This window comes from Dermacentor silvarum, chromosome 1 (genome assembly GCF_013339745.2).
Source record: "Dermacentor silvarum isolate Dsil-2018 chromosome 1, BIME_Dsil_1.4, whole genome shotgun sequence".
Lineage (NCBI taxonomy): Eukaryota > Metazoa > Arthropoda > Arachnida > Ixodida > Ixodidae > Dermacentor > Dermacentor silvarum.
Window position 1 is genome coordinate 272737763 of NC_051154.1, and position 72089 is coordinate 272809851.

The 72089-nt window shown below is 50.4% G+C and overlaps 1 long non-coding RNA gene across 1 annotated transcript; it reads right to left on the reverse strand.

Annotated features, from left to right (window-relative positions):
- Nucleotides 1-36489: 36489 nt before the first annotated feature.
- LOC125942171 (uncharacterized) lies at nt 36490-40970 on the reverse strand. The gene is made up of 3 exons (XR_007464874.1): nt 40855-40970; nt 40081-40216; nt 36490-36700 (listed from the first exon to the last, which is right to left on the reverse strand). It is a non-coding gene; the product is annotated as an uncharacterized LOC125942171 (long non-coding RNA).
- Between the last annotated feature and the right edge of the window lie 31119 nt (nt 40971-72089).

The window sequence follows — 72089 nt, forward strand, 5'->3', positions numbered from 1 at the left end:
CAACTGGGCGACGCCTAAGTGTTCACGAAGCTGGGCGCGACAGCCGTATTTCTCCCAGTGCGATTGTCCCAAGAATGCCAAGAGTATACAACATTCATTACGCCATTTGGGCGCTACTGTTACTGTCGTCTACCTCTTGGTCTGACTTCAGCACCGGAGTATTTTCAGAGAGAAATGGCTCGAGTTCTAGAGGGGCAACCGAACGTCAACATGATAGACGACATCCTGGTTTTTGGCAAAGACCGAGAAAAGCACGACAAGCGACTTGTGGAGGTTCTTGAACGTCTGAGGGGAGCCGGAGTTAAACTCAACAAGTCAAAATGCTGCTTCGGTCAAGACAAAGTAGAGTTTCTGGGTGTGGTCATCGACGCCAACGGTATCTCGCCAAGTCCCAGCAAACTCGAAGCACTGCACAACTTGGAACCACCCAAGGACGTTGCTGGGGTAAAGAGATTCCTCGGCATGGCTAATCATATTGGTTGCTTCCTGCCCAACCTTAAGCAGGCAACCACCCCTATTCACGCTTTGCTAGGCGAGCAAAATGCATGGCAATGGGTACCGCTTCAAGAGACTGCTTTTAATCAAATAAAGGGGATGCTCATGTCAAACCTGTGCGTTGCAAGGTATCATCCCAGTCGTAACACCATTGTCTCATGCGACGCGAGCTCATTTGGATTAGGAACCATTCTTCTGCAGGAACAATCATCGGGCGAGCGACGCGCGGTAGCGTTCGCATCTAGGTCGCTTACTGAAGCGGAATAGCGCTACAGCCAAACAGAGAAAGAAGCGCTGGCGGTAGCATGGGCAGAGTACCATTTTGAACAATACGTGCGTGGCTTAAATTTCACTGTAGAAACCGATCACCAGCCGCTGGTAACACTACTTGGTAACGCTGACTTAGACGCGATGCCCCCACGTATTTAAAGGTTTCGCACCAAACTTATGCGTTAGGAATTTAGCGTGGTCTACGTTCCTGGCAAACAGCTAGCCACTGCGGATACTCTTTCAAGGGCTCCGGATGAGAAGCCGTCGATCAGTCCAGTGGGTGTGGTAGAGGAGTTTGTGGAATTTTAAGTTGCTACGGTCACAGACACGAAGCTGGTTACTGTAGATGATGTTCTGGATTGGGAATGCAACCAGCTCGTCAAATACTGCACTCAGGGCTGGCCTCGTCGAGACAGGTTTCCGGAGCACATCAAGAAGTACTGGAGCAATCGAGGTGATCTCTCTTTGTGCAATGGCGTCTTGCTAAAAGGTAATCGCTTTGTCATCCCGGCTTCGCTGCAAAAGGATACGCTCTAACTTATCCATGAAGGCCACCAGGGAATTAACCGATGCCGCCTAAGGGCCCAGAATTCCGTATGGTGGTACGGACTGTCGCATCAAATACGGGACAGAGTCACTCGCTGCAGACAGTGTGCAGTCACACGAGCGCAAAGAAGTGAGCCATTGGTGGTAACGAAGACTCCAGCGCTACCGTGGCAAGAAGTAGGAATGGACTTGTTTAGTTACAAGGGACACAACTACCTACTAGTAGTTGATTATCGTTCTCGCTACCCTGAAGTCATCTACATGCGAAGCACGAACTCTGAGGTGGTCATCAATGCAGTCAAAATCATTTTTGATTGTTTTGGCATTCCCGCAGTAGTACGAAGCGGTAATGGACCGCAGTTTGCTTCACATGCCTTTGCAGCTTTTGCGAAGCTTCAAACACATCACCTCAAGTCCAAACTATATATATATATATATATATATATATATATATATATATACCCGTAGTCAAATGGGGAAGTGGAAAGGATGGTGCGTACGCTCAAAGAATTGTTTGCGAAAGCAGACGATCCTTTTCTGGCTCGTCTGTCGTACAGAGACACTGCAGGCGTCACAGGATTCAGCCCAGCGCAGCTTCTGTTGGGTCGCAGCCTGCGAACCAGGCTTCCCAAGACAGTGGACCGCCTGGAACCAAAGTGGCCGGCGCCAGACGCTGTCACGTGCCAAGACAAAGAGGTGAGAAGGCAGCAGAAGAAAGAGTTCGATCGCCGTCATGCCGCGACCGTCCTTCCTCCGCTGCAGCCAGGAGATATGGTGTGAGTCCGAGACATCAAGGATACGGCGTGTTTTCTTAGCCCAGCCTCCAAGCCCCGCTCGTACGTCGTGGAAACACCCAACGCGGTGCTTGTGCGTAATAGGATACATCTATTGCCCTATTCAGACCCAATGATGAGCCAGCTCAGCGAGCCAGCTCAGGGTGAAAACCGCGAGGAGCACGGAGCGCCGACCATGGTAACAGACGCCACGGTAACAGCGACACCACGTCTCCAATGATCGTGGCGTGAGAGCCACCAGGTTTGGGCGTCGAGTCAAGACTCCGAGAAGACTTGACTTGTGAAGTGTTTGGTGTTTCTTGTGTACAAATCTCGGGGAGAGATATAGAGGGCGCTACGCGCCATGCGTTCTATATATATGGTGTTGCCTAATAAAGGTGGGCATTCGTACGGTCAACAAGGCTCCGAGTCACTTGGGTAGACGCGGCTAGCGTCTGTCAGAACCCTTCATCGTACACTATATACAACTTTTTCCTTAGTTAGGGGAATATTTAGGGCCTTCTTTAAGGTGCACATGAAACCTTGAGCGTGCCAATTTTTACTTCTACTTTTATATCGTAGCTTTTCCCAAAGGAGCATCTACATATTCTCCATTTGGTGCAACAACGTTGCCGATCCATTTCTCGCGTGCTGGCTGTCATTGCGATATGAAAGCTTTCGGAAAGGTTTTTAAACGCAGCCAGCAGGCGCAAATGCGCTGGTGGCGTGCAGTCGCAGGCACGGATGCTCACTCGGCACGTGTATAGAATTCCACTAGCAGGCATAGGCGCAGACGCACACACATGAATGAGCGCTGCTCACATACACGCACAGATACACGTGGACATCGCGCAAAAATTATGGGGAATTCAAGCGTACGTCGGCTCTGCTGAGCACGCAATAGAAAGCTTCCAGGTCAGATGGGGTACCATTAATATTGATCTGCGCATACGGAAACCAGGACTCGGGAAGAAATTGAAGGGACGTGCGCTGAATCCGTTCCAACTTGCCCGTTTCGAGATCCTATTGCAGCTGTGGCAATTTATTACTCATGTAGTTATTGTTACCAAGTTTTTTCTTTTTTTTTACAGGATCCATTGAAACATGTTTGTCGGGAGTCAGCAGAAAACATCTTATACGAATAAGGACTTCCTTTCGAAATATGATAATGCTGACTTTCACAATTTATTAAGATTTACTTACCCATTGCTGGCTAAAGTTATTTACAAGGAAGAAAAATCGAATCAATTTATATTAAACTGTGCTATTCGCCATTCTCTCATGACTGCTAGTGTGACAGCTGCTGGCATATTTGTAATCTCCTCGCTTTGACAAATTTTTGACAATATTCAGGTATAGACAACCTTCCGCGAAGACACGTATGCGTACTTTCATCCCTATTAGCACCAAAATTTGCGTCAAGCGCGAAAAGCAAGCTTACTAGTACACGGAGCATGGCTACCTACGACCTATCTTTCAGAGATAACCAAGTCGACTGTCACACCGCTGCTCGGCACTTCTTTTGGTTAACAGGAGAGTGGAAAATGGCGGCCTATTGTACATAGCAGCAATTTTATAGCAATTCCTTCCTCCCGATTCTGTGTCACTATTATCACCCGCCGTTCACGGCCAGCTGATCCAATTGATAAAGCGGGAGAAACGTTACCATAACCTTTGTCGAAGCGCGATAAGCGCGGAAGGGAATAGCGTTGAAAATGTCATCGCTACGATATCACTGCCGCCTGCGTTATTGCAGGTGGCCGGTTCTCATATAGATCTCGTAAATCTGGGTGCCCGTCGACCAGAACATGATAACCGCTTTACGACACATCGCGCCTGCGCTGAACTTCGACTGACTGCTGTAAATTAGTGCGTGCATCTAGACAAGACGGCACTGCAACTGTATTCTGTTACCGTAGTGTTTGCCTCACTGTTCAACAGCTTCGTCTGACCACTCCGTCTGTACCAAATGCAGTTTCTTTCTTTTGTTAAATTGAAAAAGAAATCAACAGCAGCATTCAGTGATTCCTCCAGCACTGAACCCATGTGCTGAGACAGACCACACTTTCAAAGCAGACACCGCTGTACTCGCAGGACCACCTTTTTTTGCGATGCTCGCCAGCGTCGTTTTCGTCCCGTACGACAATCCTTGCTGGGCCCTCCGCATACATAAGTAGAGGCCACCACTCTCCGAGTCAGCGTGGTGCGCAAATCGCCGCGCAAACTGCCGAGGAGCGAAAGCTTCGCGATAAGTTGAGTTGATGCAGTAGCGATCAACAACATTTGTATATACTCCTGCGTGGTTATTCAAGACTGGACATACCGGTTCTCCGCTCTTGACATCGTGCAAAAAGACACGTCGAACATTTAAGTGGTCGTTCCTACGATACCGTGGTGAAAGGGATGCTCTTCCTACGAACTTGCAGAAGTAAGGCCTACCACACGCGTGCCTGCGACACTGTCTATCCGGAAGGATCTGCTATAGCCCGGAAAGAGGCTTCAGGCTTTCTTCATATATTTCTAAAAGACACTAATCTGTTAGACAGGTGGTAATTACTACGGTGCCACTGCAAGAGACACTCAGGTCGAGTATATAATTCCTGATCTCTATTGCTAGGCTAAACCCGCCTGCAGATACACACACCACAATGCGCCTTCCCGCAGGGGCGTAAGTTCAACCCCCAGTCGCAGTGGTGTGCGAACTGTTTGTTTCTTTTTTGCTTTGCCACAAGGCGAGAGTGACGAATAAGGTGAGAAGGTGGCCTGGCGACGACGGCGTAACGGTAAACGCGGACGCGAAGACGGACACTGCAAACCGAGTTTTGATGTTTTGAATTCTGTCTGAGCTATAAAGACGACATGCACAAGACAAGTACTACTACATGGGAGAGATCATTAATCAGAAATGATACAATGTTGCGCATGCGTTTTATTTATATGTACTTAGTGGCGATACAAGGAACCTTTTTATTTGCCCTTAAGAGAAACACAAAGGTGACAGAATGCAACTGTATAAGAGTGTACAATTTAAAGATACACCGGGCCGTTTACCGAACACACGAACAACGCATATTCAGTGACAGACGTTCGTCGCAAATTATGGGTTCTTAGAAGCCAAAACCACGATCTGATTATGAGGCACGCCGTAGTGGGGGACTCCGGATTAAATTTGACCACCTGGGGGTTCTACACGTGCACCTAAATCCAAGTACAGAGATGTTTTTGCATTCCAAACCATCGAAATGTGGCCGCCGTGGCTGGGATTTGATCCCGCGACCTCGTGCTTAGCCGCTTATAACAGACGTTTGTCGCAAAAGCACAGATAACCATATAACTACAAATAAACAGTCAATTGGTTCGATTGCGTGGCATACTGTGAATGCAGCTGTATTATAAGGCTCATACATTGTCCTCTTCGAGTACTTAGTTTCTCCACAATTACTTGCCGCAATCGCACTGCCGCACAACGAATGGTTTGCAAGTGCACAGTAGCGCACCCAGGATCTCTGCCAGGGGGGGGGGGGGGGGGGGGTGGGGGGGTTGACAGTTTTGCCTCAGTTTGCCAATACCATCGAAAGAGCACTAATTTCAATTTCTTCACGGGAAATTGTCAAAAAATGCGCTTTTTGCGCAAGTTTGCAAGTGTGCGGACGATTGCTTGTCGTACATATTAATTGCAGTACTCAAAGGCACAAGGAAAGAAAAGGGGTTAAACAAACGGGAGTTTAACTCGGCCTCAGGGGGGTTACAACGCATGCTTGTCTTTTTTTCTTTTTTCATCTGATGCCATCCGGCGGAACTTCGTGCGGGAAGCAATAGAAACACGCGTACGGAACTGCTGCTGCTTACCTGGTGCCACGACAACGGGAGAACGCATAAAAAGCGCGAAACGAGCGTTTTCATAGATCAAAATAAACATTTCCTCATCGCACAAGGCGTCTTGGGTCTACTTTATCGAATTGCACTTTGCACAGAGGACAGCTTCGATGAAGGCTTGTAAAGATCGCTCGAAATGGTATTTTACTAAATAAAAAGCACGATTCGCACCAAGACCGCCCGGTGTTCAGAAGTGGAAGCAAAAATGTCCGGCGATTACGATACTCTCTAATGCGAAATTTGAGCGCAGCTCGATACGTGTTTTCATTTCGCGATATACTGAGGCGAAGAACTTTAGAGCGAAATCCGCACCGACTGCCAGCGGGCCAGTGCCGTCCGCGCCTTCGCAGAGGGAGGGGCAGTATATGGGAACGCTGGCATGATGAGCGGCATCGGAGCCAGCTGTCGTAGAAGACGACGATGAACGCGCGAGCCGTGTCACGCGTGCATTCCCGCGGTTACGCCAGCGACCAATCTGGGAACGGGCGCGTTGCGCACTAAAACAAATGCCACGCCGATGAGCGCAGCCGGCGTAACACGTACTAACCAGCTTTCAAACTGCAATCCAAAACCGTAAACGTGGTTCAGTTGTTCTAACGAGCCGCTTGGCACGTTCAGCCGCTAGGCTCAATAGGAGTGTCCGCTCTTGTTGAATTAGTTTCTCTATGGTCACAGCGCTAAATATATACAGAAATGTGTGGTTAAACAGAAGTGATCACAATGGCGAAAGCGCAACCGTAGTAAAGTGGCAAAGTTTGCGGAGACAGACAACTCGGGCAGCCCCGTTCTCAAGTAGTATCATTTGGCCTAAAATGCTGTTCAGCATAGCGCATGTATATGTTGCATAGAAAACAATACATTGCAACAATATACCGGGATACATATGTAGACGTCCAAAATAAAGTCACACAAGGCACAAAGCTTTTAACATAAGTCCTTCCGATTTTGCAGATTTTTACTATAAACAGCCAAAACGCGGCAGAATCAAGTTTGGGTTGATATCATTTTAAGCTGCAGCACGGCCGCTCGATGAGACGCACGAGCGTTTCATCGAGCGGCCGTGGCTGTAGATTGTGTACGGTGGCTAAAAGGGTGGGAGCAACGCAGTCGTCGGAGAGCGCGGCGCGTGTTGCAGTGATTCATGATGCCGAATGGTGGCGCGCGCGTCGACGCTTTAGATGCCTGCGGAGCTAGCGAGTGCCTCGGTTGGCATGGTTCAGATCGGTTCTTTTTGCTCCACGCTCGTTTCTGTACGCATTCACGCTTTGTAGTGTGCCTCCTTGTGGTGGCAATAATTTTACACGTTGCCATGCAGTATAGAAGCAATGGCAAGTCGCGTGAAACGACAGACGCATTGTTTTGCGCTGGGCTCCACAACAGGCTACGTTTCTGCTAGAAAAGCAGAAAAAGAAAAACATCTCTTTTCTCGGTGCCTGATGACGATGAGGCGCAAAGCATGGAAGTGGCCTGTGCCCCGTGCAGACAAGGCCTTAGACAGGACTTCGAAGACCTGCGAGCTGCACTTCGAACCCCAGTTGAATCATATAGAAGGCGTCCCAAGTATCATGCAACAAGATTTCAAAATATGCAAATGCTCCGTAGCTGGACAGAACCAAGGCAATGTTGTTTGTCGTCGGTTGCAGATACTCAGATTATTTTTTCCATTACACCTATTTACATAATTAGTCTTAATTAATTATTCAATTTCTCAAATACAGATTAAAAGTAAATAAATATTGTGGAGCTATATGAAAAAACTACCGATACAGCTTTCTGTTGCTCAATACGTGCGACATAAAAGTATTTTTCCGAGCGTGAACGAAGCCCGCGAATACACGCAACATTGCCGCGCGACTAGCCGCTCGAGGCACTTTGCGTGTATTCGCTAGCTTCTTTCACACACAAAAAAAAAACACTTTTATGTACCACGCATTGAGCAACAGAAAGATGTATCGTTACATTTTCAAGTTGCTCTAAAATTTTCTCATTGACACTATTCATCTAAGTATAATTTTAGAAGTTATTTATTAATTAATTATGACTAATTATGTAATTAGGCGGAATGCAAAAAAATAATCTGAGTATCTACAAGCAATGGCAAGCAACATTACATTGGTTCTTTCCAGCTACGGGGCATTTGCATATTTTTAAATCTTGTTGCGTGATAGTTGGGACAACCCTGTACATTGAATCTATAATCAAGCGCTGTCTGTCGTCCTTATGAGTATTCGCCATGGTCACCTCCATTCTAGTTCATCACATTGGCGACTAAAATAAGTTTCTTTACTTAATTCCTATGTGGAATGATTCCCCCCTCCCCCCTAAAGCATCATGTATTTGTACTAACCAATTTGACAAGCAGGATGCAGTGCGTCGCAGTAATATGACCTAAGGAGCTCTTCACTGCGAGCCTAGAATCGGTGCAGCTTTCTTTACCCACACCATGAGCATAATATTCTTCGCATTAGCTGAAATAATTTTTTTCACTCCCGACGATTCGGGAAAGCACGTAAAACGCCTGCGACCGAGACCAGCAAAAAAATCTTTGTGCCGGCCGTGACGTGCCCGAATTGAATGCATCTTTAACACTTAAGCACTCATCAGAGGATAGATGCTAGTCATTTATTGTATCCTCTATTAACAAGCTACGTATGGATTAGCTTAACGCTAGTTATGTCAAATATGTGACCGCTAATTGCGAACAGAAACGCCCGGCTTCGAAACCGCGGCACCAGCCGCCGTGCCTCCGCGCCCGGGAGCGATCTTGCTGTAAAGTCACTGGAACCTGTAAAGTACCGCAACCCTTTTCCCTTCGCCGCCGCGCCGCCAATTGGTCAGTTGCAGTCAGGTGATCACTATCCGCCAAAGATGGTCCACGCCGCGCCGGAGGCGAACAAGCAGACAACGGCATCGCTCGCCACACGCCGAGCGTATGATCCATCGACGAGGTTAGTTTTGCATTTTGTGTACTTTAGAGCATATGGAACTTTTCCAGACTTCAAACGAAATGAAGGAAATGCCCGGGTGCTGCGCTTTCGGGTGCAGCAACCACCGGGAGTCCGGGAGGCTCTTTTCGCGATACCAATTAAGCTGAAAGAGTGACAGCAGCGCCGTGACATCTGGCTGCACCGAATAAAGTGCGACAAATTCATTCCCACAACGTGAATTTGATGATATCGCAAAGTTGAGAACCTTAGCGGTATCATCGAACTGCCTAAATGCCATATAATGTGATCGAGATCGAAGCTCTCTTACGCGTTTGCTTTGAAGGCGGCGATTCGCCTTGCGCAACAAAGCGAGGATCGAAATTATCAGAAATACGCAGAACCGAGCAAAATGTGGCTCGAAGAGTGTCGGAATGCGGGTGACTGTGTCAAAAATAACATAATGTCGTGAGAAAACAACTGCAATAAAGATTGTCGACCTGGCATATCGAATATTAGTTATACATTTCTTGCGTGTTGTTTATTACTGCTTCAACAACTGGAACGTGACCTGGATAAATCTGTTTTAGCATATCTTTCCTTTGGCTGCACTCAGGGACCGTTTATCTTCGTCGAAGTCGATCTCTATCAATGGTTTCGAGCGCGAGTGAATCAGTAGCAATTAACTCCTAGCTTATAAACCGATGCGTGGCAGTGCTTGATACCTAGTCAGCCTAAAAATACTGTGTGTAACACGAGCATCGGGTTCGTTTTGCATTTAGAACGGGTGGCGCACAATGGAATGCTTTACTTTCCGAATAGATGTAATTTATCTCGTATCTAGCTAAGCGAAACACGGTCTTGTTTGCAGATTTCACAAGGCCCACAGTGACAACCATCCTGCTGTTCTTCCCTGTAGTAAGCCTACAAAACCGAGGACGAGCTGCTCGCGTTTTTCGCAAAAACGCGTCGATAGCTTAACGGCGTTAGCTAACCACGTTAGCTGCGAGGGTAGAACAGTCAATCTAAACAAAACCCGCGATTCATGTAGGCCTGCGACGTACGTATAAAATGCTTAAAGCATGAGTAATGTTGCCTAACTACGCACAGCTTCAAGCAGTTTAGTATACTTCTTGGATAGCTTCCCAACGAGCACAAAGTTATCTGGATGGTGAACAAACGAACGAACGGCTGCTCGAGCGCCAGTTTCACTGGTCTCGCTGCATGCAATTTGGCGCCTGTAAAATCTTCCGATCGTACTTATCTTTACGCCTTCGCACGCATAGAAGTTGCACCATCTCATCTTTTGTGTAAAGGACGATGAAATCTGTCGAATTTGCGATAATATAAAGCGCTGAAAGCGAAGCTACATAGCTGAGCTGTAGCTGAGGCGGCTGTCGCCCGAGAGGCGCGTTGTACCAAATCTGGCAACAACAGCGCAGTGCTGCGTGCGCGCGCTCCGGCGGTTGCGGTACTTTCCAGGTTCCAGTGACTTTATCTTGCTGGCGACTGCAGCGCCGCCGCTGCTGTCATGATTGCTAGCAACACTCCGCCGCCGCCCTTGCTCTCACCTCCCCCTTTTAGCCACCGCAGCTTGTGCATTGTAGACTATTTCCGCGGAGTAGTAGGGATGATCAATTAATTGTTTTATTCGAGTAATAATTAATCAATTATCATTTATCCTGTTAATCGATTAATCGCTTTCGATGCAAGGTTTCATCGAATAATTTATTATTCGAAATTTTTCCCGGGCACTTTTAAAAAGGTTGAAACACAGTTATCCATTTTGTAGGACCCTATTTTAATGTTTGAGAGGTGGAAGGGCAAGTTTTAAACACAAGTGTATCAATTTTTGTTAAAGGACAATACTCAACTTGTTAAGGCTAATAGAGTTGGCACTAGTGGCTTTTGAAGAGATAAGCAATATATGTTATAAAATGGCCCTTAGTGCAGAAAATAAATAAGATACATGGCACTAGTGAATCCCTGTACAGTACAGCTAAACAAGAAATAAGAAAAAAATGACAAAAGTGAAAGCGGAAGTCGAACTGAAATATGCAAGAAATTGAAATATGCACAGGGAAAATTAATATTACTGGTTTAAAGGGGCCCACTTTTTATCGAAGTGGAGAAAGGCATTTGAAGTGAAAATAAGCTATTTCAGAAATACTTTGCCACAAAGCGTACTTCAATGCGTTCAGCCGAAGCGGAGGTATCGGCAATCAAACACTGCGACCCGCCGGCGTGGCTCAGTCAGCTAAGGCGTTGCGCTACTGAGCACGAGGTCGCGGGATTGAATCCCGGCCCCGGCGGCCGCATTTTGATGGAGGCGAAATGCAAAAAACGCCCCTGTGCTTGCGTTGTAGTGCACGTAAAGAACCCCAGGTGGTCAAAATTAATCCGGAGCCCTCCACTACGGCGTGCCTCATAGTCAGAACTGATTTTGGCACATAAAACCCCAGAAAGAAGAAGAAGAAGAATCAAACACGGCCTAACGCTGTGCTCCCGTTCCTTCTTCAATGCCTCGCACTGCGAAGGCTACGGTGGAGTGGATCGGGGCCACAACGCTCCACCTTCCAAATGTCACCATGACGCGCACATTGGAATTCATTTTGAATGTTAACGTAGGACACCACGACTTCCGATTTTAGTGCCTACGACGCGCTAAACGTAAGCCAAACGCGCTTGTCCTCAGCGAAGCGCAGTGCGCTTAGCCAGGTGTACTCGTGGCGGCGCCCCACGGCGGCCAATATCAGTCGCGTATGGGAGTGTGCTTTATTACTAAATGAAACACCCAGAAAAGAGTGAGGATCATGGCTTCTGTTGACACGAGAGCGTTTGAGAAAAAGGTGACTTCGCGCTCCGCTTGCGGGCTCCATGCACCGCGTACGACAGCAAAACTTGGCTGAGATGTTCACAGCAGCGTATGCTACCCGCGGACTATTTATTTCACCAAGCGCGAGGGGCGGTTCAAGCCCTTTATTATTTCAAACCACGTGCACTTTTCTACAGAGCGGATGAATGGCTATTGGCTGGGATGTTTGGGTGAAACTGGCACCTTCATTGAATGGCCACAAAGCCAGCATGCGAGAATAGATGCTCGGATGCTATAGGTTTGCTGGAATTGACAAGAACTCTATCTCTATGTCAAAATACATACTCCAAACCAGCGCGCATGCTGGGCCACGTCTTTGGACTGGGAGTGGCACGGCGATCAATGACTGGGTTGCTAATAGTATGCCTTGAATTGCGAGCGCATTTCAAGCCTCTGGCTTCGGTCGGCGTGGTGGCGTGTGCGGTGTGGGGGAAGAAAGGTGATGAAGAGCTCGGCTCGGCATCACTCGGGACTCGGAAAACAGCGGACAGTCGCTCTAACCATAGCCCCACACTCACTGCTCGTGCAGAGCCATTCCAGTACGATTTCGAAATTTTCGTGCCACTCCTGTCGAACTCTCGAAGACAATTAATCGAACCGGCCTAACCGATGAAGTCGAATAATGAAAGATGGATATTGATGACCAATAATCGTTTTTGCGGGATACATTTAATCGAATAATCGATATTCATTCATTGATATTATACTGACCCTATGGAGTAGTTTCCTCTATGCGAGCCTTTTGTTAACCCGAAATCTTTCTTCGCTAAGTTGGTCTGCCGTCCGCAGAAGGCGCCCGCAAAAGCCGTGTCCGGCAAGTGACCTCTCCCACCGGAACTGACGCCGTCGCCAACACCTCCGCAGCAACACTCGGCGCGCGCTTCACCCCGCAGCAACCACCTGCAGCCGCGGCCGCATTCTTGGCTAGGTAGACGTCGCCGATGACAAGCGCGAGATCAAGGGATACAAGTCCGTGTGTGCTGCGCGACGAGAAGACAACGCGGCAACCGGTGTGGTAATTTACGCCAGGAACATGTGCAGCTGAAAACCGTTTCGATTGCGGGGACTGCTTCGGGGCGGGCGGTGAGAGTGAGCCGCCGAGTTCGAAGACACACGGTGCGGTGGTGGTGTGCGTGTACGTGGCTCCCGGCAATTCGCACAGGAGGCGCGGGTCTCATCAGAAAGAACATTAGCCTGCGCTGTGTGAGCGCAGGCCTTGGGTGGTAGGGTCCTTCATTCAGAACGCGCCGGCTAGCCCAACGTTTCCTTGCCGTCACGCGTACCGAGTTCAATCTCAAATTGAAGACGCCCATTGAGGCCAGCACGACATCGCTATGTACAGTCGTTCATCACTATCAAAGGGCACAGCTAAATTATTTCCAAATGCCCCTAGGGGCTAAACACACATGCCCTCCATAAAAATTGTTCAATGATACTAAACGTTCAGCACGAGAATTTATTGTTCTATATTAAGTTCCTAGATTCATCTAAGCATCATGAACTATCGTCGTTCAAAAAAAAATGCTGGTCCCCTTTCATATCGATGACGACTGTACATACGCGCATCGATCTCGCGTTCACCAACGTCCCATACATGGTGTCGAGATGTGATGTATGTCGCCAACCTACTACTCGGATCACAGGGCCATGATATGTCTATGTACCCCGACGCAAGTACGCCGTCACCGGAATGAAAATAGGATGACGACACCGGAGGGCTGTTAAATGACACCAACCCCGACGCAGTGGTGGTCGACTACTTCGATATACCCTAGACCTGTGATGCATACTGCCTCGACGACGATATGGAAGAGGACATGTAAAGTGGTGTCGACACGACTTTGATTGCACCAATCAGTAAATAAACACATTCGGACTCGCACATTGCCTCATTCTTTATAACACAACTCGGCAACACCAACTTTGCAGTACCCTTCAGTAACAAGAACCTAGCCAAAGGAAACGCTTTCGCGTTCTCATCTTATAAGAGTATACTTTGGGGTCCCCTCTGCAACTTTTTGATCTAGTGAAACAGGAGACCTCATGCACATCTTGCCAGCGTGTACGTTCATTATGCCCGCGTAACAACGCCAAACTAAGCATTTATCTCTCTGCCAGCGACCGTGCCCGCCTGATGGTGTCTATTAAGAATCATCATGAGGCTTCCCAAGCGCCGAGCGACAACAGCTGTAAAGGTTATTTAACGTTGAGAAGCCCAGTTAGCCTCCATTCCTCTGGCGAATACTGATGATGAATCATGCTTGGTTATTACCACGATGCGAACCGTCCGCGAAAACCAACCGGAAAATCAAGTTCTCAAAGGAGCGGCAAATAACAGAGGTTTCTCGCGGGAAGCCAGCGCGTTGAAACACTTGGTGCTTTCGATTTGGCCACCTTGACAGGCTGAACCGATGTAATTACCAGTAATTACGCATCTTCGCAAAGTCTTCTGCATTCAGAAAAGTAAAGATTACATTGAACTTTAGGACAGAGAAGGAAGATAAAGCGTAACAGACAAAGCCACAAGAACGTCTGAATCCACAAGCACGAAGATCAGACAAATCCATTTCAGTCCCATGGTGGCTGAACGATCACAGCGCTAAAGTTCGCTGTAGCAATTATGATAGAAAACTCTATGTTGTATGAGATGCAGCAGTACCATGACCCATTGCGCTACAATATGCGCTACAAAGAGTGAAGAATCGGGTGCGGGTGGCGACGCGACAAGACGTGTCCTGGCGTCCGCAGAACGCAACGGGTTCGACTGTCAGAGAAGCGAGTTTCTTGCAAAGTGCAAGATCTGGGGGTGCATACACGGATTACGTCTGCATTGCCAAAGGGAAAGAACAAGGGCACCCTTCGCAATCGAGAGCAGCCCATCGCATCTGCCGATGATTTGGCGGACCACCCGAAGCCCTCCGAACCTCCTGCCTGTGGCGGGGTACAGGGCGACCACCCTACAGGGCCGAGAAGGGAAAAGCGGCAACGTTTCGTCCCTTTCGTGGCCCCTCTCCAACCGCAAGTCACTGATGACGACCTCCCGCCCCGCGAGTACACAGTACTCTACAGACCAGTGGCCCGGAGGTCGCACTTCCTGGCGGCATCGGGTGACGCGATTGCGGCGTTCCTGTCCGGAGTTCCTGGTGCGCATCGGGTCCGCCCCAACCTTCGGAGGAACGTCGTGGCCGTCGACACGCTCCCGGAGGACCTAACGGCTCTGCTAGCGGTCCGCGTCATATGTGATGTGCGCGTGAGGGCAAAAGCCCTCATATTGAACACGTGCACAGGCACACTGTTTGACGTGGACCCCACCTTCGATGGGGCTACCATCTTCGAGGGCCTCGAGTCTTCGGTACCGGTGGTCGCCATCGCCAGGAGCGGTGACGTCGTGACGCTGCGGTTTGCCGGCGACGTCGTCCCCGAGGAGGTCCTGCTGTTTCGACGGCGGCGCGCCGTGCGACCACGCCTGCCGCGCCCGCTTCAGTGCGGCCGTTGCGGCCTCTTCGGCCACGCGACGGTGACGTGTTCGCGCGACCCTCGCTGCCTGCAGTGCGCCGGCAGACATCCAACGAACTCCTGCACGGTGGACAGGCGTCGCTGTCTTCACTGCGGGGGCCCGCACGCCGCCATGGAACCGCGCTGTCCCCAGTGGCAGCTTGAGAGGAGGGTCGCTGCCACTCTCACGAGCTCCAAGCCGCGCATCACGCGTAAACAAGCGCTGGAGCTCGCGCGGAGCAGCGGCACAGCAGTGATTGATTCCTCCAAGCAACGACCCGCCGGCCAGCTGGCCATGGAGTCAAGGCCACTTTCATCGCGCCGGCAGCCGGGGCTCTCCTACTCTGCGGCCCTCACCGGCGGCACACAAGCGGACAGCAGCATCAGCGGCGGCGTGGGTGAACCGCCAGTCACCGACAACAACCCGGTGCAGCCCCCCGAGCGACGGCGCCGGTTACAAGCGTGCTCGCGCTGACGGCGCTTGCCTCGGCACTTCGTTCCCTCCTCGAGCTGGCCCCCGCCGACTCGCCAGCGCGTCACATGTGTGTGGCGGCATTGGCAATGCATGACGCCCTGGTTCAGCATGGCTAGTACGCCCAGGGAACAACGGCCGCGCATCGTTCAGTGGAACGTGCGTTCGATGCGCTGCCGTCATCCCGAGCTCGCGGGTGGGGCTCTCATCGACGGGTGCGACGTTCTTGCTCTGCAAGAAACGTACGTGCGCGCGGGGGAGCTCAACCTGCCGGCTTTGTGGCGTACCACAGTGCCACTAGCTGCCAGCAGGCGTCATGCACGGCCAGCCCGTGTGTTGACCCCTCCCACCCGGCCGGCCGATCGCGTGCCTCTCTTTACGTGCTCGCTGGCCTCGCCCAGGCCGAGGTGAACGTGTGCGACCTGCCTTGCGCGAATGTGGAGTGCGTGGCTGTGACCGTGCGCGTCGGCGCCACCGACACATGTGTTGCCAGCGTCTACGTGCGGTCTGGTAGCGCTGGGACACTGAGTTCGTGTGCCGCCTGTCTGACCGTGTTGGGGGGACCTCGTGGTGTGCGGGGATTTTAACTCGCACCACACGGCATGGGCTCCAACCACATCGACTGCAGTGGCCGCGGCTTGTTGGACAGTGTGCTCCGTGCTGGCCTACTCATCGCCAACACCGGAGCGGTGACCTTCGTGCGCCGTGGCTGTGCGGGGAGTGCAATCGACCTCATGCTGGTGTCGGACCGGTGCCACTACGCCTGGCGCCGCAACCCCGACACGGGGGGGGTCGGACCACTTCCCCATCTTCCTCGTGCCTCGCGCCACCGCCGACCTCCCGACGAGGTCCTACAGTGTTGTGAATTGGCCGCGTTTCCGGGAACTGTGTGCTGCAGTGCCAGTCTCGGAGTGCGGCCTTTTTCGGCACATCGCCGAGTGTGCGCGCGCGGCCACGACGCGCTGTGTGGTGCCGGCTGGAACACCCGTGCCGGACATCAAGCAGTTAAACCTGCGAGCTGCGCGCCGAAGGCACAGCGCAAAGCCGTGCGCACCGACAAGCGGGAGCACTGGACTGTTTACAAACAACCGCTTGGACGCCGTCTGCCGCCGCCATGCACGGCAGCGCCGCAGTGCGAGCTGGTCCAGCCTGTGCTGCTCGCTTGACGACCCGCGCGCGCGCTCGCGCCCGTGGCGCATCCTGGGTGCGGGTCCTCCGGCCCCGTGTGCCGCGCTGCCCCGCACTCTCCATCGCGGTGGCACGCGGCAATCACCAACGCGCAGCTCGCCGAGCTGCTCGCGGCCACCTTCTGCCCTCCAACCGCGGCTTCGACCAGACCGACGGGGATCCTCCAGCCGCACCACCACCCCCGGCGCGAGCTCATGGCCCCCCAGCGCTATTTCCCGGCGGCTGGCACCCTGGAAGAGATCTCCGCACTGTGCACGGCTGATTTCACCATCGGCGAGCTGCGCATGGTGCTGGCGTCACGGAGGCGTCCGCTCGGCACCCGGCTCCGACGGCGTCACTTACCAGATGCTGCGGAATTTCGACAGCGACCAGCTCCACCACCTGCTGGACGCTTACAACGCCGTCTGGAGATCGGGGCGTCATCCCCGAGGAGTGGAGCGAGGCAGTGGTAGTGCCGTTGCTCAAGAACGGCAAGCCACCGCGCGACCCTGCCTCGTATCGACCGGGTGTCGCTGACGTCTGCCGCGGGCAAGGTCCTCGAGCCATGGCTCTTCGGCACCTCGAGTGGATCGCAGCGGTTCTCGACATCCTGGCTGCCGAGCAGAGCGGGTTCCGCCGTCTCCGTCCTCTGCCGACTCCCTGGCTGACGTCGTCACGACGCTCGAGGAGGCCAAGCACCGCGGTGACGCTAGCTACCTCGTCCTCCTCGACGTCATGAGCGCCTTCGATCAGCTGCCGCACGCCACGATTCTCGACGCTCTGTGTGCCATGGGGGTCTCCGGGAGGTTGCTCGCATATGCGGGTGCCTTCCTCAGTGGCCGTACGATGCGTGTGCGCGTGGGGGGAGCGCTCAGTCAGCCGCGCGCCGTCTCGACTGGTGTGCCGCAGGGCAGTGTACTGAGCCCCTTCCTCTTCAATCTCGCGCTCGTGCGCATCGGCGACTACATCCCTCAGCTGCCGGAGTACGAGGTCCGTGTCGCGGTGTACGCGGACGACATCGCGCTGTTCGCCAGTGGTCCCACCGCCAGGGGCAGTGTTGTGCGCGGGTGTGTACAGTCGATACTCGACGCAGTCGACGAGTACGTGCGCGGCATCGGCCTCACTCTGTCGGCGGCAAAGACCGAGGCGATGCTCGTCCATCCACGCTACGGGGCCCACCGATCGGCGCCGTGTTTCTCCCTTCGCGGTGAGAGCCTCCCGTGGCGGATGAAAGTGCGCTATCTCGGCCTCATCGTGGACCACCGGCTCAAGTGGCAGCCGGCAGTGGCTGCCCTGCGCAAGGGAACCAAACGGGTGGCGAGTGCCGCGCGCACCCTCTTGGCCCGCGGTCAGGGCTGCTCCCCCACCTTGGCACTGCGACTCTACAATTCGGTGGCCTCGGCGAGATTACTGTACGGCCTGCCGCTCGCTGACCTCAGCCCAGCGAAGTGGGAGGCACTGGACATGGATCACCGAGCCGTTGTTCGACAACTCCTGTGCCTCCCACACACGTCACCAGTGGGCGCCACACTCGCAGAGGCTGGAGAGACCCCTATCTCCCTGCGCGCCGTGGGGAGGGCGCTGGGCCACGTTGAGCGACTGCATCGTTCGTCACACGGGCAGCAGCTGATTGACCGGTTTCGTTCCCTGCCCAGGGGCTCTATTCTGGACACGCATGGCGGCTGCACGGCCGCCATTATCCGCCATCTTGGCTGTCTCATTGGCTGTCCAGAGGTCACGTGTTTTGAAATTTGTGCCGGGAACGGAAGTTTTGCAAAATGCAATTTTGCGTTTTCGTCAGAATGACGAAGCGTGACGTGGAGCTGCCAGTTTTATCGACTAATACTTTTTTGTGGTCCTTGGCACCTATATTGCGACTTTAGCGCTTTAAAAAGAAAGTGGACGGTAGCGTGCAGAAGCCCGTGCAATGCATCTGCAATTCCGCGAATATGTGGTGGCGTTCCAAGATAGCCGGCATGTCAGCTTGTTCATTGGCTGAAGGAATATCCCGTGAGGAGCGTCACAGGAAGGGCCGTTTCGTAAACGTCAATTTGACGTTGCGTGACGTTGCGCTGGGCCGCCATTGCAGAGATTTTCCGCCATAATTTGTGGTGCGACGAGCCGCGCGAATTATGGTAATGAGCGGCCATATCCAACGGCAGTGGAGAGGCATGCGTATCGCCGCATTTCCCCTGTCCTTTCGGGCCATAAAAATCTTTTGTTCACAACCCGTGTTCATAGCATTTGCATCGCTTCCGGGTGGTGTTGGCATTTGTGTTTTGCACCATCATTTTTATTAAAAACACGTTTATTTGAAATAATATTGGTTGAAACTAGCAAACTTTCTGCGACATTTCGCACTTTTCACATTGCGTTTGTATTGTAATCAATATAATGACTTTTCGCATCATCAAAGGCTATGACAACGGTGACTTTTAATTTACAAAAAGAAATGTACGCAAGACGGCGCCTTGAATTTCCTCTCGCGGTGCGAGTAAGCAGCGAAGTGCACAAGAGATGGCAGTGCCGGCGTTTGAGCCGCTCAAGCGGATACCTGTGGCGCGCGCAACGCTATCGATGATATTCGGGCCGCTTCTCAGCCAGACGAGTCGGGCTGAGTCACTTGCGGATCACGAGATAGCGATAACGCGGCCTAGAGCGTGCGCTCATCATCACTGGTAGGTCGCGTGTGTTGTCTCAAGGTAGAAAGCAAGCGCGTGGGCGCCGATATACGATGACTCATTCAGTTTCCCGAGGACACGCATCCTATCTAATGAAGCAGACGACAGCCTGCGCGCAGGCAGACGACGGAAGCGAGAAACGATTTTGATGGAATAATCGTACGCTTTGAGCTAACGGCTTTATTTTTACTGGGGAGGAAAACTGTTTTCCTTTATCAAGAATGCTAGGTTCAATGCCTACGTTACAGTTTCTTAGGCGAAACGTCAAATTTGCGTATCGTTACGAAAGCAAACGGGGCCATCAGCGCCATTTTGTAAGCGTCGCGCCTACGTCACGCCTCGAAGAAAATGGCGGAATGTCCAGAATAGAGCTTCAACTCCGGCATGGGGCGCCGCGTCGTCGAGTTCGCCAGCCTTGTCTGCGCGGGACCGTCGTGTGCGTGGCTGCCGCCCCCTCCGCATCGCCGCCGCCGTCTAGACATTCGCATCACCGTGCCTGGGGTCCGGGGAAAGCGCAACACCGCCGCCTGCGCCCTGCGACAGGAGACGGCCGCGGTGATCGAGGAGCAGCTCGCCGGCCGCGTGCTGGTGTACACTGACGGCTCTGGTGCTCCGGGACAGCGCGGCTTCGGCGGCGTGCGTTGCCCCCGAGCTCTCGGCGCAGTTCCAGTGCCGGTGTCCTGTGTGCTGTGTCGTCAACGCATGCCGAGCTGGCCGCCATTGACCTGGCTGCCGAGCTGCTGCTCCAGCTTCCTGTTCAGCGAGCGGCCGTCCTGACGGACTCACGAGCGGCGCTCTCCATTCTGGCCGGAGAAGATCACGGCCCCACGCTCGCTCGCCGGCTCCGGTGCAAGCTTGACGGCGTTTGCGAGCGGGGGATGCGACCTCGTGTTCCAGTGGGTGCCTTCTCACATTGGCCTGCAGGGAAACGAGGAAGCAGACCGGCTCGCAAAGGAGGCCCATTCCTCGTCGGTCCCGTTGTCGCGGTTCGTGACGCGGTTTGACGTCGCCCGCCACTCCGTGGCCGGCTATGTGAGGACGCAGCACCCCGACCCTCGCGTCGCCGGCGGCATTCCCCCCAGGTTGCTGCCCCGCAGAGGCCTGAGCCGGCGAGACCGCGCTCTCATCCTGCGACTCCGCATCGGCTGCGCCCGGACGGCCGAAAGGTTGCATCGGCTGACGGGTGAGGGCTCGCCGTCCTGTGGGGAGTGCGCCGACGTCGAGACGGTTGAGCACGCCCTCCACCAGTGCCCCGCGCGTGCATCGGAGCGCGACGCACTTGTCGCGGCATACCATCGCCTCTGGTTGCCCGCGGATACCACACGGCAACTCCTGTTCCCAGCCACACACCCCTCCATTGCCAGACACGCCTTCGCGTCGTTACTTGTTTACTTGGAGGATGCCGACCTGCGCTCTCGGCTGTGAGTCGAGCCGCCTTCACCTCCTGGCCTTGCTGCTCGTTTTTTTTCTCTCTCTTCTCCCCTCTACCCCACTTTCTCACTAGCCTGTCACTATATGTCCCTCACCCCCTTCCCTGTACAGCGCTGTTGAGGTGCCCTCCCCCGAGAGGCAGTTACGGCGCTGTACTTTTCTCTTCTCTTCCTTTTAAAATCACTCACACACACACAACTGACAAAGACGATGCGGCGATGAGCCCCTGGAAACGTTCCCGTAGATCACGCTCTCATGCCCACATCGGCGGATTTCTTTATTTCACACAAGTTGAGTGATGTCGCTTACCATCTTTATTTGAAAATTTCTACGTGTTATTTTTTTTATTATTACTAATTATTTTGTTATCTAAAGGGCAAAAAGCGATGTATTGCTTCGCTCTAATGGTGTCCTTAATGGGCTACTCTGGCGTTTTGTTTTATAACCATATTGTAGGATATTCTCATTGTCAAATGGCATTGACTGTCCTGTCACCCATAGGATGATTCAATGTACTTAGAAACTCATCAATAATTTTAAATAACCAATAAACGAGGTACGAAACCGAAACGGGTAGCTGCTTTGTGTGACGTCACGATGAGTCTATGACGTCATCGAACACAATCGTAATGTAAATACGCCGTACCCGTGCCGCTAACGCCAAGAAAGCGAATCTCATGATGTCTCCTGACGACAACGGAAGCTTTTATAGCTCTTTCGAACTAGACAGCCGCGATTTCAGCGACAGTGTGAGCGCTGAAGGATCGCCGTTTGCTTTTGACCAGCCGCCGCCGCCGCGCGAGGCAGCTGACGTGCCCAAAATACAAGCTTTAATGATATGCTGACGGGCCCAAGCTCACCGCATTGTGCTGCGGCAAGATGAAGAGAAGCACTGGTTATCACGTCTGTCAAAACGATGATTGTCGGCCATCTCCTCGTAGATACGGGAGCCAGCTTCGACGTTTCTGGGCGAAGTGGCGGTATAGTCTCTGACCTCACAAACACAGGGGGGCGAGTAAAAAGTCATACATTCGTGGGCATCAGTCAGGAACACGCAACCAATCTTGAAAAATCATTTTCAGAAAAACTAATAAATGACTTGCAGCATATCGTATGGCACAATAATCAGAGTGCAAACGAGAACGTATACTCAGAATTTTATTACGGTCAGTGGACATCGAAAAATCGCCGGAGTTGCCCTTTCACAAATCAAAAGAAAAAGTCTAGAGTATTTATGCTCTCTCATTACCATTTGGGCGTATTCGTATTTTGAAACGTTTTGCGCTGAAAGTTTCTTACGCATTAAAGACGATCTTGAAGTCTCCGTATGCTGGTTTCCCGATACAACTGGAACGCTGCCGCTAAAATGTTGTTTCTCACGCTTAAAATCGAGTACGAATCGAACAACGCGTTCACATATGCTGCTCTCCCGTGCTCGCTTTTGGAGTGAGTTCCATGCCTCCGTCGTGTTCGAAATCTTATTAGCGATGTTTCTGTTCAGTCGATAGGTATGCTTGCGCAGTTTTACAGGCGGTGTATTGCGCGATGTGTATTAAAATGGTCCATCGAAGCAATTCTTGTTTGTTTAAGTTATGTTGGTGGTCTTGGTCAACACTGACAGGCACCTGCTTAAGGTCAAAGTTTATGAGATAAGATGGGCACGGAGGTAGCCAGGATCAAATTAAAGTCCGGTTTATTTACGATTACATTAAAAAAAGGCGGTGTTACTGGATGGTACGCCACTAGAAGGAGCGCACAAACATGGTATTGTCTCCGTGCTCGTTCTCCACGTCTGTGTGCTCTGTGCTCCTTCTTGTTTTGTCCTGTCTGGCAGCACTGTTTTAAATTCGAATAGCAATGCTGGCATTGTCAGACCAGTTCCTTGCCGGCTATCTAACCTAACCAAAGATATGGGCCGATGCCAAAGGTAGCACAGCCTTGAAATGTGGGCTGATCACTAAGGTAGTGGAGTCTATAAATGTGGGCCGTTTCTGCGGTTATGTGCACCTCGTCAATGAACCTCTTTGATTCCAGCTTGGGTCACGCAGTATGTTCCACTGGGTATGCGCGGACGTCGCGGTGGCGCTACTGGGCGGAACAGAGTGTTTAGAAGGAAGCGCGAGTGAGGTGCCTGGCTGAAGTACACGCATCATATGTGATGATGAATTTCAGCTATAGGTGGCGTGTGCTGACATGATCCTAGGCTCCATCTGTCTCCGTCGGTGTCTCGCGCGGCTCCAACACTCTCCAACGCAGCCGGTAGGGCAGGGACATCTCCTAAGCTTTCCTTCCTGTGTGAAAGGAGGTTTCCCGCGGCAGTGAATATGATATAGTGACGTCATCCTAATCGCCATATTGGGGAATCATCACGGCGTGAAACTGTGCCTGTTATGTCACGTGCAAGCTATCGATTCGCATACTTAGATTGTCATCGTATGTGAGTTCTGCCCGAACTTTTTCGTCTACAGAGGTAGGTTACTCCTTGTTATATGTTTCGGTTATCGGGAAAGCCTGTGAATGGGCATGGGCGGGCGTTCTCTCAATTTTAACTACTAACAGTTTTGTCGAGTCATGCGTCAGGTGAAAATTGAAAAAAGAGTTACAGATCAGATCGCTCCAAAACGAGCATTGCAAGTAGCGGCTGCAATAGAGCACTAGAGTGGGTCCCGAGACCTAGACAGCACAGCTAGTTTTCATTATCATTGTTGCTCGCGTTTACACACTATATATATATATATATATATATATATATATATATATTTCATCGAATGGTCAGTGTTCTTATACTTCTCGTCCCGGCAATATTACAGCAGCTACGATTTGCTGAGAAATTATGGGAAAACTCATTTCACGATGGCTGTCGATGGTATCATGTGATTAGCATTGAGCAATGTAGCGACACATCGTATTTCTGAGGTCACGTTTCCTTAACATCTGTAGTGGTCATTCTGAGACTTGCGTGGCTTTAGCTATATGCGAAACACTTTAGTTTTTCCCCACTTTGCTGTGGCCCCCGCCTGCCAATGTCGCTCATGAGCATGGTGGTATGACGCCGGCGCCATGACGGAGAAGGAATGACGACGACGGCATGACGGATGTGATATGACGATGACTGTGTGACGACGATGGCGTGAGGACAACGGCATGACGAGAGTCGTATGGCAAAGTTAGAATGGCGGCAATGGAAAGATCACGACGACGGTATAACAACAAATGCACGATGACGACGCAATAACGACGGTGGCATGGCAAGGGTATGAGAACAATGGGAATGATGACGAGTGTAGGACGACAACAATGGTGTGACGACGACTGTATCACGAAGCCAGTGTGACGACAACGGCGTGACGAAGACGGCATGACGAGTCGGATGACGAAGCTGAACTGACGACAATGGAACGTCCACGATGGCATCATGATAGAGGTGTGACAACGAATATATTACGGCTGTATGACGATGAAGGCGTGACGATGGTGGCATGACGATTCGATTGACAAAGCTGTAATAAACGACTACGACGGCATCACGACCACGAGAACATAACTAGTGGCCTAGAAAACTTGGGCCACTGGGTAGTCGGAGAAGGCGTAACGATGACGTGAGTCAGATGACAAACCTGGAAGGACGACGACAGAACGGCTATGACTGCATCCTGACCACCTTCCGAGTGGCTGAAGCTGCCAGAAAACCAGGGCCACTGAGTCGGCGTGAGAGGACAGACAGACAGACAGACAGACAGACAGACAGACCGACCGACCGACCGACCGACCGACCGACCGACCGACCGACCGAACGACCGACCGACCGACGACCGACCGACCGACCGACCGACCGACCGACCGACCGACCGCCGACCGACCGACCGCCGACCGACCGACCGACCGACCGACCGACCGACCGACCGACCGACCGACCGACCGACCGACCGACCGACCGACCGACCGACCGACCGACCGACCGACCGACCGACCGACCGACCGACCGACCGACCGACCGACCGACCGACCGACCGACCGACCGACCGACCGACCGACCCGACCGACCGACCTACCGACCGACCGACCGACCGACAGACCGACCGACCGACCGACCGACCGACCGACCGACCGACCGACCGACCGACCGACCGACCGACGACCGACCGACCGACCGACCGACCGACCGACCGACCGACCGACCGACCGCCGACCGACCGACCGACCGACCGACCGACCGACCGACCCGACCGACCGACCGACGACCGACCGACGACCGACCGACCGACCGACGACGACCCGAACGACCGACCGACCGACCGACCGACCGACCGACCGACCGACCGACCGACCGACCGACCGACCGACCGACCGACCGACCGACCGACCGACCGACCGACCGACCGACCGACCGACCGACCGACCGACCGACCGACCGACCGACCGACCGACCGACCGACCGACCGACCGACCGACCGACCGAAAAAGGTGGAGTAAGGAAGCATGGCAGTACCAGCGAGCGAATTGATCTTAGTGATGTCTCGCTTCAACGCGAACTAAACGTTGAAAGCACAGCGCATACGAAGCTACCGGCACTCGGCGTGGTAGACGAGTGCTAGTTAACTTTGTCCGCATCGAAAATCGCCTTGAAGATGAGGATCACGCTATCGCGCACTTTGCCCACGTTCCAGATCGCTTTCAAGAGAATAAGGAGAAATATAAACAATGACGCATAGCAAAGGCTCTAAATGTACTTACTGCGACATAAGCAGGCTCTTGCCACGTGCACCATCATCTTCTCAAGAACAACTTCCCTTCCATGCAAGCAACGTCGTCCTCCTATGCTACATTACTGCTTATTGTTAACTGAGAGATGAATGTACGTATCCCACCACTCTCACAATATGTGCAGAGCGTTAAATCCCGCATAAATAACCAAACGCAATTGCTGCGTGATAGCCAAATCCTTAGCGTGCAATATCCCGCCGAAATAACCAAGCGCAAATGCTGCGCGATAGCACACTGCTTAGCGCGTCCGGCTCACAATGGGACATTACCTTAGGGGCATGACACCGAACACCAAAGGGAACGAAATGTGGTTTATCGCCGCCTTACGGCAAGGGTAAAAAATTGATGCAGAAACAACCGAAAAATATTGTCAAAGCCAGCAATAACCTTTTAATGTTTCCTTCTGCATATCCCCATGGCATCCGTGTATCACGAAACGTTATGGGAACATCATCAGGCACACGAAGTGGTAGTCTCGCTGTCATCCACAATGCTGAATGATACCACCACACAGTATGTCTTGTTGTAATCACAGGACTCCAGTTGAAACACCCTAGCAACCCGCACTATCCCTATAGCATATCCAGGCTGTAACTTCGTTGCAACGGCTTTCTATCAAGCGGCCGTGCTCGACGCGGAGGTGTCTGTTGCGGATAAGGCACTATCGTTTTATTATTGTGATGGCAATTATATGGACGCTCCTAGCGAATTTCCGCCGTCGGAATCCATGTCGCGGTGAGGTTCCGTATAATGTCCAAGTGCAATAGGATCGCGGTGTGGGTGAGCCGAGAAGGCTGGTGAGTTGATGCGTCTCCTCGCTCGCGCATGGTTATCGGGTGCAGGGGGATCTGCGCGCGCTATAAGGGCAAAGGTTGCAATTGAGCGTGCAAATCCTATTCTACTCCGGCACCGGCTGCGCATTGCACGCCTGGGCGTGGCCGCGCGTGTGTATCACGGAGGTAATGTGCGGTGGGTGCAAACACTACGTGGCCCGAGATATGGCGGATGGATTCGTGTGCGGTGCATTCTCGCACGCCCAGTTGTCGTTGAAGCTAGAGGCAGCACGAAGGGTAATTCGCTCGCCGCTGCTGCTACTTTTCAACCCGCCACCGTTCTGACAGCGAGTGTCAGCGGTCCTCGAGCGAGATCTGTTCATGTTTACCTGTGCACGTGTGACACCGTGCATGTTAATTTAGTTAGTAAGCAAATGTTTACAGCTCTTTTTGCAACTGATAAATCTACTAACCATATACGTTTTATACAGCTACTTAATAATTTGCTTTCGCAATTGATTCTTCACCTTTCGGACGAAACTGCGACTTGTTTTACTGAGTTACAAATTTGCTTGGGCTGACTCGCTGCGACGGCGGTGTACTTATGGAAGAAGAGTAAAACATAGATTTTGCTTGTCTAATGATTCAGTATTATTGCGATAGCAATTATATGGACACTCCAAACGCATTTCTGCCGTCGGCGTCGCCATCGCCGTGAGGTTCCGTATAAAGTCCAACGGCGATAAAATCGTCGCCGCGCGCCGTACGCTGTGTCTGCGAGTGAAAGCGTACGAGGGTGAGCTGACAATCGCGGCTGAATGTAGCGCACGTGAGGGAGAAAGGCAGGCCGGAAACGCGCGTTCTTCTTTAGCGCGCCAGCGTTAATAGGGCGAGGCGAAGGAGAGGGGGGGCGAGGAGGGGGTGCGTTCCGCGCCGTCGGCTGCTGCTTACAGCGCGGCCGTAAAGGCGCCGTATCTTGAAAGCGATTTGCGGAGTTGGCAAGTGCGTGGCCGCGCGGGCCTCATCTTCAAAACGATCTGCGATGCGCCGAGTGCCGGTAGCTTCGTGTGCGCTGTGCTTTCGACGTTTAGTTCGTGTTGAAGTGAGACGAGAGAGCAGCGCGAAGGTCAATTTGCCCGATGCTGCTGATGCGCTTTGTCACTCCGGCGTTTTCACAGCGAGTTTCCGCGGTCATCGAGCGAGACGTGTTCATGTTTAACTGTGCGCGCGTGACACCGTGCTTATCTATTTAGTTAGTAAGCGAATGTATACAACTTTATACGGCCCATTAAACTGCTATCCTTGCTTCGTATAGGGGCGCGATCTTGTACGCGTTCCATAATCGAACGGAGGTGGTCCGTTCTTTACGTCACCAAATAGGCGGACCGCAATGTTTGCGAGGATCAGAGGAAGCAAACAGCCAATGAGCGAAGTGGAAGCCTGCGTCACGCTTTTGACGTCTGCTTGGGGAGCGTATAACATATTTAGAAGCGTTTCTAACATATTGAGAAATATTTGACTATTATGACTGAGTAGGAAAATGTATTGGTGTTGCTTTTCGAAGATTCATTTTGGAATGCGGAACGACTGAAGCAAATTATTGCGGTTAATGCCTTGAAATGGCGCTAGGTGATGTCGCAGTTTTGCGAAACGTTTAGTGGTGGCGCTAGCCACCACCCCGTTTCAAGCAATGCTTTTATGCATGTCTCCTTCACTATTGAAATTCAAACGGCGCGACTTTTGAAGTGGTTGGTTCAGTCGAGCCGTTGCGTGCGGAAAGCCATGGCGGAAAACGTGTCAGCTTCTGCACCCATTCAGGGACCGCGCGTTTCCGAAGGCCAGTGGGAGACGGTGCTCGCTTTTATGGAGCAGCATCTTCAGCTGGCTTTAAGATCCAGCGAGCTGGGGCCGGGCTTCACCCTTGTCGACCGGCGACGGCTGTGGCAGTAGCTGGCCGACGCGCTGAACGCGGAAAGGCCCGTTGTGAAAACGATCGACCGGTGGCAGGACTGGTGGAGGAAGCAGGAGGTCTACGAGGCCCGCCGCGACGCTACCGCTATCGCCCAAGAGCAAAGGTGAGTGACCGTCGAATGGTCTGGGCGATTTGTCCTTCGACAATGGTGTGTATTTTCAGAAGCACTGGAATGGGTCGCGCACCCGGCTTCCGGGGCCGCGTGCTCCAGCTGACGGGCACGGGCCGCTTCCGTGGCGTCACCTACCTCCCCTCCCAAGAGGTAAGCACACTGCCGGCGTAATATTGTAGCACTCTTCAATGAAGCACACTAAACAAACTGGTTTATTGTGGGCGAACTTGTGCCCAGAGACTTAACACTAAAACACATTCACACAATTGACAAGCAGAGTTAACAGGAACGCGTTCCACAGTCAACCACGTCCGAAGATTGAGCACACGCGCAGCCGCGTTCGCGTGCACGAGAGCCGCGTTCGCGCCACGCGCAAGGCGTTGCTGGCGCTCTTCCAACGGCGGTGCGATGAGACGCCTGGAAGGATACTTCGCGCGGAGAGACCTCTGCGGCATTACTCCCCCTCCGAAAACGCATCGCCCCGATGCGCGCGAAAGAAATTTCATATGCAGAAGTGTTTTCATTGCCTGTCGAAGTACGGCTTCATGCGGACTACATGTACGACCTCTGCAAGGTTGTGGCGCTTTGATAGCTTTTGTCCATGAGGAATGACTTCGTAGTTCAGGTCACCTACTCGGCGAATAACTTCGTAAGGACCGAAGTATCGGCGAAGGAGTTTTTCGGATAGGCCGCGACGACGCACTGGTGTCCATACCCACACTTTATCGCCTGGCTGGTACTGTACTTCTCTGTGACGCAGGTTGTAGTAGCTGGCGTTCCTACGTTGTTGCTGGCGTATACGGAACCGTGCCAACTGCCGGGCTTCTTCCGCTCGTTGTAGGAAGTCGTCCACGTCGTATGGGTTGTTAGTGTCGTCAGCATCTACTGGTAACATAGCATCCAGTGTGGTTGTGACTATGCGGCCATAGACCAGTTGAAATGGAGTGACCTGAGTTGTTTCTTGAACAGCCGTATTATAGGCGAAAGTAGCGTAGGGCAAAATTGCGTCCCATGTCTTATGTTCGAGATCGACATACATGGACAGCATGTCGGCCAGGGTTCGGTTTAGACGTTCCGTCAGGCCGTTTGTTTGTGGATGGTATGCAGTGCTTTTCCTGTGACTGGTGTGCGTCATCTTCATCAAGCACTGCATCAACTCTGCTGTGAAGGCTGCTCCTCGATCCGTAATCACGACCATTGGTGCACCATGTCGCAGGACTATGTTATAAACGAAGAACTTCGCAACTTCAACTGCCGTTCCTCGTTCAAGGCAGCCAGTTTCAGCATATCGTGTTAAATAGTCTGTCGCTACTACGATCCATCTCTTCCCTGTAGATGACATTGGGAACGGTGCAAGCAGATCCATTCCAACTTGCTGAAATGGAGTCTTCTGTGGGTCTATGGGTTGGAGAAAACCGGCCGGTTTGACGGGTGGTGTTTTGCGCCTTTGACATTCTCGGCATGTCTTCACGTAATGCTGCACCGACGCTAATAACTTAGGCCAGAAGTATCTGAGTCGAATTCTGGCGAACGTCCGGCTGACACCTAAGTGACCCGACGATGGTTCGTCATGGCAAGCTTCCAAAATTTCCTGTCGCATGGCTGATGGCACGACGAGTAAGAATTTTTCCTGATTGTGTTCAAAGTTCCTCTTGTAGAGCGCATTATCTCTGAGGCAAAATGACGATAAACCTCGCATAAACATACGCGGAACTTGAATGTCGTGTCCTTCGAGGTGCTTGATCAGCGGTAGGAGTTCTGTGTCGGCCCGCTGATGCTCAGCGATTTCCGAAGCTGTTATCACAGTAAGGAATGGGAAATCTTCTTCTTCAGAAGGAGTAGAGTCCACTGGTGAGCGGGACAAGCAGTCAGCGTCGTGATGTTTTTTCCCAGACCAGTATACAACCGTAAAGTCGAATTCTTGGAGCCTGAGACTCCACCTCGCAAGTCGTCCGGATGGGTCTTTCAGGCTTGCCAGCCAGCAAAGGGAATGATGATCGCTGACTGCACGGAACGGCCTGCCGTAGAGGTATGGTCGGAACTTGCTGATAGCCCATATGACAGCCAAACATTCCTTTTCTGTCGCAGAGTAGTTTGTATCAGCTTTCGAGAGGGTACGGCTAGCATATGCTATGACTTTCTCTTCCCCGTTTTGCCATTGAACTAGAACGGCGCCGAGACCAAGATTGCTTGCGTCGGTATGGACTTCTGTGTCCGCCGTCTCGTCGAAGTGGGCCAGGATCGGTGGGGCTTGTAATCGTTCCTTTAATTCATTGAAGGCAACCTCTTGTTCTGCATGCCACATGAAGGGTGCGTCTTCTTTAGTAAGTCTCGTGAGAGGTTCGGCAATTTTGGAGAAGTTTTCTACAAATCGCCTGTAATAAGCGCATAGTCCCAAAAATCGCCGGATTGCCTTCTTGTCTGTCGGCTTCGGAAATCGCGCAATGGCAACAGTCTTGTCGGGATCTGGGCCAACACCTTGTGCGCTGATTACGTGACCCAGAAAACGAAGTTCTTGGAATCCAAACTGACATTTTTCAGGTTTAATGGTCAGGCCTGCGGAGCGGATAGCTTGGAGCACTAAACGTAGCCTCTGCATATGCTGGTCGAACGTTGCAGAAAATACTACCACGTCATCTAGGTAAACTAAGCACGACTGCCATTTGAGACCCGAGAGGACACTGTCCATCATGCGCTGGAATGTCGCCGGCGCACAACAGAGGCCGAATGGAAGTGCTTTGAACTCGTACAGGCCGTCTGGGGTAACGAAAGCAGTCTTTTCGCGGTCTCTTTCGTCCACTTCAATTTGCCAATACCCGCTCTTGAGGTCTAATGAAGAGAAAACTTTTGCATGTCGTAGCCGATCCAAGGTGTCATCAATGCGTGGCAGGGGATACACATCACGCTTGGTCACGCTGTTCAATTTCCTGTAATCAACACAGAATCTCAGTGTATTGTCTTTTTTTCTCACAAGGACTACGGGTGACGCCCACGGGCTGTTCGATGGCTGAATGACATCGTCCTTAAGCATCTCTTGCACCTGACTCTTTATGATCTCTCGTTCAACCGGTGATACTCGGTACGGGTGTTGGTACACTGGTCTGGTTTGTTCGTCTGTTATTATACGGTGTTTAACAATCGGTGTGCGCCCTACCTTTGACGAAGTGGAGAAACATTCTGCGAAGTCATTTATCAGCTCTTGCATCAATTCTTTCTGGGTTGGCGATAGACTTGGGTTGATTGCAACTGACGTTATGGCGTCATGCGTGGTTTGTGCAGCAGGCGGCGTAGATGCTAAGCTACATACATCTGTGACTGCAGTAACGCTGTGCAGAAAGGCGATGGCTGTGTTCTTTGCGACATGTTGAAATTCACTTCCGAAATTCGTCAGCAATACATCAGCACACCCATCGCGTAGCTGAACAATTCCCCGTGCTATACAAATACTTTTGTTCAACAGTAGCTCGATGTTGGCATCCGCTATACCTTCCGAGTCGTCGAATGCTTCACTTCTTACGCGAACCAGCATGCTGCATCGTGGTGGCACGGTTACGTCATCGTCAGTAATCCGCAAGGCAACGTGCTCTGGCTCCTCTGACTTTTGTATATCTATAGCCTGCTTCGTAGAAAAGGACACACTAGAATTCTGCAGGTTGATTATGGCACCGTTTGCTAGAAGAAAGTCCATCCCGAGTATTACATCCTTCGAACATTCCGGTAATACAACAAAGTCAGCGACGTAAGCAAAACCTCGAATTCCAATTCTCGCTGTGCATCTACCCAGGGGTGTAATGAGGTGCCCACCAGCTGTACGTATCTGGGGTCCACCCCACTGCATCAAAACCTTTTTTAGCTTCTTCGCTAGTTCATAACTTATCACCGAATAATCCGCCCCAGTATCAATTAACGCATTCAGCTCGTACCCATCAATCAGCAAAGGCAAGTCCGAAGCTATTTTCTCATTGCTGCACTTCTTTTCCTGGAACCAGTCGTCGATGTCACCCTGGTACCGCGATGGAGGATCTTCGTATGTCCGATTGTTAGCGGCCCCGCCTCCACAGGTCGCGCGCTTCAGTTTTCCGGCTTCGGGCTAGGTGAACGATGCCTAGTCGTACTTGAAGAGGCACGCGGGCTTGGTGATCGGTAACGCATAGGGTATGGCGACCGAGATTCATGATGGCGAGGTGCGCTAAAACTCTGCCGCGTACACAAGTACTCCTCGATGTCAGATGGTCTTTCGCCGTTTCGGGGGCATGGTGCATTCATAGAAAACCCTCTAAGACCGGCTTGCCGGTACGGGCAAAATCGGTACAGATGACCAGCCTCTCCGCAGTGAAAACACAGGGGCCTACGGTTGGCGTCACGCCACACGTCACTTTTCCTGGGCCTTGTCTCAGCCATACGGGGCGCATTGTGCGCTATCGGCACGTAGTTACTTGGCCTCGCGATGGCTGCACTGTGAACGATGGACGCACTGTGAACGATCGGTGCACTTTCAACGATAGGTGCACTGTGAACGGCGGGTCGCCTGAGCATCTCGGAGTACGTTGGCGTCGGTCGTGCTGGTGCTGGCTCAGATTGTGGTTCCCGTATGGCTTGTCTCACTTCGCTTCTGACGATGTCGACGATAGACGGTTCCGGTGGAACTTCGTGAGACTGCATCTTGCGTAGCTCTTCCCTGACTACAGACCTGACGAGTTCCCGCAGTGTGTATAGATTGTTGTCAGTACACGCAGAAAAGACATTTGCGGACGCGCAGCTTAAGTCGCGGTTGTATTGCCGGGCTCGCTGCTGAAGCGTCATTTCAATCGTCGTTGCTTCCGATCGAAACTCGGCAACGGTGCGTGGCGGATTGCGAACGAGACCCGCGAAAAGCTCTTGCTTCACCCCATGCATGAGATGGCGCACCTTTTTGTCTTCACTCATGTTGGGGTCAGCGCGCTTGAAAAGGCGGGACATGTCCTCTATGTACATGGCTACGCTTTCATTCGTGCGCTGATTCCGTGCCCGAAGAGCAGTTTCTGCCTTCTCCCTGCGATCGTTGCTACCATACGTAGCCAGCAGCTGCTGCCGAAACTCTTCCCAAGACGACAGAGAAGCCTCGTGGTTTTCGAACCACGTTCGCGCCGAGTCTTATAAAGCAAAATACACATGGTGCAGCTTGCGTTCTTCACTCCATTCGTAAGACCTTGCCACTCTCTCAAAATGGTCCAACCAGTCCTCGGCGTCTTCGAACGAGTCGCCGTGGAAGGCCTGTGGTGTGATAGGTTGACTCACTATGAGCTGTGCCGGTGTAGTGACTTGGCTGGTCATGGTAGCGCGGTCAGTTGGCTCCCTTGCCGCGAAGAGAAGAGGTCCGAATTCTGGCGAATCCCCTCGAAGACGACGGCTGGTCCGTTGGTGCACTGGCGTCAGTTCCAAGGGTTCCAATCGCCGAGGATCAGGACTAAGCTCTCTTCGGTGTGTGGGGCTCGAAATCATACCCCGCACCTCCACCAGATATGTAGCACTCTTCAATGAAGCACACTAAACAAACTGGTTTATTGTGGGCGAACTTGTGCCCAGAGACTTAACACTAAAACACATTCACACAATTGACAAGCAGAGTTAACAGGAACGCGTTCCACAGTCAACCACGTCCGAAGATTGAGCACACGCGCAGCCGCGTTCGCGTGCACGAGAGCCGCGTTCGCGCCACGCGCAAGGCGTTGCTGGCGCTCTTCCAACGGCGGTGCGATGAGACGCCTGGAAGGATACTTCGCGCGGAGAGACCTCTGCGGCAATATCATGGGCTCCTCAACGGTGCCGACTTAGAGTTTGCCATTATCTGTAAGTGGTACCTTTAGCGGAACGCCACACTGTTGGTGAACATGAAAATAGCGTAGGAGAGAATGGAAATGCAGGTAGGTTAATCAACTAGAATCTCAGTTGGCTGCGCTTTCGGGAAAAGGGGGATTAATTGATCATCACAGAAATAAAATGCCTTCAGGCAAGTGCACGAGGATGGTAATACATGGGATCATTCAGCACTCAATAATTGCAGAATATTTCCGCAGATCTGCAGTACGAAAGCTTGTACCATAGCCAGTCTAACGAATAACCACGTAGCGAAGGGACACGCTTATGACACTTTCCAGCAGGCTTACGTTCCCACTGCCGCCATGGAGGTCGTCGTCGAGGCTACGGACGAGGCTGCGGGCGTGAGGAGCACAGCGACACGTAAGCATCACAGGAATGAGTGTTTTAATTATTGCCAAATGTGCCTGCAGTTCGTAAACTTGTAATGTGTTTACAGCGGCAGAAGATCCACTGCGCGGCGTATCAGCTAGGCACGGAAAGGGTGGCCGCTGCACCTGGTAAGTTATTATTGCGAGAGCGATTATATGGACACTCCAAAGCAGATTTCTGCCGTCGCCGTCACCGTGAGGTTCCGTATGACGTCAACGGCGACGAAATCGTTGCCGCGCTCCGGACGCTGTATGTGCGAGTGAAAGGGCGCGAGGGACGCGCGCTCTCACGGGGAGCGAACGCACGTCGGAGAGCAAACGCGCGTTCTGCGCCGTGCTCCCTTAAGGGCTGCAGAATTAAGCGTCTCTTTCCTCCATTCCATATAGGGAGAGAAAACGCAACTTTTTCCGTCACGCGAAAGGCTGTGCGGTGACGGGAGAGAGGGAGGGGAGGCGACGTTTAGCTGCGGCACGAAATACGTATTTATATAAAAATGCCACGTGCGTTCGGTGCGAACGCGGGCAAAACGCCGACGGCGTCGACAACAGTTCTGCGTGTTGCTGATGCTGCTGCATGTCCAAGTTTATACAGCTGATAAAACTACTATCCTTACTCCGTATAGCTCTCTATCAATTTGCTATCGCAATTGGTGCTTCGCCTTTCGGATGAAACTGCGACAAATTTTTGACCCTCAAGCTGTTAGAGAAAATAAGCTCTCGTATTTTATCGAACTAGCCCAATAAGCCTTAACGTGGCCATACCCACTTATTATGCATACCATAAAATGCAGTGCAACTGTAGAAAATGCTGCATGCTTTCAGTGTTGCAGTATCCTGTACGGCCACCACGTGGACAGCGACCACGACGGGTGGACACCCTCACAACCCTGTCGTTGCAGTGCGCCCGAAGCCTCGAACTGGGCGACGAGATGCTCCAGGTTGCTAGATCCTTTGGTGTCATTTTACATGAACGACATAAATATTCTTTATGCTCTGTTATCATAAGTGAATCATGAATCTGGAAAACAAACCGACTTTGGGTGTAAATAAGAAATGTGCGTTGTATTGAGGGCTCGGTATCGTATCTTGCCAATGATCAACAGCCAGGCAAAAGGTTGATTAGCCCTGAAAATGGCTGTTTGGTGGTAAGAGATGCATTTGAGTAGATCGGACGGAAGAGTAGTCTTTGTCCAAACGAAGAGGGCATAGCTTGTACACGACGCTTGACACTGCCAAAGGCTGCCATTAGGCCAGTGGCTCTTCAACAGAGAGAGAGAGAGAGAGAAATCACTTTTTTATTCTGCGATAAAAAAGCATCAATGCCCTCAGTCTAGGGCGTCACTTGCGGCGTGCTTCAGCACTAGGCCGATGAAGTCCGCAAGGAATCGTTGGTTGTGAAGGGTGGTTGCGGCGGTCAGTCACTCGGAGGAAGGGGTAGATGGGAGGGATGAAGGTTTGGGTAAGGGCGGTAGTTTTGAATGGCATTGCCATAGGATATGTGATGTGTTGGGGGGATAGACACCACAGTGGCTACAGCGTGGGAGGTCGGGAATTGTTGTGCACGTTGCAATTCTTGACAACAGCAGCTTCCAGCCATGAGCTGGTTGCGAGTAATCAGCCACTCATACGAACAGTTCCATTCTTGACAACAGCAACTTCCAGCCATGAGCTGGTTGCGAGTAATCAGCAACTCATGCGAACAGTTCCACCACGGTTATTCATTTCAGGTGCTGCGGAGGACCGCACAATCCACCACCCGCCTCGCTGTCGCGGCAGAGAATACGGCAGCGGCTCAGGTGGGCATCCTGGAGAAGGTGCGCTCCCTGGCACTAGTCATAGCTGGGCACCTGTAACAAGAAAGAAGGAATTAATTGTTTATTTAAAATTTTTCAATTTAATTTTAGTCATTTATTGCGTTTTGTGTTTTATGAGTTCAGTTTATCTTATTTATTTATTGGTCTTTGAGTTTTATAACTTCACTTTTATTTTATGCGCTTATTGTTGCTTCACTTTGAGTTTGAGTGTTTAAGTTTCATTGTTACCTTGTATGAGTAATGCAGGAGGATTTTTTGGACGAAAGGTGTAATGCGTGCACCCATTTTTGTACTGTAGTATTTTCCTCTTTTTATTTATGCTAATTCAGCTGCAACGCCAGCGTCCTTTCTTTTATTTAAACATTTCGAAGACGCCTAGACATTCACACTGGAATCATTCCAATAGTTGTAGATTTTATTGCGATAGCAATTATATGGACACTCAAAAGCAGATTTCTGCCGTCGGCGTCGCCGTCGTCGTCGCCGTCGCCGTGAGGTTCCGTACGACGTCAATGGAGATGAAATCGTCGCCGCGCGCCGAACACTGTATGTGCGAGTGAAAGGACGCGAGGGGCGCGCGCTTTCACGGGGAGTGAACGCACGGCGGAGAACAAACGCGCGTTCTGCGCCGTGCTCGCTTAAGGGCTGCAGAAGTAGGCGTCTCTTTCCTCCTTTGCAATCACCATATATGTACAGCAAACGCGCCTTCTTCCTGACGCGCGAGAGGCCGTGGCGGAGGGGGGGGGGAGGGGGAGGGAAGGGAGGCGACGTTTAGCTGCGGCACCAAGTGTCTATTTATATCAGAGGCTCCGGCAACAGTCACCAACGCCGCACGCATTTTGAGCGAACGCGGGCATAACGCCGACGGCGTCGGCAACATTTCTGCGTGTTGCCGTTGCTGCTGCATGTCCAAGTTTATACAGCTGATAAAGCTAATATCATTACTCCGTGTAGCTCTCTACAAATTTGCTATCGCAATTGATGCTTCGCCTTTCAGGTGAAACTGCGACAACTTTTTTAGTATGAGTTTTGTACTGTGATATTTATATTGCTTCACTATGTTTTGTAGCTTACTGCACTCATTATGAAACGTTACCGCATAGTGTTTGCACTGTGATATTTTCATTTCGGCACAGAGAGGCTAAGGTGCAACAACTACAATGTGGTCTTTTTATTGCGATAGCAATTATATGGACACTACAAAGCAGATTTCTGCCGTCGGCGTCGCCGTCGCCGTCGCCGTGAGGTTCCGTATGACGTCAATGGAGATGAAATCGTCGCCGCGCACCGCCGAACGCTGTTTGTGCGAGTGAAAGGGCGCGAGGGACGCGCGCTTTCACGGGGAGTGAACCCACGGCGGACAACAAACGCGCGTTCTGCCCCGTGCTCCCTTAAGGGCTGCAGAAGTAGGCGTCTCTTTCCTCCTTTACAATCACCCTATATGTAGAGCAAACGCGCCTTCTTCCGACGCACGAAAGGCCGTGGGGGGAGGGGTAGGGAAAGGAGGTGCGGCACCAAGTGCCTATTTATATCAGAGGCTCCGGCAACAGTCACCAACGCCGCACGCATTTTGTGCGAACGCGGGCAAAACGCCGACGGCGTCGACAACAGTTCTGCGTGTTGCCGGTGCTCCTGCATGTCGAAGTTTATACAGCTGATAAAGCTACTATCATTACTCCGTATAGCTCTCTACAAATTTGCTATCGCAATTGATGCTTCGCCTTTCAGGTGAAACTGCGACAACTTTTTTGCAGAGCACCAAACTAGTCACTCTTCAAGTTGCATAGTTTCACAAATGAAAATGGCCATCATCATTGCACCACGCCGGTGATTCGTTTCCTCTAGTTTTCGTTCCAAGTGAGTCATTGCAAGAATAAGTTTCAAGTGTGGCACGTTCTGGGTGCTGTGAGATTGCAGAGCCAATTATTCATGTTGTATGTAATTTGTGTTTCATCACAGCTGGCAAGTGCACTCACCTTTTTACAAATATGATTCACCTGTTTTTTAGCATAGCACTACAATTGCTGTCAAGAAATGAATGCTTCTAGCCAGTAACTCATAACACTGAGAGGGGAATGAACGTACCTGTCAAAGTCGTACTTTCTTGGAAGGTCACTTAAATGTAACAGCTTTATGTACCGTGGTGAAAACGAATTGTGTGATGCTGATGTTGCAATGTTCTCGCATGCTTTGCTACGTGTAGCGTGCTGTATGCACCAGGTTCGTGATGTACTTGTCATCATAGCGTGTGATAAAGTTGACCTTTGTATTTTTTGTGCTTTTACGTTAATTTACGTCTACCGATTTGGACATGATGTAACGAGTGTAATGTCACAACACTCAGCGTTAGATTTTTTTGTGTTTGAATCCGCATTCATTACGCTTTACTTGCTTGCCTCATCTGCGTATTCATGCTTGCACGGAAGTTTTGATACACCTAGCACAAGAGGTGGCTAGAAAGCATACTGCCTCGTTCCTACCAATGTACACCGAGCGCCCGAATGCACAGGACGCGGCGGTTGCGATCATTCTGGTGTGTTTTATTGAAATTATGCAAACCTTTTCCTGATGGTGAGCACAGAGTGCCGATCATATGTGCTGCTTCCATCAAGTCTGTCATATTTATGATGGGTCAAGGAATGTTTCATTTCATATTTCATGTGATATTTAAAGAAAAGGCTGCCCTTTCGCGTTGCTACCATGTTTCATGTTGCACTAGGAAAGAAGTACTTCGTGTCAATTCCTCATTACTGTAACCACAAACTATGGCAAAAGAAACAGATGTTCGGTGTACTGACCTGAGTAGAAAGTAACAACTGTTACATCTACATGCACAGCAAGTGGCATATCATAGGATCCACAGAACACATACAAGCTGTTGTAGCATCGTATTTCTAATGTTTCATGAGGAAAGAGGCATTTTGTGATGTGCATATTGCAGATAACAATGCTAGCTTGGGCGCAGCAGCAAATACAGTTCTTCACAGATAAAGGGGCAAGACACATTGCCTTAAGACTGCTTCACGAGTACTACTATAAATAAATGGCAGCCTTGGAGACTCTTGCAAAGTGAAGAGGGTACAATTGTTTCTGAGTCCGCGGCTGTGGCATTCTTTTTAAAGGATTCTTTGTATAACTTTACTTCGTTTGTGTTTAAATTATCACAATCTGTCAGATGTTTTGATTTGGAAACATTGACCATCCGTATGGAGGGGTACTTGATGTGTATACAAATTCCTTGATGTATTTCCACTGCACAAACGCAGTCCTGTGATAGCATAGGGGCACTGCAATTTGTATAAATAAATTATGTATGTGTTATAAAAACTCGCCGTTCCTGTGACTATCAGTAAAGTTGTTACCAACAAAAGTGCTCTGCCCTAAGAGTAGGGGTACACTTTACGAATACTTACATAGCAGATACTCGCCAGGCTGCAGTTGTGCGGCTAGGCGCGCACGCATTGGATTATGCTGCCACACCCACGAGTCGTGGCACGAATCAGGGAGCTGGGGGTCCACAACAAGGATGCGAAGTTCCGCGTTGCATACCTGCAATGAGGAGCAATACATAGTAGCGCTGCAGATATGCTCAAAATCCCTTTTTTGCCATCCATATGCAGAAAACAATACATACATGTACGCTGGTACAAGCAGCTACACTGTTTCAGTCATTGGCGTGCACAGAGTATTGCATTTGGGGGGGGGGGGGAGGGGGGGCAAAGTGCGCCCCGTGGTTTGCACTAGTGATCGCTAAATGAAAACTTGGGGTACGATATTGCGCAAGAACACCCATACACGCCAAATCCAGCCCATGCAATGGTTGTAAGTACTTCCCTGTTCAAAATGCTTCCATCGTATCTTCCGTATAGTGTATCGATTTCTGCTACGACTGCTGCCCACGTTCCTCAATACCTCCAAAGTGCACAACTGCATTGTGTATGCACGCCAGAACGAAAACACAATTTGGAATGGCAAACGGCTCATGCACAGAAACACATGGCACTCATCATTACCGCTGACATATCAGACTTCAACGAGCTCGTACACAGTTCCCGGCATGTCCTCTTTTAATCGTTACATGACTAGTCATGCCAGCTTGGGCATTAAACTGAATGAACAATTGCTACTATATGGGCGAGTAAAAATGGCAACTACAGTTTGAAGTGAAACATTCCAACGATACTTACGACCATGACGTTTAGGGCGTAATAACCCTTTCTCGACATGAAGCTCGCTGTGTCGGCAGGGCTGACCGGCTGAGTCCCTCTGGCTTTAACATGATAATCAATGTGCCGTCGACGCACGCTAGAACGTCTGGAATGGCGCCGCGTCGCGTAAAAGCCGCCTTTGACTCATCCTTGGCCGCCGATGTCAAGGAAAAGGCCACCAACTTTCTCCGGGCAGATACGGAAATGATGGCCTCCGTTACCTCGTGAATAGTGTTGCTCACGGCCGACTGCTGCGCCATGCCTATGTACTCCTCGCGACCAACGCTCCTCTGGAAGCTTCCAGTGTCGAAGAATCGCAGCGCGCACAACACCTTCCTTTCTGTGGAAAGGCAACTGGCGCGCTGGCATCCAATGATAGGGTCAAGCTCGTCGCACAAGCTACGCACTGTTCGTTTGGACAGACGGAAATGCTGCCGGAACTCTTCTTCCGTCAACTCTTCAAATGCATCATCTACTTCGGGTCGTCGTCTCTGCGCGACGGCAGCAGCCGCACAGGCGGCACGAAAAGGCACGGCAGGGAAAGCAAACGCCATTTTCTTCAACTGTTGGCAATGCCGAATTGGATTGAACTGGACACGAAAGTGGCTAACTGTCCCAAGCGCTTACGTTTTAATCCAATCCAAGCCGTCTGGTAGCCGTTCTAATCCGTTCTATCGAATCGGACGGACTCGGCATCCTTTCCGTTGCGTTCGTCCGATAGCAGACGACACGGAATGATTGACAGCAGCAAGACGTCACGGCTCACGTCACAATTAACGTCATGGCGTTCGTCACGGTTCAAATTGACGAATCGTGTGCGGCTCGATGGAACGGACTGCCTCCGTTCTATTTTGAAACGCGTACAAGATCGCACCCTCGCTCTTTGCTAATTTACTATCGCAATCGATGCTTCGCCTTTCGGGCGAAACTGCGATTTTTTAAAATCAAATTAAGAATTGAAAGATTATAAATATAGTTTAAAAGTGTCATATAATATGCGCCCATGTATTGAAAGCGGCAGCCATAGTAAATGTAATGCAAGCCCGCTGTAGAGGGCATAGAAGTACACATATGCGAAGCCCGACGCTCCGCTGTTTGCCGCGTACGAGGCAGCCTCGCGGGCCGAAAATGTTGCACTTAAACACATTATGCTAAAAGATAGTCGCATTGAAGCCTAAGAAAGAGAAACGCTTTGTCGATTAATGTGTGTAAATAAAAACATTTGAAGAACTGAACAAGTAGCTCGATAATAAACCAGTGACTGTACGAAGGTCGTACAGTATAGAACGTGCTCAAAGCGGCAGCTCTGATGGGTTGTGATACCGGTATGAATCCGAAGTGCTTTAGATCGAATTACTGTTACAAAATGTTGAAGTAGACGTGATAATTCTAAAGATTATTTTTCTTGAACGCACGCCGATATCCACAGTATCCAGAATATACAAAGTGTAGCTTGAAACACAACAAAATGCAATCTTCAACTACATTTTTACAGCACCTCGCGACTTCAACATCAAATGGTGCGGCTTCTAAACTTTTAAGAGCAAAACAACAACAATGTTACGTCCCGAGATTTAGTTGGAATTCTGTCCACTGTGCAGGGCACGCTGTTTGCGCCCTTGCTCGTCCCTGGACCAGGACTGCGGTGCTGCGCTGCCTGCCCGCCAGTGCTCCTAAGCTGTCACTCAGGTTGGGGTGCTGTGCGTGTCATGATCATGCTCTATGTTTATTGCGGCAGTTTCCGTGTGGTCATTGTCAGATATCTCCACACTATATGTGCTGTCTGTGCAGCACTAGCCGCGTAGACATGCGCAGCCTAGAATCGTAGGTTTGCGAGTATACTGCAATGTCGGCTAACACGTAGTCGGCATCTGCCGAATGCAGGCAGGGTTCGATGTACTAAACTATAGTACTAATGTATATGTTCCTCGCGATGTCACTCAACGGTAGAAGTGGATTGAGTTGGGGCACATCGCTGGACGCAAGCAATGGACTCCACTGAACAGCAGTCGTGATTACCTGCTGAGCTTAGCGCAAGCAGCTTGGTATTTCTAAAGACTGCATTCCCTCGAGCCTGGTGCTTTGCTCACCATTTATCGCGCCGTGTTCCCCGCTGTGGCACAATACTATTCTTCACTTCCCAAGCGACTTCCATCATAGATTCATTTTGTCTGCCAATATGTGTAGGCATATTGATTGCGTTACGCATGTGATGCCTGCCATCACGCAGTCGCGTACTCTGATAGCGAACGCAAGCCAGGTGATGGGTGAAGCACGGTGTTCAATAGTAAAGCATCTTGGCTTTCTGTGCACGTTATCCAGTAGAAGTCTCTTTCTTGCTCGTAATCGACTAGTTCCCATCGACAGACAGGCGTGACCGGAAGAGACTCACGCCAGATGACGTGTGTCATCTTACTCTCCATGATCCCGGCGTGGCGTATTCATTGTACACGTGTATTGTAGTTGAATTGTGTTTTGGTCTGCTGAACCAGTAAGTTATGTTGGTCTGATCGATTTTCTACTAAGTGATGTATGGCGATTTAGTGAGTCGGCCTCTGCACACCGCCTGGCTATTTGTTATGAGTACCTACCTACCCTGTGAACAAGGTGCGGTGACGAGTTACAATATGACCAAGAGCTCTATGTGAACCTGTGTTTTAACATTCCCTGAGGGAACCTAAATCTTTTCCATTGCTATCCCATAAGCATATATGCCCTCCTCCTACCCACCGCGGTAGCTCAGGTTATATCTGCCGTTGTGCTGCTGAGGAAGCGATGGCAGGTTTGTTAGCGGGCGCATTACGATGAATGCAGAAGGCAAACACGCTCGTGAACCGCGCAATGGGTGCACGTCAATAAATCAAAGATAAAAAAAATTAATCCTTACTTCTTAGTCTCCCACTACGGCGTGACTCTTGATCGGATCGTTGCTTTGGCACGTAAAACCCCAGAATTTGTACTTCCCCTTCCTAAGGGTGCCTTGCTGGAGACAGGGCTACTTATTTGAAGGCTCCGTCCACTTTTCACCCATTTTACGTCTCCACACTTGTACCTCATTGAATAGTTAAAGAAAGCCACGGAAGCCCAACTGCAAGTCTGAGAACTATTTACATATATACTTTTATAGTCCATCAGATATGATGTATACTGAAAGGGAGTCATCTGAGTAAACTTCAGTTTTATCATTATAATACATCAAGGTCTCTGAGAAATGAATTTCACACGGTAAATTGCTATCTAATTGATTGCTAGCCTTCATCATCAAAAGGTCAGAAGCACAACGCCCCTAAGGGGAAGGAGGGGGCGCTGTCAGACTGCACTTATTTTACTCGATCCCAGGATGGCGTCTTGCGCATGGTATGAGTCGCTGTACGAGTGGTATATATGCTGTGTTGAGGCAAAAACTTTTGGCAAACACCATATTGTACCTGGAACTGAGAATTCCGCCCATTTGTACAGGTTTCGACTTACAACCTTACAATGCTTTTTTAAGACTTCGGGGTTTAGGTTTCAGTCGCTCTCAAAATTTTGTCACCTGGCAGCATGGTTTATTTTTTCCTGTTCGAATGAACTTGATTTCAGGTGATCCAAGTTATTTTTGCACAAATTTTAGTAGATTCACTGAACGTGAAAGTTCAACATATACTTCCAACGACTGATTATTCTTTGCATACATTTTCATACCTTCATTTTTCTATTCATACTGATCTTCTAGCTCTTCAAAATATTTTCCCAAATATTGCGAAACTACTATACCTTACCACATTGAAAATTGGCTACTTCAACAAGATTTGATGACAATCTCAACAGACGCTTTCACTGCAGCTGCCACATCACAGTGTGAAGAAGAAAAAAAACAGGTGTCAGAACTTTTTCTCCTGAACTTGTGGGTCTTTTTTCCGACTGTGAAATTTTACAGCCTTGTCTCAGAATTCACAAAAATAGAACTCGCTTTGCAGTCCTTCAAATGCGGCATCTACTTAGTGTCATATTTTTGTATTGTGCGTTCGTCACTTTCTCCGGCGAATAACTCTCCTGCATTACGGTTACTACATTCTCTAGCTCCTGCTCGTTTGCAATATAGTCAAATAATTTGCGTTCCTGCTTACAAGGGTTTGTTTTCGAATGAGGCGTCGGATGTCACTTGGTAAGGCGTCTCTTGAAGGCCCTGGCATTCAAGTGGCACCATTATTTACCTACTTTTGAGTGGTTAGATTCCGAAAGCGTACAAATAAGTAAAAATTAAGCAGGATATGTCGAACACTATATTACTGTTGCTGCGGATTGTAGGCCCCTCTTATATCCCGGGAGTCCTGAATTATTTAACACTTGAGGTAGCGGGTACGATTCTGGCCGCGGCACCCGCATTCCGATAGGGGTGGAATGCAAAAACGTTCGTGTACCGTGCGTGCATTGGGTGCACGGTGGATTACGCCGTAGCTGCACACTTCGGCATTTCTCAAATTCAGGTTGGGGTTTGGCACATAAAACCAGAGAATCTATTTTCAAGCGAAGCTTTATATGTCTAGGCGAAATCGTATATGGCTAGGCGAAATCACCTGTGTACAGAAAAATATCATCATCAGCAATGGCTCGAGCGTCGTCGTCCTCTTCCGCAGCTGGCTCGTTGGCGCCTCTCGGGTTGCGCTAGTGCTCGTGCTGGGCACACGTTCATGCTTGCTTGCTTGCTTGATCCTCATCCGTGGCGCTTACCCACTACGGGGGTTTGGCCAAGAAGCCGGCGGGTAAAGGTTAAACGGAATGGGGAGACGGAAAAAAACGGCATAATGAACCCTCGGGATTAACCCAGTGATAAAACCGGGGTCGCACGTTCATGCCACTGTCATGTCATGTCGTCGTCGTCTTCTTCCACGGCTGGCTGCATTGCCGCTCATCATTCCAGCGTAGAATTTCATTTTTCGTCTGTAGTCGTAATGGGGAGGCCGCGTTTACGGGGGTTTGAGCCATTCATTGTCTAACGTAACGGACAGATTTAATTTTGAAGCAATTTAATTTCGAAGAATCCCAAGTGGCAATGGCGGGCGAATGCTGCTAACCACGCCGCCTAGCAAACTCGAGACATTGAACGCAAGCGACAACGGCGGACTGCGAGCATACCGTCAGTGACGTCGTTCTCTCCGTCACAGCCGAACGTGTGTATCATAATTGAGAAATACTTTAATGAACCCTCGGGATTAACCCAGGGATAAACACCGGGGCCGCACGTTTCAACTTCACTGGTTAACCATCTTCACGGAGTGGAAGGGCCAACGAATTGTTTAATGTTTAATTTCTGAAAGAACATGGACCTGAAGTATGCCTCACCACATTACTCTGTCGTCTTCCTTCAAGTTTGTCTATACATGTCGGCTCTTGTGCATTTCTCGCTATGGAATTTCCGTAATTTGGAAGAAACAGATCAATTCTTTTTACTATGACGGCCACTTCACAATATTGAGAAAAAGAATCTGCAGTTGGTGACTGTGAAGTGGGTAGCGCTGGCGTTTACGCGCACAAAGATGCAACGATATCAGATTACAATTGACGGCATAGTCGACTTTCTTGAGCAAAATAACTTTCTAACCAATGCACAGCATGGTTTTAGACGAGAATATTCTACTAACACTCAATTAGTCCAAACCATACATGATTTTGCAGCCGCAATAAACGAAGGAAAACAGACTGACGCTATAATTATGGATTTTAAAAAAGCATTCGACAAAGTTTCGCATAATAAACTTCTTCATAAACTAGGTAATGTAATAAAAAACGACAAGCTATACTCAAATGGATTTCAGCTTACCTCAAGAACCGTCGCCAGTTTGTGGTATTAAATAATTCGTCTTCCCCTGCAGTTTCTGTTGATTCCGGCGTTCTCCAGGGATCCGTTCTTGGGCCGATTCTTTTCTTGATTTTTATCAATGACATTGTCTGTGATATCTCGGTTTCTATCAGATTGTACGCAGACGATTGTGTACTGTATGAAAAGATTAATACTGCTGAGGATCAAGCCAGGTTAAACAGTGATTTTGCAAAAGTATTATCTTGGTGTGACAAATGGCAAATGTGTGTTAATTATGATAAAACAGTGTTCATGCGCATAACACAGAAACGGAAGCCTCTCCTATTTAACTATACTGCTAATAATAATGATCTTTCTGAAGTGAACAGCTACAAGTACCTAGGGTTTCGGATCTGTAAAAACCTCTCCCGGACCGAACATGTGGATAACGTCACCGCTAACGACCTCCGCAAACTCTTTTTCCTTCGACGTGCTTTGAAGCTCACGCCCCCCAGTGTACGTTTTCTCGCATATAATACCATTATTCGTCCCATGTTAGAATATGCCATCATAATCTGGGATCCCTTCACTAAAACTAACACTGCTAAATTGGAGAGAGTTCAAAAGAAAGCAGTACGGTTTATTTATAATTCATTACCCGTTCATCTATCACTCATCTACTTAAACAAAGTGGCTAGCTTCCAGTCTCTCATAGAAACCGTATCTGCCGTTTAAAATTCTTTTTTCAATTACTCCAAGGTAAATACAATCTTAACACATCCAACATTATATCGTACTCCTCTGGACATAACACTAGACAACGGCACGATTTTGCAGTGACACCATTAAACGCTAGAATTAACTCCTATAAGTATTCTTATTTCCCAAGAACGATTACAGATTGGAATAATCTTACTAATGATGCAGTATCACAAACGTCACTGCAAATGTTTGAAAGCTATCTGTAATTTCTTAACATCGTTTATACTACCGTATATCATTGTGTTGCAATTGTGTCTTATGTTTTTGCATTACTTTTCCTGGATCTTGACTTATGATTTATTTATGAATGTATTTATGATTACTTTTGGAATTACGTTGGCTGTTTCCAACGGACCTTGTATATTGCATGCCCACCCTGCTAAGGTCTTGTATAAGATCGCAGTATCAATAAATAAAAAAAATAAAATGATAACATACGTAATGCATCACAGATTCTTAAAAGTAATCATTGACCTTCATTTGGTCTGGCCTAAGTACGTGCCATTTCCTAAGTTCAAACTAGGAAAATTCATACATATGCTTATATCTGATGCAAAATTGAAGTGCGAGTCATCAGAGCGATCATTGCTCCAGTTATTTGAGTTACACTTTCTAGACTACCTACGTGATTCAACGAACTCTTAAACAAAGACCTTACTGTCTCCTTGCTAAAGATGTGATAAAATTGCACGATTTTGCCCCCAGAACTGACCATCGTATACCGTTTCAATGAATTCAACGGCACTGTGGCTTATAAAAAATGCTGTCGCCGACAAGTAGGCTAAGATGACCAAAAATTATGCCACGCAATTGTCAAGCCCATTTTCTCGATGAGTTAATGCTTGAGTGTGTGTGCATCATTGCACGAAAATACTGGAACCTACTGGGCGATGCCCAGTCACCATCATCGCGGCCTTCATAGGCTCAACCCAGACATGCATGTAAAGTTAACAATCACCATCAAATGAAGTAATGCCAGCTTGTTGCAGAGCCCCGACTAAGTGTGGCGTTCCTTTGATACTACCTACACATCATCGGTCGCGCGGACAGTCCTGACTGCGAGGAGTGCATGTTCAGTGCAATGTACTGAACATGCTTTCTGCATCTGCCCTCGATATGTTCTGCAAGAACAATCACTGGCACAACATTTGTCCAAGTTCCGCAATCAACTTTTACCAGCAAAACGTTTATTGGGACCTTGACCGGACCTTTGACAACAGCGTGATATTCTAAAGGCTTTCATGAAATTCTAGCAAGGGAGTTATCTGTATTTGATACTTTGGAGAATATTCGCTGTTCTAAGTTTATTGACCACTGTATTCCTCTCCATCATCAACGCGTTTCTCTGTCTCTCTTTTTGATCCCATTTCCCTTCCCCGATGCTGACTAGCATGTGAGAACTTTGATTCAGGCCGACATCTCATCTTTTCTATCATAATACATGCCTCTCGCTCTGTTTATTTGAAATTTCCTTTAGCATAATTTCCCTCGATCTGACAATTCCCATTATCCTTTCATTTCCGTCTACTCTCGGCTACAGTTAAAAGGGTGTTTGAACCGCCGTCCAGGACTTTATTATTAATTCCAGGCGATTGCACACATAAATATGCATAATGTAATAATGAATAATAATAAAGGAGGCAGAAAAAATTATGATGCAGAACTTTTTAAGAATGTGAAGGCGAAAGCCTAGTTGGACCATTTTCAAGTCCCCCTCGAACCAAGTGCGGTCACACACATCACACACTGCACCAAGGGGACTTGTCCACAAAGTATTTCTTTTACTTGCATGTCGCTCTGCTGTGTGGCTATTGTATTCTCTCCACAGCGGCCGCGCCCGTCACCACTTCACCAGACCCCTGGACAGAAAGCGCCGCAACCGCGCTTGCCCTCAACGCCCCTATATATTGACACGTATACATGTTTATCTTTCACCGGTGGCCGCTTTCCACCGACGCAAGCAGCGTAGGACTCGGCGCCGGCGTTGTGCAGAGGACTGACGGACTAGAAAGGGTTGTAAGTTACGCTAGCCGGTCGCTATCGAAGGCGGAAGCAAATTATTCCACAACAGAAAAGGAGTGCCTCGCCATCATCTGGGCTACATCAAAGTTTCGCCCCTACCTCTATGGCAGGCCCTTTAAAGTTGTGAGCGACCACCACGCCTTGTGTTGGCTAGCTAACTTGAAGGATCCTTCCGGTCGCCTCGCACGCTGGAGTCTGAGACTTCAAGGATTTCGACGATCGCCGTCTGTGTTCGCCGCTTTCGTTGTGCTTCGAGTGTAGCTTGTTTTTTTGGGCACAGGTTCGCCCAATAAAGAATCAGTTTCGTCATACACAGTTTTACGATTGTTTACTTCAGCGTCATTACTACGTGACAATATACTGCACTGCTGCTGACATTTCCCTCCTCTTCCCCTGCGCCGCCGTTGCCCTTTCCCTCCGGCGTTGAACGTGAGGGGCAGTATGGAAACGCTGGCCTGATGAGCGGCGTCGGAGCCAACTGTGGAAGCCGACGAACGCGTGATCAGTGGCACGAGTGCGAGGCAAACACGAGGCGAGCTCGCTCACGCGTTTTGTGTACCTCACCGTGACCTTGAAACATGAATATTTAGGGCTTTCGCCTTGATAATATTTTAGTACATTTGAATTCAGGCTACGTTAATCTCTTTCTTGCATCTGTAACATTTACCTTTTATTTCCTTCGCAAGTTTTCAAGTGTAAATTACTTGCTATATCATAAGCTTTATCCACCCAACTCTTGGGACACCCCATAGTGGGTATCACCCACGAGCTAACATAAGAAACAAAGCAAGAAGAAGAAGAAACTCGTCGTTCGACCAGTGTTGATTCCTGAACTTCCTGGCTTTTGCAGATGATGCTTCCGGCGAAGGTCAACAATCGTCGTCGGCCGTTAGCCCCACTGCAGCAAAGGACCACCAGCAAACGCCTTCGAAATTCAGTGCCTGCTGTCACGTACAACGCGTCAGCAGAAGAAACGGCGACGGCGGTGGCCGATGTGGCCTCCGATATATGCGGGGCGGGTTCATCGTTGAGTAGCAAGGTGCAGCACAGCTACCAGCTTCGCTGCCGCATTCCGCGACCTCCAAATGCCTTCATGCTGTTCGCAAAGGAAAATAGGCGATCGGTTGCCGCCATGAACCCGAATGAGAACAACCAGCACGTGAGCAACCACCTGCGCAAGCTCTGGCGTTCTCTCATAGCTGCCGACAGGGAGCCGTACCAGCGCAAGCCACCGGCCTTCTTCCACCTAAGAAAGTACCCGGACTACGTTCGCAATCCGCCTGAGGCCTGCCGGCGCAAGGAGCGGGAGCACAAGGTCAAGCAGATTGCCAGCAAGCTCGAGAATGACTGTTCCGAAAACCAGGGCAGCAGCCAAGCACTTCCACGGCCGCGCCCCAAGGTCGAGGAACCCTGTAGTTCCAGCAGCAACAGCATCTGCTGTCATCGCCGCCGCCGCAAAGAAACAACAGTCATGCAACCGTTGGTGCCCGAGGCGCCGCGCCTCCATAGACCGACGACCACCGTTGCGACCGCAGCGTCGGCTCGCGCGACTGCGCGGCCCTACATCGTGCAGCGGTCCTCTGCCAACGTCAGTGCGAGAGGCGAACCGTTCAAGCGCCGTGCTCACCAGTCAATTCGCGGCAGCTCGCCTATTCAGCTGTAGCTTGACGCATGGATGTTAAAAACTGCTGGTTGACTAACCCCATGTTTCTAAGTGGTCAACGTGATATGTATAGGGGCGGATGATGTTTCCCCATGCATGTGTTGTCTCTAGTGATGATGTCTCCTTTCGTGCCTCATTGAGTGTCTCTCAGTGTTTCGTTTGGCGCCATTGTTTTGTCCCCGTTATTGCGTCGTGATTTAAGTATTTCCGCAAACGCGTGCACTTTCTGACGCCCCTTTTTGGAGTTATTAACAAAATACAGATTTTTTGTGTATCGTATATTGGTGTATTTTTTTGTGCTGTTCTAACTTCACGCACGCGCCACCAGTCCAGTTGCGAGAGGTCTTTCAAGTATGTTTCCCGTGACACATACACTATTTCAGCCAATTTGCTCCAAGTGCGTAAGGTGGACGCAGCGAGGATACAGCGAGGCTAGGGAGCAAAGGCAAGGAGGTTAGCTAGACTTTGTCCAGTTTGCTAACCTACATATGGGAGGGACAGAGTGGAATGTAGGAAAGAGAGAGAAGACATGAGTCTAGCTCATAAACACGCTCTGAGCAACGTGCCACGCACGTATCTACTATCCGACACTCAAGTCTGTCGCCTTCATGTCCGGCAGAAGAGCTCGTGTGGCTTTTTTCTCTGATGAGCTCTAAGGCTAGGCTTCCAAGATCATTGCTTTTGTAAAAGGCCTATCATTCTGACTACTCAAAGCACACTAGAGAGTCTTTAGATTAGAGTTTTTTGATTAAAAAAATCTAAATGGCTATGAAGTGCGAAGGATGAAATCAAGAGCACTCCGTTTATATACTGGGTAATTCAGAAAACGCTTTTATAATTTCTAAAAAAATACATAATGTGCGATAACATTACATTTTCGAAGATTGTTTTTACTGAGATTGCGTTCACAAATGTCAGACTGGTGCGAACGCCCGAAAGTGTAGCCCTTGGTTTAGAAAGATTCGTAGAAAGGACTTACAGAAACAATGGATAACGTTTGTGTAATAACCGACGTGTAAACGCCGCGGCAGCCTTTGCAAGAACTACTTTATTGCACAAAACACAGGAGTATATGTAGGCTAGGTGGGTGGCTTATCGCTGACTTGCTTGTAGTGGTACTATCGCGGAACATGCGCAGGACAGACTGGTTCGTTCAGTTCATGCCGTTATCACAGTTTGCGTATGTGGGAGTCACTTCATAAGATATTACGTATGTCCCAGTTTTTCTTGTTTCGATACACAGCGCACCATACCATAGAGCTGACATGAGCACAATGCGGCATGCGGAAGTGAATTTCTTTCGAACGTTAACGAACCTGAGGACTATTGCGAGCAGTTAACGACAACCCACCTCTCGTAGTGACCTGCTTAGCGTTTTGGCTAAAGAATCCTCAGCTCGCAAAAAAATAAAAAATAAAGAAAAACACCACTTCTTAGGATATATAGATGCAGGGTAGAGTAGGGCGCAGATAAAAAAATACTGCCTCCCCTGCAACTGGCCCCCCGTTTTGCCTGTCTAAGCAAGACAGCGCTGCTATACAGATGGCCACCTTTGTACTGTACAGCTCCTCGTGCCTAGCCGCTAGCAAAGCAATTGTGCGTCAAGCTATCTATAAGTTTCCATGCACTAAAGCAACACAATTCCTAATGTTACCATGCCTGACAGCGCGCTATAAGACCGCGTTAATTGCTGCGTCCTAAGCATCGGCCAGTGCCGCCACGTATGTCACAGATGTATTCTCTGTGGTACGCCGCGATGGCTTAGCGGCTATGATGTTGGGCTGCAAAACACGAGGTCGCGAGATCAAGTCCCGGTCGCGGCGGCCGCATTTCGATGGGCCGAAATGCAAAAACGCCCGTGTCCCGTGCAGTGTGGGCAGGTTAATGATCCCCTGATGGTCAAAATTAATCAGGAGTCCCCCTCTACGTGATGCCTCACAATTAAATCGTTGTATAGCACGTAAAACGTTGGAATTCATTCCTGTATCCTCTGTATTGGCAACATGCTTACAGTAACTCCCATCTATTACGGCTATTTTATTCTCTTTCGCTTGTTCATTTGTATGGTGTTTGATTATCTTGGGTATTTATAGTCAGAGGGGTTTGTTTTTGAAGGTGATAGCACAGTCACTGGCCAAGGAATCCCTTGATGTCTTCGTCCTTCCGACGCTACCCTTGTCTACCTACTTCATGGCTGTTAAATTCCGGATGTGCACAGTTAAGCAAGCGTAGTCTAACACCATATAAACTACTTCTCCTAATTGTAGGCACCTCTTGTATCCCTGACGTAGTTAACTTTATTGAGATAGCAATTTTCTGAACACTCCAAGCGGATTTCTGCCATCGGCGCGTCGTCTTCGCCGTGAGGTTGCGTATAAAGTCCAAGGGCGAGAAAATTGTTGCCGCGCGCTGTATGCTGTATGTGCGCAGTGAAAGCACGCGAGGGATGCGCGCTTTCACGGAGAGCGAACGCACGGCGGAGAGCAAACGCGACGTCTTCCGTCGTGCGAAAAGCCGTGGGGGGATGGGAGGGAGGGAGATGAGGCGACGTTTAGCTGCGGCACCAAATGCGGATCTTGCGACCGGGCGCAAGGGGAACTGGCGACTCAATCTCCACGCGAAAGGAGGAAAGCGGGAAGACAGCGGGAGGGAGGGCCTTCTACTCTGCCAGAAACTGCGTACTTGTACTTTGCGTGGCTGCGGGCGGTCGCGCGTGCCGTATCTTGAAAGCGAGTTCCACACGGCTCTTACCTTTGTATGCGCTGTGCTTTCGCCGCTCAGTTTCCGCTGAAGCGATAGACCGCATGAACCTTCGGTCGCTGCTGCCGCGGCGCTTGCTCACGCCAGCGCTTTCACAGCGGTTGTCTGCGGTCATCGAATGTGATCTATTCATGTTTTCTTGGGCGCGCTGACACCGTGCTTGTTAATTACGTTAGTAAGCGAATGTGTCGAAGTGTATGCAGCCGATAAAACTACTATCCTTACTCCGTATAGCTCTCTACTAATTTGCAATCGCAATTGATGCTTCGCCTTTCGGGCGAAACTGCGACTTTTTTGCAATGAATCCGAATCCATTGAGCAGACAGACAGACAGACAGACAGACAGACAGACAGACAGACAGACAGACAGACAGACAGACAGACAGACAGACAGACAGACAGACAGACAGACAGACAGACAGACATTTGTTATAGTGAGGCATAAATAAATAAAATAAGAGCCTCTGCCCGCACCATAAGAATATAGCAGGCAAGACAGACAGACAGACAGACAGACAGACAGACAGACAGACATGAACTTTATTTCGTCCTGAGAAACTACGTGGAGACCCCCTGTGGGAAGTCCGTAGTAGTCGCTGGCCGCGTCCACGTGAGCAGGCCACCGATTTTTAAGAGAAAGAAAGCTCTTGGAAATGTCATTTCGAAAATTTGGCATATTGCTAACCTCGCCAGCCATTGTCCTTTGGGGCGACTTCACTGGAGCACAGCCGCAGGGATGCTATTCTTGCAGTTTACAATTTCATTACAGATACAAAAAGAGTACCTTGCTGAATTTCTCGAATTATGAATTATTCCTATTATTGCACTTCTTTATGTCACATTTAGTTTATTTCAAAATTCTCAATAGTATTTTTATAATGACTGCTATGCAAATTTAGTTTTTATTAAATTTCTAATAAACATAGTTGAAACCGCCTGCTTCTTGACCAATCCCCCCCCCCCCCCCCCCCCGTAGTGGGTATGAGCCAAAGTTTTGGAGACGAGACGAGATTCAAGGACACCCTGGCCTCTGCAGACGACGCTCGCGTCGTAGGTCATGAATCGTCGTCCGCTGGCTCCTCCGCAGCAGAGGGCCACCAGGACCCGCTTGCGAAGCATTCGGCGCCTGCGGTTACAGGCAACGCTGTCATGGTGGTTGTAATGTCTGCTCCTGGCACGGGAATTATCTGTGTTCAAGATAAAAGACTGGACTCGGATAAAACCGAAAGGAAGGTGTATTCCACTCTGTGCGAAAGCCGCGCTTGCCGTGGCCCTCTCTGTCCCAGCCCAGTTGTCGCACCGGGATTCTTTCGTAATGCTCGTAGGGGGCGCTGCTTGTAGGTTGGCTTTTCTGGCTATGCTACAGTGGTGTCTGATGGGAACTCCGATCCAACTGTGGTGTGTACATCGTTCAGCAGCGAGGTGCAGCTCAGCTACCAGCTTCGCTGCCGAATTCCGCGACCTCCAAACACCTTCGTGCTTGTCGCACAGGAGAAGAGGCGATGGGTGGCCGCCCAGAACCCGAACGAAAACAACGAGCCCGTGTGCAGCCACCTCGTCAAGGTGTGGGATTCTCTCAGCACAGCCGACAAGGCCGCCTTACCAGCGCAAGTCACCTGAAGTTGCCGCCGGCCACCGAAAGAAGCACTCAGACTACAGGGTATACAATCTAAGTAAGGCCCACCGGCGCAAGGAGCAGGAGTGCCGGGCCAAGGAGAGTGCCAGCAAGCTCAAGCATGGCAGTTCCGGGCATCAGAAGCAGCAGCCGAGCCCTTCCGTGGCCACGGCCAAGGGTTCAGACACCGGGCCGAAGAGTTACAGCAGCAACAACAACCGCTGGCAACATCGCCGCTGCCGTAAGGAAACAAACGCTGTGAAACTACCGTTGCCGGGGCCAGCGATTCTGGCGCCGGTCAGGGAATGCCGCCCTAGCGAACAGCCGCTACTCCAGCCACAGCGTCGGCTCGCTCGGCTGCGTGGCCCTATACAGAGTGCACCGGTCCTCGGCCAACATCACTGCTGTAGTTGAACAGTGCAAGCGCCGGGCCCACCACTCAGTTCGCTACAGCTTACGCATGTCAACATGGTATGTATCTATAGCCCTATGGTTAAACGTTTGTTAGGCCCTGCCGGTTGACTCACTTCATGATTTCCTAGAGGTCACCGTGAAATGTGTAGGGGTGGATTTTGTTTCCATAGGCATGTGTCGTCGTGAGTCATGTTGTTGCTTTTCGCGCTTAATTTGTTGCGTCTCAGAGTTCTTGTTAGCGCGAATATTTTCTTGCTCTAATAGCGTGGCGTTTTTTTTAGATGCGAAGCATCTTATGGTCGGGGCTATGTAACTCCATCCCTCCCTCTCTCCCTCCGCCGTGCGGCGTCCACACCCCTACTGCGCATGCGCATCCTCCTCCCCCCCTCTGCTTGTCTCATCTACTCTCCTCTCGGCATTCCTCCTCTCCTCTCCGGATTGCGCAACGAATGGCAACACCTGCGGCTCCGCGCGCGATAATGCGAAGCAGCTTAGGTGAGAGACGCGAAGGTAGGCGCCCCAGAGGCACCGGCAACAGTCACCGACGCCGCGCGCGTTTGGTGCGAACGCGGGCAAAACGCCGACGACATCGACAACAGTTCTGCGCGTTGCTGGTGCTGCTGCATGTCCAAGTTTATACAGCTGATACAGCTACCTTGAGTCGACCCCACGGCTGCTTCGCATACTACTCAGGGTTCCCCTACGGGAAGATAGCGTAATTTTTTTTCAGTGGCGCGTACGTTTATACATCTTGGCGCCCATTTGATCATTACGCAAAATAAACTGATTTTGTGTGTCGTCGCTAGGTGTATTTCTTTTGTAATGGTTCGAGCTCATCAGCCTGCCACTCCTCGTGTTGAGAGATGCCTTCTCAGTATTTTTTCTCTCACATGCCCGCCATTTCAGTCAATTTGCTACAAACGCGTGAAGTGCAGACGCAGCCGCGCGGAACGCCATTATAGACAGGATTATTATTATTATTATTATTATTATTATTATTTACACACTTTTCAAGATTGTTACTATTATTAATTGCTTTGCTTTACTGATATACCCCTGCCGTTTTTTATTATGTATGCGTGCGCCATCACTCAGACCGCATGGTTCTTACTGAGCACGACAAATAAGTTATTGATTATTATTATTATTAATATATTTTTAGCTGTGCATAAATCACATCTGTAACCCCACTTGTTCTTTAACAATACTAGAAGTCTATGTGAATTTAATCTAGATCTTCGCGAAACATCTCAGTGTGACGTTTACGTTAGTACAGTTGCCACCTATCCAGTTTTATCTGCGTCAGAAAATAATGATGCCCGCGAATACACGCAAGATGCCTCATGCGGCCAGTCGCGCGGCAAGATTGCGTGTATTCGCGAGTTTCTTTCACGCTCGGAAAGACACTTTTATGTAGCACCTACTGAGCAACAGAAAGCTGTATCGGGAGTTTTTCATTTTGCTCTACAATTTTCTCTTTGACACTCTTCATTTAATTATTACATTTGAGAAATTTATTAATTAATTAGGACTAATTATGTAAGTAGGCGTTAAGTAAGAAATTATCTGAGTGTCTCCAAGTGACGACAAAGAACATTATCTTGGTTCTGTCCTGCTACGTGGCAGGTGCATATCTTTTAAAGTTTGAATAATGTTACCTGGGTCATTCTGTACATTACTTAAATATTACCTAGATAATATTAATTTATTTAATATTATTAGCTAATACGAAACGCGAGACGAGGTGGGAGGAAAACAAGCAAGTTACCAGTAACACAGGACTAACGCCTAAAGCCGGTAAAAAAGATACAGTGGAAGCGATTGCAATAATAATTCTACAATACACTAACTGATTTAGGTGCACGTTAAAGAACCCCAGGTGGTCCAAATTTCCGGAGTCCCCCACTACGGCGTGCCTCATAATCAGATCGTGGTTTTGGCACGTAAAACCCCATAATTTCATAACTGAAAAAAAAAAGCGAAGCCAAAAAGCAGTATCTGCTACTACGCCGGGACAAAGGAGCGGGTTATCTTCTTACTGCGTAATCAAGCGCACAGAGGGCCAACTTGAGCTTACACTTTACGACACATTCGCTCGCGAAAATGCGTCCACGGGGTTAAGCTTTAATCGCGTAAAGGGTACTTTTATAAAAACAATTGACTACGCCTGGGGTTTTCTTTGTCAAAATCACGATCTGATCATCAGGCATGGCCCGAATAATTTTGACCACCTATAGGGTTCGTTCCCCAATGCACGGTAAACGAGCGGTTTTACATTCCGCCCCATCAGATTGCGGTCGCCGCAGACAGGATGGAACCCGCTGCTTTGTGTTCAGCATCGCAAGGCCATAGCCAATGAGCTTATCTCGGTGTGTAAAACGCGCTATATCCCAGTAATCTGAGCAGAAACCGCAAAAAATGCACATTTGCAAGGTTTGTTACTGAATTGCTGTAACTTTCTGTTATTAAACCTTGAAAATTGTCTCCACCACAAGAAGTGACGTGGTGCGAATGGAGTTTGGGCAGCTTTCGCAACTTTCCTCGAATAAAATTTACCGTAGTATAGGAATACACTCCCTTAAGGCGAAAATTACGCTGCGCTCATAAACAGTAGTAGTGTAAAACTAAACTACAGTCTTATTTCGAAGCCTAAATATTGGTTGCAATAGGCTTACTTTTAATTTCTGGGGTATTACGTGCCAAAATGACGATATGATTATGAGGCACTCCACAGTGGGGGACTCCGGATTAATTTTAAGCACCTGGGGTTCTTTAACGGGCACCCAATGCACCGTACACGTACGGGCTTTTCTGCATTTCGCCCCCATCGAAATGCAGCAGCCGCGGCCGGGATGTGATCCCACGACCTCGGTCATAGCAGCGGAACGCCAAGGCCACTACGCCACCACGGAAGGTAGGAAACCGGCTAAACTCAGTAAAAATAGCAGAAACAAATGGGTTTTTCAAGCGGCGGGCACTTGACTACAGATTCAGTTATCATTATAGCTTTGCTACCCGGAGCAACTCAACCACTCAATCATCATCAGTAGTAAAATGGTGCCAGGGGTGCTATGCAGGATGCGCCGAGTTTCTCGTTCACCCGAGTTTTACCCGAGTTTGCTCGATGGCAGTCAGTGAACGAAGATAGCAAAGAACGTGCAATAACAGCAGGCAAAAAGAAATGTCGAGATAAAGCCGCGTATGACAACATCAGCGCACCCTGCGCTGCACAGTGCTTCCGCGCTTCAAGCACAGAGGACTGCGCAACGAAACGTGCCAGCGCCGCGTATTGTTATCAATGTATTATCGCAATTTAGCAATACCGTCACTGTCCCGCTGTCTGTCTGCACACTTGCCGTGAGCCGCTTGCCACGCCTTTCTCGGGCTCGTCAAGGGCGTGCCTACTTTTTCGGGCATTATCTTTCTATCCTCCGTCGAATGCGAACAGGGCACATGCGGTGCATTCTTGCACTTATACTTTCCCTCAATCGAATACTTTGAAATACAACAAATAAAATAGCCAACATTTTACTTCTTAATGTATCGGTTTTTTGTTTTGAATGCTGTAAATTTGTGATGACAAACGGACATATAATGAATTATTAAATTTTGTACTTTTTTGCCGCGAGTGGCGACAGTGAGGCGAAAGCTTACAAGCGGATACGTTCTAGAGGGTCACACGCACGAGAGAGTTCATGCGGTGAGCAGTCGCCAGGGGCGCTGCAGTGCTATGTTCGATAAAGTCAGTCAGGACAACGATCTGCCCATTCCCTGTCTAATAGGGGAATGGCAACGCAGCGCTGCGGCATGGCTGTTCACCGCAGGTGCTTCACTGCGGCGGCTATTAAGGCCGCCGCTTTAACAACTGAAACGACACTTTAGCCATAGAGACGGGAGCAACGGCTCTCGCTGCAAAATGGCTGTGCGGTATTCTGGGTCCGTAGTGACGCAGCACAATGAAAATGCACCAGCTTATCTGCGTGCGCGAAGTCTCCGCGATGCATTGCGAACACGAGCGTGCTGCCCAGCGACACAGTTCGTCTCTTGTCACCGCTTGCCCATTGAAGGTGCCTCCGTGCGCATGTGCGCAGAATTTGAGTGTGTTGTTCACTCCAATGTGCTTACCGATTGCCTCTGCTGCTGAGCTAACAGCGATCGCAGATGGATATTGTAGCGACAGCGCAGCAATCGCATTTTGCTGGGTGAGGGCTGTTGTGTGCAGTTAGGAAATTAGACTTCGAACGCAGGAAGGTGTTGCAATTGTTTAGTGTGCCGTGCTTGTGATGACAAAATGCCATTGCACTGGGTGTGTTTGCGCTGACCGCTGACCGTGTTTGCTGCAGTATATCATTGACAGAGCAGCCATCTCAAATGACAGCTGCGATACGTTGCCGTTGGAAAACACTACGCACTGCTCAAGATCGTCGTCCACCACGGCGCATCGACGCCTTGCAAGCAGCTACAGTGACGTGCGGATAATTATTTGCTGTGCGCTACGTAGCCACAACGCAGGCAATGAACCGTGTTGTGGGGTCATCACAGCCCAAGAAGACATATGCATAAGGCAGCGAAAGTCGACGCTTTTTTTTTTATAGTGGTGCTGAGTACATCACCGATGACAGTGCGTTGTGCATGTTTTATTTCGCCGGTCAAGATTGTTAATTCCTCTCAGTTCCGCACCACGTCGCTGTTGTCGAAAAATAAGTTGGGTGTGGCCCAACCGTGGCGGGCGCGCACAAGAGTTACATGCCTCGCTCGGGGCGTGACCTATGGTTTTGATTGACACGCGAACTCGGGCCAAACTCGTACATCGCGAAACCCCTCTCGAGTTAAACTCGGGAGCATGGCGGCGGCAGCAGCAGCCTGTGTCATCGCATCCAGCGGCGGCAAGCGTCAATATGACCATCTGGACCCGTTCAGCTACATGACCGACGTAGAGTTTCAGCGTCGTTTTTGCCTTTCCAAAACGTCAGTGCGCTGGCTGTGTGACGAGTTAGGCGAACGACCGTGTCTGCGGAGACTGCGTGGCGGGCATATTATGCTTTCCGAGCACAGACTGATGTGACTAGGCTGCGGAGGAAAAGTTCGTGCGATCGCTTCGGCTCTCTCCTGTTTCAAGCGCTGCTCGTCCACCGCGCCCTAGCCCCAGGCCAGGTCTGGCGTCGTCATCGGAGTACTGGGGCACCTACGAGTACCTGGGGTTCAACCCGGGCCAACCAACCTGCGTAGGCGAAGTGGTCACATTATATTGGAAGACTCAGAATGGAAGCCGGGCTGCCTTCCGATGCAACAGGTGCCGAAATCAGTTTTCGCAGTTACACGGTAAAGCTGCACTGTAGGGTCAGAGAGGCGAAGGACGTTACTTCGCCAACACGGACCGCCTCTGCCATCCGAACGACCACCTCTCCAGGCGGCAAATGATTTGGCTCACGTACTGCGTGAGCAAAAGCGTAGACATATGGCTGTTGAAGGAGATGACCGGTGACTTGTTTCCTCTATAGGAGCACACCATCGCCGACAGGACGAACTACCCCCGTAAGGTCGCGAGGGACGAGCTGCTGGCGCGACCTCCACTTGGTACCCCGGGTAGATAGCGCAAATTGATGAGTGCCTTCTTCGCGGCGAGCAAAAGTATACAATCGAGGCCGCCTAATGACGGGCGACAACTTTCCGCCAGCCGCCAAAATTACGGCGGTGTTAAAGTTGGGGGCCCATGGGTCTTCGGCATGTTCTGCGCGACCAGAGGGGTGTTGCGACTTTCAAAGTCTACCGACGAAAGGCGGCGACGCTAGGCGCCATTATTGCAGCCAATGTTCAACCGGGGACCATTATTCATAGTGACGAATTGGCCGCATACAAATGTATCCCAAATTTAGTGGATGCTAACGGGGCTATGCCTCAATCCGCATTGGTAGACAGTCAACCAAAGCGTGAACTTTGTGGACCCCATCACGGGCGTTCACACGCAAAAAAAAGAAAGTTATTGTCAAAAAGTGAAGCGCTCCCTCGTCTGCGATGGGTACAGGGTAACTGCACCTATGCTGGAGTCCCACCTGGGATGCATGTGGTGGCAGTCAACATCCACGTGCGCTGCAAATACCCTTTCGTGCGTTTGTTAGAAGCCACGGATCGCTCGGGCTAGCCACTACAAAGACTCTTTCCTGCGGTTGTTAGAAGCCATCGCTCGACGGTTGCCAGTATGGAGGTGTATCGCAAAGTAAAAGAAAATAAAGCGTAGTTTTCTGACCCTTGTATGTGCGCTTTCCGGCATTCCTGTGTGCTTACACGGTAAGCGCGCGGCAAACCACTTATGCGCTAGCCGACGCTCACTTCGTCTTGTAGCTGGATGCGCGCGTTACTCGCAGCTTTTCTTTAGCGCGAGCAACGAGCGATCTGTTAAAAGCCCAGTGTGAAAACCAGGCGTACACCAATCTCTGCTCAGAAATGGGAGCGCAAGCACGTAGCGAGCCGCACCAATCCAATCTAGAGCAAAGGAGCAACGAGCGATCTGTTGGAAACCCAGTGAGAAAAGCAAGCGCACACCAATCGGTGCTCGGAAATGCTAGAGCAAGCACGTATCGAGCCGTGCCAATCGAATCCAGAAAAAAAAGAGGGGGGCGAGCGTCCCCTCGTGGCATAACGCTAAACGTATTTAAATACAAATTAGTCTAATACACATTCCGTGTACATCGTGGAAACATTAAAATGCTTACAACCCACGTTAATGTGACTAATATTATTGTACTAAATGAATTTATTTTATAACTTGCTTGTGCCTGTATTGCACTCGGTGGAACGACAAACAAGTGAAAGAAGGCACGACCATGCACCGACCGTATGATCACGTGAGCCCCAGTTTGTCGACCGCCCATATGGCAACGCCCAAGGGATAATAGCCACCCAGAGTGAATCAAGATAAACCAATGAAATTGGAGGTGTGCCGATGGACAAACGTCGTCTTCTTACCATTTGTTCTTTGATCTTGGGGCGTCGCCAGGGCTCGTGAAGATCCCGAGTTTCGCCAAACTCGGGGCATCCTGCATAGCACCCCAGCTTACGTTTTGCACGCCAGCTTCGCCAACCACACCTTCAGGTCATGGCACATCACAGGTCGTGTTCACTAAAGATCAATAGAACTGCATGGTAGCAGTTCATAGGTAAGTGTAGCGATATCCTTATGCGTAAATTTGAGCTGCAAGTAGCGCATTCTCTACAAAAAGTGGCGAAATTGTTTTTAATAGTGAACCGCACCGCCACTTGTGCCGTGAAATTATGGGACATGAGATGGTGAAATTCTTGAGTACGATCAGAAGAACAAATATTGCTATGGTTATTTTTACTAAGCAGACGAAAACAGCAAAAGTGGCTTGTTGGACCGTGGTTCACACTACCAACGTGTGTGACTGACCACAAAGTGAACCGTGATGTCAGGGAATCTCATCGAACGATTGTCACAACTTAGTGGGTGATCACTACAGGGGCTTTAAGCCTGTCAAAAAAAAACTTATAGTCTGTGGGTTATGTCGCGTTCAAGCTAGCAGGTTTGGTTTTTATGATGACTAGAAAGTCACCTACATACTGGATGGTGGACCCAAGATTGCATTTTTCACAAATGCGCCCTAGTTTTCTGTCAAAACGGCCCACAATCCCCAGTCCTTTCCTTTCCTCGTAGCGGCTAACGCTATATACGCACCCACCGTGGTTGCTCAGTGGCTACGGTGTTGGGCTGCTGAGCACGAGGTCGCGGAATCGAATCCCGGCCACGGCGACGGCATTTCGATGGGGGCGAAATGCGAAAACACCCGTGTACTTAGATTTAGGTGCGCGTTAAAGAGCCCCGGGTGGTCCAAATTTCCGGAGTCCCCCACTACGGCGTGCCTCATAATCATATCGTGGTTCCTGCACGTAAAACCCCACTATTTTAACGCTATATACGTAGTAGGTGTTTGATATAAGGTGTGAGAAGAGGTTTATTGGCGGTGTCCGTCAATGACGCTACGAGTTCCAAGAAGGGCGAGGCAGCGTGGAGCACTGTCTCCAAAAACACCAGCGACCAACAACGCGAGCAGAGCGGGCCGAGCGTTGGCGATGCCGCTGGACGGAGGCGCGTCTTCTTCTTCACAATCGCCCCCGCAGAAAAAGAGCCATCCTGGCGACCTAAGTTGTTGTTGGCAGAGGGTCATGGTAGGGCTTGAGACGCGCCACGTGGACGAGGTCACGTCCACGCCGGCGCATGTCGTCAGATGGAGAAAGTGGCTCGATGAGAAATCAACCGGGGACGTTCGCTCCAAGACGCGGTAAGGTCCTTCGTACTTTGGAACGAGTTTTGAGGAAAGGCCCGGAGTTTGGCAAGGAACAGCCAGCCATACAAGAGACCCTGGGGCATACGTGGGACTGGGCAGTGAGTCGGCGCGTCCTTCCTTCTGGCGCTGTTGTTCTTGCGACGTAAAGATGCGCGCGAGCTGGCGGCACTCTTCGGCTTGTCGGGCAGCTTCGTACACAGGTGGGCACTCGGAAGCGTCAGGACGGTATGGTCGATGGTATGCAATGGCTCCCGTCCATATAGGAGGAAGAAAGGTGAAAATCCCGTTGTAGCTTGTATCGCGGTGTTGTATGCGAACGTTACAAACGGAAGTACGCGGTCCCAGTTACCATGATCAGATTCCACGTACATCGCGAGCATATCACCGAGAGTGCGGTTAAACCGTTCCGTGAGCCCGTTAGTTTGCGGATGGTAAGCCGTGCTCGTGCGATAAATAAATAATGTGGCATTCCGAAAGCAGAGCTCCGACGACCTCGGAGAGGAAGGCGCGACCTCTATCACTGAGAAGTACTCGAGGAGCGCCATGTCGAAGGACGAAGCGATGCAGGACGAAAGAGGCTATATCCCGCGCTGTAGCATTCGGTAGAGCAGCAGTTTCGGCGTAGCGTGTCAAATGGTCCACAGCAACTATGATCCACCGATTGCCATCCGGTGTCATGGGAAGCGGGCCGTAGAGGTCAATGCCTACGCGATCGAAGGGTTTGGCCGGGCACGGAAGCGGCTGCAAGGCGCCAGACGCACGTAAAGGTGGTAACTTGCGACGTTGACAGTCAGGGCAGCACTGAACAAACTTTCGTACAAAAGTGTACATTCCCCGCCAGTAGTAGCGATAGCTTATACGTTCGTAAGTCTTAAACACTCCGGCGTGGCCACATTGCGGATCGTCGTGAAAAGAGGCACAGATTTGGGATCTTAAGCTGCGGGGAATGACTAGTAGCCATCTACGGCCTTCGGGAGCGTAGTTGCGTCGGTGAAGCAGCTGATCACGAATGGCGAAATGAACAGCTTGGCGTCCGAGGGATCGGGATACAGGAGTCGTCGATGATCCAGAAAGATAGGCGAAAAGAGAAGACGGGTCACGGCGTTGTTCGGTGCCAATGGAGTCTAGGTCAAGAGATGACAGGGGGTGAGCGCAAGTGGTTCCGCAGGCCGAGTCGGGAGGTAGAGGTGAACGGGACAGGGCATCTGCGTCAGTGTGCTTGCGTCCACAGCGGTAGATGACGCGAATATCGTACTCCTGGATTCGGAGTGCCCAGCGTGCTAAGCGGCCAGATGGATCTTTCAACGTGGCGAGCCAACAAAGCGCGTGGTGATCCGTTACCAGATCAAATGGGCGGCCGTATGAGTATGGGCGGAACTTGCCAAGCGCCCATACCAGAGCCAAGCACTCTTTTGCAGTTACGCTGTAATTGGCCTCTGTTTTTGTCAGCGTACGACTCGCATAGGCGACTACGTATTCGTAGTAGCCGGGATTGCGTTGCGCGAGGACGGCGCCAAGACCAACCCCGCTGGCATCTGTATGCACCTCAGTTGCAGCTGTCGGGTCGAAATGGCGAAGAATAGGTGGAGAGGTAAGATGACGCCGTAGTGTGGCAAACGCGGCGTCGCATGCAGGACACCAGAAGGAGAGGTCCGCGCCACCGCGTAGGAGCTGGGTCAAGGGCGACATGATCGATGCGAAATTGCGGACAAAGCGCCGGAAATATGAGCACAGGCCCACAAAACTGCGTAGTTGTTTGACGTTAGTAGGCTTCGGGAACTGAGCGACTGCACGAAGTTTCGCAGGGTCCGGTAGAATGCCTTGCTTGGACACGGTGTGGCCTAAGATGGACAGCTCCCGCGCGGCGAAGCGGCACTTCATGAGGTTCAGTTGCAGGCCAGCTTTGGTGAGACACGTCAAAACATGGCGAAGGCGATGTAGGTGGGTCGGAAAGTCAGGCGAGAAAACCACGACATCGTCGAGGTAACAAAGACGCATAGACCACTTGAGGCCACGCGGCGTATTGTCCATGAGTCATTCAAACGTGGCAGGTGCGTTGCACAGTCCAAAGGGCATCACGTTGAACTCGTATAGGCCATCAGGTGTAATAAACGCCGTTTTCTGGCGATCGGGTTCAGCCATTGGAACCTGCGAGTAGCCAGAACGCAAGTCTAGAGACTAAAAGAATCCCGTGCCCTGAAGGCTGTCAAGGGCGTCGTCGATGCGCGTGACCTTATTCAATCGACGGTAGTCAACGCAAAAGCGGATAGACCCGTCCTTCTTGCGAACGAGAATGACAGGAGATGCCCAGGGACTGTGAGATGGCTGGATAACGCCACGGCGTAACATATCGTCGACTTGGTCGTTGATGACTCGACGGTCGTCGGCGGAGACGTGGTATGGTCGTTGACGCAACAGCTGGTGCAAGCCAGTGTCAATGTAGTGCTGCACTTCCGACGTTTGGCCCAATTGCGGCTGACACACATCGAAGGAATCTCTGAATTCGTGTAGGAGCTGAAGAAGCTCGGAGCGTTCGGCAGGGGTTAGTGTAGTGGCGATGGAACCGGAAAACATGTCACTCGACGACTCATCATGGGTTGAAAGGGCGAGGAGTTCGTGCGAGTCAAGATGGAAACAGTCGTCTGGCACGGCAACACAGAACGAAGAGTCAAGCTGTTCCACGCAGCCGATACATTCGCCGACAAGCAACGTAACCGACGCAGAAAGAGGATTGTACACAAAAATATTGCAGATGCCGGCGGCGATGTGAAGCGTTGCAAAACGCAGTGGAACGGCTTTGCGACTCATAAAGATGTCAGATGGCGTAAAGAAGACCGTCGCATCGGTGACTGCATCGCGGACGACTGGGACAAGGGCAAAAGAGCCAGGTGGAATGTCGGTGTCCTCACGCACGACCAGTTCAGGCGGCTGATCAAGAGCGTCGTGGGATGGTGCGTCACACAGCGGCGAAATTTCAACTTCAGCTCGTGCGCAGTCGATGAAGGCATTATGACGGGACAAGAAGTCCCACCCCAGGATGACGTCATGTGAGCAGGCAGGAAGAACAATAAACTCGACAATGTACAAAACGCCTTGTAAAAGTACACGGGCAGTACAGGCTGCGAGAGGTGTCACGTGCTGCGCACTTGCCGTGTGAAGCGACAGTCCAGACAGCGGCTTGGTCACCTTGCGCAGCGAACGGCAGAGTTTGGCGGCTATAACAGAAACGGCGGCGCCGGTGTCCACAAGCGCAAAAGTAGAAATACCTTCGACAGATATTGCGACCATGTAAGCAGGAGAAGAGCGAGGACTTGGGCAGTTCGAAGATGGCGCAGTTCTTCCATCGCGAACTGCGGCGCTTAGTTTTCCTGGTCAGAGGGTGCGGGTCGGCGACGCATTGCGGAGAGCGATCGTCGACGAGGAGGTGGGGATCGGCGCGACGGAAATTCAGGGAGGTCAGAAGAAATGTAGCGCTGGGAGGGACCCGGGGCTGATTGGAGCATGGGCTGACCGCCATACTGGAACAGCCGGGCAGTGGCGTCGGGAGTTGGAAGGCGATGGCGGCAATAGCGAGCGACGTGTCCAGGCATGCAGCAGGCGTAATAGATGGGACGATTGTCAGGCGTCCGCCATGGATTGCTGTCTCTCGGCCCGGCCCAAGAAGCAGTAGGAGCGGCGGGTGGTGCAGACTGTTGCAGGATCGAGAAAGGCGGCTGGGGAGGCCTACGCACTACCGGCGCATATGTAGTAGGCACGGCAACAGGCTGCACTACCTGCACATACGTAAGAGGCGCGGCAACAGGCTACGCTGCCTGCGCATACGTAAGAGGTGCGGCGACAGGCTGCACTGTCTGAGTATAGGGAAGAGGCGCGGCTACAGGTGGCTGGTGGTGAGCGACGGGAACAGCTTGTGCGACCTCTTCGGCAATGACAGAACGGAGCGTCGAAGGCAGACGACAGGACAGCTGCTGAGTGAAGGGGACCAAGGAAAGTTGACGGGTAACCTCCTCGCGCACGAAGTCCTGAATCTGCTGAAGCAGTGGAGAGTGGTCGGAAACGGCAACCAGACGGTCTAGCGAGTCGGCGGTAGACAGAGGCTGCCGAGTCAGGGTGCGTTGCTTCTTCAGCTCTTCGTAGCTCTGGCATAACGTGACTACTTCAGAAACGGTGAGCGGATTTCTCGCCAAAAGCATCTGGAATGCGCCGTCATCGATGCCTTTGAGGATGTGCTGAACTTTATCAGCTTCGGGCATGGCGGCGTTGACACGTTTACAAAGGTCGACGACGTCTTCAATGTAACTAGTGAAATTTTCACCAGTCTGCTGTGCACGGGCTCGCAAGCGCTGTTCAGCGCGTAGTTTGCGCACAGCAGGTCGACCAAACACTTGAGTGAAAGACGTCTTGAAAGTTGACCATGTCGGGATGTCGACTTCGTGTTTATGAAACCAGAGTTGGGCAACGCCGGTAACATAAAATATGACGTTGGTAAACTTCTCGACGTCGTCCCACTTGTTATGCGTGCTCACCCGTTCATACGACGTAAACCAGTCCTCCACGTCCGTTTCATCTGTACCGCTGAAGACCTTCGGATCACGTTGCCGAGGAACCCTGGTGCAGATGACGGGCTGGGGCGCAGGCGCCGGCGGGTCGGTGTTATCGGTCATGATGGGCGGAAGCGTTCGGGTTCGAAGCTCCAGGGTGCAAGCGGCGGGGGGAATCCAGCAACCTCCACCAATTGAGAAGAGGTTTATTGGCGGTGTCCGTCAATGACGCTACGAGTTCCAAGAACGGCGAGGCAGCGTGGAGCACCGTCTCCAAAAACACCAGCGACCAACAGCGCGAGCAGAGCGGGCCGAGCGTTGGCGATGCCGCTGACGGAGGCGCGTCTTCTTCTTCACAGGTGTTTGAAGGTGCCCAGGTCAAACAGGTTCTCTTTTCAGGCGTACAAATTCAATCGCCATTTTAACATAGACCACATGACACAGACATACGTACGTCCGAATGTATAACACTTCGTCACAGATCCCGTCACAACCCCTCTTTCTCTCGCTTTACACCCGTCCAGTATCTACAACTGCAACTCTGTGGAACAAAACAATCGCCACGTCAGAAACTAGCGTGGACTGTTCCAATAGAAGCCATGCCGTCGCCGTCATACAGTCGTCATCCCCGCAGTCGTCAGCTTGCTGCTGTCGCCTTGGTGCTGACGCCACACACTCGCATGCTCACGTCACACACACAACTTCGATTTGCGCAAACACTTTGGTCCACCGGGTGACGCTGTGGCCAGCTACCTTGAATGGCCACAGCTACCTTGCAAAATGCCTCCCACATTGCGTGAGATCTGAATAATGTTTCATTGCAATGGCGCGAAATGATACGAGACAGGAACACACAGCATATGCACAGTGAAAGGCATGTAATGAGGCAGAAAATTCTTCGCATTTAAAATCACAGGTCCATGTGCATCACTTGAGTCACTCCAATACAGCAGCAGAAAGACGGTGACGATGATACTTCCATGAGTCGACAAGAACTCGAGTAGAGCTTCATGAGAGCCAAATCACAATGAGGCCCCATTTTCTTACTTATACAAGGTGCCCCAACTATCATGCACCAAGATTTACAAATATGCAAATGCCACGTAGCTGGACAGAACCAAGGTAATGCTGTTTGCCGTTGCTTGGAGATACTCAGATTATTTTTTGCGTTCCGCCTAGTTACATAATTAGTCTTAATTAACTTCTCAAATATTATAATTAGATGAAACATGGTCATTCTTCGACATGGCCCACCGCGCGAACTCCTGAGCGACCGCAGCCATGTCTTCCTATCTGACGTGGTTGAGGCCCTGTTTCATCAGGGTCATAATGTTCATCGTGCCAGCACGGCCTACCACCCTTAGACAAACGGCCTCACTGAGCGGTTTAATCGGACCTTGGGCGACATGCCTGCGATCCATCTTGCGTGCAGTCAGGCAATCTGTGGGACCTGGTTCTCCCCTTTGCTTCTTACGCCTACAAGACTGCTACGCAAGTCACAACCGGGTTTTCTCAATCTTCCTACTGCACGGCCGCGAACCGTGTCATACCATAGACACCTTACTGCCCTACAACCCCGATGCCTCCGAGTATGCGCCCATTTCTGAAGCTGACCGATATGCCAAAGAATGTTCTCAACTGGCCAGGCGTTTCACTACTACTGGCCAGCAGAACCAGAAACAGATCGGCGACGACCCCCCTCCGCTCGCTACTTTCCATTCCGCAACACTCGTATGGTTGTACGTACCACCCCACGCTCCTGGTCTCTCTTCCAAACTGCTCCCTAAGTATGACGGGCCCTACCACGCGGTCGAGCGCACATCTCCTGTTTACTATGTTATCGAGTCTCTGGCGCCGCCTGACGATCTCCGCCGCCGTGGACGCGATATCGTTCACGTAGACCGCCTCAAGTCCTAGTTCGACCCCACTGTGGCCACCTCTTAGACCGCCAGGATGGTTTCTTATTCTGCGGGTGCAATTGTAATGAAGAGGAGGACACCCGACGCCCAAGAGGGATCGCCAAGGCAGTGCGCGAGACAGTGCTCGACTTGAACCAGTGCTCTTCGCTACGGACTTTCTTGATTCGCGGCCCACGTCCAATAAACCGCTTTTCACACTTAATGCCCTAAAAAAACAAAATATGCGGATATCAGGTGCGGTGGTAATCGGTTTAAACGAGCTTTCATTGGTGTTTGCGACGTACACTGTTCTTCCTTAACCACCATTTGGAAGTGTAGAGCACCTGACAGCGTTGGAAACCTTTTCGCATGGAAACGGCTGGCACCACATAAAATTTGTCATCAACAAGGCAGTCCTCCTGTAAAGTTCAACGACTAAAATGTCTGTAGATCAGGGTGAAGCACCAACATAAACTGTCACATGATGTTGCGGCTTTAATATAAGCTTGATTTACCTGAAAGAACTTCATGGAACAATCTTTTTTTCCTCGTACGTGTACCGGCGGCTGTGGATATTTAACCACAACATTCGATTGCACAAAGAGTCCTCGATTATCTTAGCAGTCCTGCGAATAATAATTACTCATTAAAAGGGTATTGGGCCGCTGGGCCTCCTCCACATGTCCGGAGGGATTCAGCATCACTCCGCATTTTGCTATTTGCATAGTACGTCGTCGAAGCCACAATCTCCGAGCTATATAATATAGCTCCTCCATGAGATCGAAACTTATAAAACTTACCTACCGCAATAATGAGTTCCTTTGAACAACTCCTCACTGCGGCCGGAGCAAGAACAGGTGGACCTATAGTACAGCAGTTTGTTGCTATGCATGAGGTTGCGATGCATTAGTTTCAATATACGATTTTGCCGTTTATACCTCAGGCTTCAACGTCTTTTGTATTATGTGTGCCTACGGCGATCGCCAGAAAGAAAGTGCTTATAATGAACTGTCATCAGAAATTCTCGAACACATGTTCGTGTCATCAATTAAGATTGCCTGTACCTTTTGAAGCACTCAAGAACCCCCATTGCATTATACTTCTAGCTTTGTTTATTTTTATTCTCAATGGCCTCAATAACCTATGCACATGACAACCCACCTTGTTAATTTTTCTTATACAACTTTTATTCTTCATTGTGGTTTTCATCTTGGCTTGGCAAAACTACGTCTTGACAAAACTGACAATACAGATTTCTACTGTAGCATCGAAAGTGTACGCAGATAACGTTAAGACGATTAGGATTCCTTATGCTTTCACTCTCAACAACTTCTGTTAAGTATACAGGGCGTCCCAGCTAAAAGTAACAAAGGTTTTTAAAGGGACGGAGTGTGCTGTTGGGCTGAAACCAACTCAGTGGTGTGGAGGATCGCACGACCTAGTCTGCGATATTT